Here is a 53,244-nt window from a genome sequence, read left to right as displayed (position 1 = left end):
TTATCCTAACAAGAGGCCCAATGGGCCTGCATCCCTCACCTGGTATTAATCTCACACTTGTAATCTTAAAAGTGGACTAAAATACAGCTACAAGCAAAATATCAGTGTTTCATTCATAAGAACCTATTAAAAGATTTAAACATATGACACCTGTGACTTTGAATGTCGAACAAGGACATTATAATATTAGGTTGAACAGAGTTTATAGTCTTCCAACCCAGCATGCTTCTGGAAAAATATCATTACCCTGGACCTTTTGGTTATACGGAACAACTCATTTAAAGATTTAAACATATATTCACCACTGTGACCTTGAATATGGGCGAAGGTCATTCACTTGGCAGTCCTTCATCCCAGCATGTTAATGGCCAAATATCATCACCCTTGGGATTTTGCTTATTAAGAAGAAATCATTCAATGGTTTTAAACAAATTTGACCCCTGTGACCTTAAAATATAGATGTCAAGGTCATTCATTTGAACTTAGTAATCCTTCAACCCAGCATGTTACTGGCATTATCCTAGGCCTCTTGGTTATTCTTCAGAAGTCGTTTAAAGGTTAAGAACATATTTGACCCTGTGACCTTGAAAAAGATGAAGGTCATTTATTTGAACAAACTTGGTAGCCCTTCATCAAAGCATGCTTCTGGCCAAATATAATCACCAAAGGCCTTTTGGTTACTGAGAAGAAGTTGTTTATAGTAAAAAGTTGACGCCGGACAGACGCCGGATGCCGCACCATGCCATAAGCTCACTGGGCCCTTTGGGCCAGGTGAGCTAAAAATTCAAAGAAAGGGGAACACCGTTTTCGACAAGGCTCGTCTTCAGTTCTAACAGTGACATGTACAATCAAGGAAAAAAGATAATACTGTAGCATCAACAAAACCATTGTTAACATTTTCTATGTGACGTTTCGATGACTAGTACGATATGTACACTGGCACCTTCATCAGACAAATGACCAGTGAAGCGTATGCACACAAAGGTGTAAAATGTGTACGAGTTGTCCATAAAATCGATGTCGATTTCGACTGAAGGTGACAGTGGACATATCGTACTAGTCATTGAAACGTCACATAGAAAATCTTATTGGTTGTGTAAAAAGAACTTCTCATAATGTACACTGTGGAGAGTAAAACCAGGTGTTCCAAAAGAGTAAGCGTCTTCTGCTTCATGACCACACCCGTCAAGTAAATATAGGTCAAATCCATTAATGTCACGTCATCACATCAAGAACTCGGGTACTGAAAACAAAATCATAAGGCTCACTAATGAGCATAATAAAGAATCATCGACTTTTATATCACACAATGATATAACATATTTCCCTCCGAGATCATGATGACGACCAGAAAACCCATACTTATAACTCTATCGTATCATGATATATATTTTTACAAGATGTGAAGGATTCTTTAGAAATGAAGAAGGTGAATCATATTTTTTTCATCTTCATTACCAGTCAGAACTTCCTTGATCTTGGTTCTGAGTTGATGTTCATTTTCTGAGGATACAAGTATAGTTGATGTTTTCTGCTTTTGTTTCGGTTCTATATTTGAATTTTGCCGTTGTGGAATATTTACCAGATTAATTAAGTACTTCATATTCTCCTTTATCAGTTTCCTCATTCTTTATTACTTCTTAGCCACAGGATCAGTGTATCGATCTTTCGATCATAAATGTCTCTTTCTGGATAGTAACATCATTTCTGGGGTTTCTAGAGTATATCTCTCACTCATCTTAATTACCAAACAAAAACAATGCATTTATGATATCTCTTTTTATTGATATACAACATACACATACAAGCATTTCTCTATAACTATGTATTACTATTGATTTAGTATAGAAATTGAACTCTCATGTATTATCTAAACTGCATCAGTTTTATGACACATTCACAGAAATTATATAGTCTAGTAGTTGACATTTAAAAAATTATTAAAACTGAAAATAACTTGAATGTCAGGGTATAAATGCCAAATCTCAAAAATCTTAAACAAAAAATAAATACATTTCTGCTCATCTTAAACAACAGAATTCATTTGTTGTATAGTTACCTCTAACTAAATGAGGTTGATATATATATGGAATCTTACATGAGTTTCCATTTCATATGAGATTTATGAAAACGAGTCTAAGAACTTTTCAATTTACCAAGCCTCCTAGGCGTGACGTCACAATCAAAACAATTCAAACTTACAACCAATCACAGGGCTGATAGGACATATTACATGGGTTAATACGCAAAAAAATATGACAAGGGTATATTCACTGAGATAACACAGTACATTGTGTGATAAAACTGGATCTAAATGGATACATTGTACTCAAACATGGAAGTTCAATATTTTCATATACACTTCGTTACAGTTTTTAATTAATACATCAGTAGAATATTATATTGACTTAGAAGAGCTTTCTAAGTTCATCTTTTTAAAATTTGAATCATAATGGAAAAACTGCCATCAAAATGAGAAGAAATTTACCCGTACTATAGCATTGAATCATCTTTAAGGAGAAAACCTAAATCTTTTGTTCCAACTTAGTCAAACATAGAGAAAAAATAATATATTTGGTGCTATTGCACATATCCTGTAATAATTATGTTAATATAAACAACACCAGTGTAGAAACACGTCCCGTCTATAGTGGCTAGATTTGCTCTTCATAAAATGGTTATACGGCTAGGTTTATAGGTGAATAAAAAGAGCGGATACAAATTCTATCGATACTTAAACACGTCATCTCATAAATCTTGGACGATGTGAATTAAAAAATTTAAGGATGTTTCGTTGGGAAAGGAAAGGTTTTTCAACAAAGTATTTCTCTAAAGTACACAAATAAGCAAAACCGTTTTGGGATAAACAGAATAGCAAAGATTGATCAGGCAAGCAACAATCTCACATTATGAACCAAACCTCGAAAGTTTATAAAAGTGAGTTGAGGTTTGTTAAATTGCTATTTTTCAAATAGGGACATTTATAAATATCAGAAATGACTTCCACACATCGCATATTTTTTTTTTATTCAATATTTGTTATTAATGCTGCATACCAGGCAATTTTCGCTGCAGTTTGATTTTGTCTTTGTCATCTTGCCTTATGAGGGCAAATTTACATGTATTGTCATTACAGCGAACAGAAGTAAATAGCACTACAAACATATTAATTAAATATGAAGGGCAAAATAAACACTGCCGTGGGCGAAAATTGATTTAAGGGCGAAAGTTTGACTTGACGAAATTCCCTGGTATGCAGATTACAAATGACCTTTAACCTTAATCACACTAGTGTTCTCTATATCATGTTGTAGGCAGCATACTTACACTTCATATCACTTATAATACCATTTTTACACATAATTTGGCCCCGCAAACAAGTATACTATCCTATCAAAATGTCTTTTACGCCTTGCACTACTGTGATGCACTGATTTTCTCTAAACACTTCGTAGCATCTTTTAATTTTCCAACAAAATCCTGAAATAAATGGAAACATATGAAAAAATATTTAACAACACTGACAATAACAAGTTGACGATGAAAAAATAACTTGTATATTACTAGCAATTAATGAATCATGCCTCAACTTTCATGATTAGCACTTCTAAAATGAAAAAATCATTTGTATATAAATAGATATGAATTTCAAGATCTACAAATATGAAAGTCTCAAATTTACTGATTAAGTGCTTTATTAAAAATAATCAAAAGGTCAATGAACAAAATCAGTTATCAGACATTCACTCATTTAGTGCTCCACTTAGTAGGTCAATGATTATTTTGAGACGTTTTCTTACCTGTAACTGTTCTTGTGTACAGGAGAACTGTACGTCCTGAATACCTGGTTTCCCTGGTACCTGTAATTAGTCCACAGGTAAAGTCAAAATGTCATTTACATACCTATGCCTGTAATTAGTCCACAGGTAAGTCAAAATGTCATTTACATACCTATACCTGTAATTAGTCCACAGGTAAAGTCAAAATGTCATTTACATACCTATGCCTGTAATTAGTCCACAGGTAAAGTCAAAAGGTAATTTACATACCTATGCCTGTAATTAGTCCACAGGTAAAGTCAAAAGGTCATTTACATACCTATGCCTGTAATTAGTCCACAGGTTAAGTCAAAATGTCATTTACTTATCTATGCCTGTAATAAGTCCACAGGTAAAGTCAGAATCTCATTTACATACCTATGCCTGTAATTAGTCCACAGGTAAAGTCAAAATCTCATTTACATACCTATGTCTGTAATTAGTCCAAAGGTAAAGTCAGAATCTCATTTACATACCTATGCCTGTAATGAGTCCACAGGTAAAGTCAGAATCTCATTTACATACCTATGCCTGTAATTAGTCCAAAGGTAAAGTCAGAATCTCATTTACATACCTATGCCTGTAATGAGTCCACAGGTAAAGTCAGAATCTCATTTACATACCTATGCCTGTAATTAGTCCAAAGGTAAAGTCAGAATCTCATTTACATACCTATGCCTGTAATGAGTCCACAGGTAAAGTCAGAATCTCATTTACATACCTATGCCTGTAATTAGTCCAAAGGTAAAGTCAGAATCTCATTTACATACCTATGCCTGTAATTAGTCCAAAGGTAAAGTCAGAATCTCATTTACATACCTATGCCTGTAATGAGTCCACAGGTAAAGTCAGAATCTCATTTACATACCTATGCCTGTAATGAGTCCACAGGTAAAGTCAGAATCTCATTTACATACCTATGCCTGTAATGAGTCCACAGGTAAAGTCAGAATCTCATTTACATACCTATGCCTGTAATGAGTCCACAGGTAAAGTCAGAATCTCATTTACATACCTATGCCTGTAATTAGTCCAAAGGTAAAGTCAGAATCTCATTTACATACCTATGCCTGTAATGAGTCCACAGGTAAAGTCAGAATCTCATTTACATACCTATGCCTGTAATTAGTCCAAAGGTAAAGTCAGAATCTCATTTACATACCTATGCCTGTAATGAGTCCACAGGTAAAGTCAGAATCTCATTTACATACCTATGCCTGTAATGAGTCCACAGGTAAAGTCAGAATCTCATTTACATACCTATGCCTGTAATTAGTCCAAAGGTAAAGTCAGAATCTCATTTACATACCTATGCCTGTAATGAGTCCACAGGTAAAGTCAGAATCTCATTTACATACCTATGCCTGTAATGAGTCCACAGGTAAAGTCAGAATCTCATTTACATACCTATGCCTGTAATTAGTCCAAAGGTAAAGTCAGAATCTCATTTACATACCTATGCCTGTAATGAGTCCACAGGTAAAGTCAGAATCTCATTTACATACCTATGCCTGTAATGAGTCCACAGGTAAAGTCAGAATCTCATTTACATACCTATGCCTGTAATTAGTCCAAAGGTAAAGTCAGAATCTCATTTACATACCTATGCCTGTAATTAGTCCAAAGGTAAAGTCAGAATCTCATTTACATACCTATGCCTGTAATGAGTCCACAGGTAAAGTCAGAATCTCATTTACATACCTATGCCTGTAATGAGTCCACAGGTAAAGTCAGAATCTCATTTACATACCTATGCCTGTAATTAGTCCAAAGGTAAAGTCAGAATCTCATTTACATACCTATGCCTGTAATTAGTCCAAAGGTAAAGTCAGAATCTCATTTACATACCTATGCCTGTAATGAGTCCACAGGTAAAGTCAGAATCTCATTTACATACCTATGCCTGTAATGAGTCCACAGGTAAAGTCAGAATCTCATTTACATACCTATGCCTGTAATGAGTCCACAGGTAAAGTCAGAATCTCATTTACATACCTATGTCTGTAATTAGTCCAAAGGTAAAGTCAGAATCTCATTTACATACCTATGCCTGTAATGAGTCCACAGGTAAAGTCAGAATCTCATTTACATACCTATGCCTGTAATGAGTCCACAGGTAAAGTCAGAATCTCATTTACATACCTATGCCTGTAATTAGTCCAAAGGTAAAGTCAGAATCTCATTTACATACCTATGCCTGTAATGAGTCCACAGGTAAAGTCAGAATCTCATTTACATACCTATGCCTGTAATTAGTCCAAAGGTAAAGTCAGAATCTCATTTACATACCTATGCCTGTAATGAGTCCACAGGTAAAGTCAGAATCTCATTTACATACCTATGCCTGTAATTAGTCCAAAGGTAAAGTCAGAATCTCATTTACATACCTATGCCTGTAATGAGTCCACAGGTAAAGTCAGAATCTCATTTACATACCTATGCCTGTAATTAGTCCAAAGGTAAAGTCAGAATCTCATTTACATACCTATGCCTGTAATGAGTCCACAGGTAAAGTCAGAATCTCATTTACATACCTATGCCTGTAATTAGTCCAAAGGTAAAGTCAGAATCTCATTTACATACCTATGCCTGTAATGAGTCCACAGGTAAAGTCAGAATCTCATTTACATACCTATGCCTGTAATTAGTCCAAAGGTAAAGTCAGAATCTCATTTACATACCTATGCCTGTAATGAGTCCACAGGTAAAGTCAGAATCTCATTTACATACCTATGCCTGTAATTAGTCCAAAGGTAAAGTCAGAATCTCATTTACATACCTATGCCTGTAATGAGTCCACAGGTAAAGTCAGAATCTCATTTACATACCTATGCCTGTAATTAGTCCAAAGGTAAAGTCAGAATCTCATTTACATACCTATGCCTGTAATGAGTCCACAGGTAAAGTCAGAATCTCATTTACATACCTATGCCTGTAATTAGTCCAAAGGTAAAGTCAGAATCTCATTTACATACCTATGCCTGTAATGAGTCCACAGGTAAAGTCAGAATCTCATTTACATACCTATGCCTGTAATTAGTCCAAAGGTAAAGTCAGAATCTCATTTACATACCTATGCCTGTAATGAGTCCACAGGTAAAGTCAGAATCTCATTTACATACCTATGCCTGTAATTAGTCCAAAGGTAAAGTCAGAATCTCATTTACATACCTATGTCTGTAATTAGTCCAAAGGTAAAGTCAGAATCTCATTTACATACCTATGCCTGTAATGAGTCCACAGGTAAAGTCAGAATCTCATTTACATACCTATGCCTGTAATTAGTCCAAAGGTAAAGTCAGAATCTCATTTACATACCTATGCCTGTAATGAGTCCACAGGTAAAGTCAGAATCTCATTTACATACCTATGCCTGTAATTAGTCCAAAGGTAAAGTCAGAATCTCATTTACATACCTATGCCTGTAATGAGTCCACAGGTAAAGTCAGAATCTCATTTACATACCTATGCCTGTAATTAGTCCAAAGGTAAAGTCAGAATCTCATTTACATACCTATGCCTGTAATGAGTCCACAGGTAAAGTCAGAATCTCATTTACATACCTATGCCTGTAATTAGTCCAAAGGTAAAGTCAGAATCTCATTTACATACCTATGCCTGTAATGAGTCCACAGGTAAAGTCAGAATCTCATTTACATACCTATGCCTGTAATTAGTCCAAAGGTAAAGTCAGAATCTCATTTACATACCTATGCCTGTAATGAGTCCACAGGTAAAGTCAGAATCTCATTTACATACCTATGCCTGTAATTAGTCCAAAGGTAAAGTCAGAATCTCATTTACATACCTATGCCTGTAATGAGTCCACAGGTAAAGTCAGAATCTCATTTACATACCTATGCCTGTAATTAGTCCAAAGGTAAAGTCAGAATCTCATTTACATACCTATGCCTGTAATGAGTCCACAGGTAAAGTCAGAATCTCATTTACATACCTATGCCTGTAATTAGTCCAAAGGTAAAGTCAGAATCTCATTTACATACCTATGCCTGTAATGAGTCCACAGGTAAAGTCAGAATCTCATTTACATACCTATGCCTGTAATTAGTCCAAAGGTAAAGTCAGAATCTCATTTACATACCTATGCCTGTAATGAGTCCACAGGTAAAGTCAGAATCTCATTTACATACCTATGCCTGTAATTAGTCCAAAGGTAAAGTCAGAATCTCATTTACATACCTATGCCTGTAATGAGTCCACAGGTAAAGTCAGAATCTCATTTACATACCTATGCCTGTAATTAGTCCAAAGGTAAAGTCAGAATCTCATTTACATACCTATGCCTGTAATGAGTCCACAGGTAAAGTCAGAATCTCATTTACATACCTATGCCTGTAATTAGTCCAAAGGTAAAGTCAGAATCTCATTTACATACCTATGCCTGTAATGAGTCCACAGGTAAAGTCAGAATCTCATTTACATACCTATGCCTGTAATTAGTCCAAAGGTAAAGTCAGAATCTCATTTACATACCTATGCCTGTAATGAGTCCACAGGTAAAGTCAGAATCTCATTTACATACCTATGCCTGTAATTAGTCCAAAGGTAAAGTCAGAATCTCATTTACATACCTATGCCTGTAATGAGTCCACAGGTAAAGTCAGAATCTCATTTACATACCTATGCCTGTAATTAGTCCAAAGGTAAAGTCAGAATCTCATTTACATACCTATGCCTGTAATGAGTCCACAGGTAAAGTCAGAATCTCATTTACATACCTATGCCTGTAATTAGTCCAAAGGTAAAGTCAGAATCTCATTTACATACCTATGCCTGTAATGAGTCCAAAGGTAAAGTCAGAATCTCATTTACATACCTATGCCTGTAATTAGTCCAAAGGTAAAGTCAGAATCTCATTTACATACCTATGCCTGTAATGAGTCCAAAGGTAAAGTCAGAATCTCATTTACATACCTATGCCTGTAATTAGTCCAAAGGTAAAGTCAGAATCTCATTTACATACCTATGCCTGTAATTAGTCCAAAGGTAAAGTCAGAATCTCATTTACATACCTATGCCTGTAATTAGTCCAAAGGTAAAGTCAGAATCTCATTTACATACCTATGCCTGTAATTAGTCCAAAGGTAAAGTCAGAATCTCATTTACATACCTATGCCTGTAATTAGTCCAAAGGTAAAGTCAGAATCTCATTTACATACCTATGCCTGTAATTAGTCCAAAGGTAAAGTCAGAATCTCATTTACATACCTATGCCTGTAATTAGTCCAAAGGTAAAGTCAGAATCTCATTTACATACCTATGCCTGTAATTAGTCCAAAGGTAAAGTCAGAATCTCATTTACATACCTATGCCTGTAATTAGTCCAAAGGTAAAGTCAGAATCTCATTTACATACCTATGCCTGTAATTAGTCCAAAGGTAAAGTCAGAATCTCATTTACATACCTATGCCTGTAATAAATCCAAAGGTAAAGTCAGAATCTCATTTACATACCAATGCCTGTAATTAGTCCAAAGGTAAATTCAGAATCTCATTTACATACCTATGCCTGTAATGAGTCCACAGGTCAAGTCAGAATCTCATTTACATACCTATGTCTGTAATAAGTTCGCGGGTAAAGTCAGAATCTCATTTACCTACACCTGACACCTGTAATTAGTTCAAAGGTAAAGTCACTCTCTTTTATATATCTCAAATCATCACAAGTTCATTTCCTATATTTTTTGGGGAATTGAGATGCAGACATTGATTTTGCTGATGTGTAAATAGTACTGGAACAGGTAATAATATCAGTAGCTGTTCATATGGAACAAGTTTGAACAGAAATAGGGGAAATCTGTCCGCAAATTAGTAGTCTCCGAATCAATGTAGCTAAATAATGATGTATACTCCCTACTTGTACCTCTTACCTCTGTCTTCAGAGATATCAGGTAGACAGCCTGATTCACCTTCTCTAGGTGGTTATTCTGAAACCAAAATCCCAGAGTGAAACAAAACACAGAGTAAAAACATCCAGATGTGTATATTGGGATAAAAATAGAGATTTTTCAGTAAATTGCTACAAAGGTACTGTGATAATTCATCATCCCTAAGACTTCAAAAAAAGGTCCAATGTAAGCTTCAATGACACATCAAGCTGCCGTACAAGTACCCTTAATTCTACATAATATGCCTTGTTTGGAAACAGGCCTTGGATACAGCCAAACATATCTAGATAATAAGCCATCTTTGAAAGTAACCTGATCTTGAAATATATATTGGATTCCAGGTAGGTGCCACATTTACCCTGTCCAGCTAAACTGCACTTACAATCAACTATCACCTATATGATTTATATTTGCAACAATTTGAAAAAATCATAAATGAAACTTTATGACATCATATTTTTTCATGCAACTAAAAATTACGCCTTTGAAATCTTAGTTTCACCAAAAATGAAAATAAGCCGAAGCTCGACGTACATGTATATGGTTGTGTAAAATAACGGGAATGGGAAACAAGGTACACATTACTATGGTATCAGCTCCCAGGCATGTCATACATAATGTACTAGGGTTGGAACAACCAATAAAGGAACATTTCACCTTTGTATTATGTTGATATATGAGAGCTACTTGGGATTGAACAAAAAAATCACCTGGCATAGTGAGAACGAAGGATAAACCTTCAAAATTTCATTTGAAAGAAGAAGTTTGATCTGTACAAAAGATGTTTTTATTTGACAAGCTTATATCACCTTGATATAGTAATCTAATCTCCAATCCACGTCGACTATGTGAGGGGGAGTAACTCCAACACTGTAAAATACAAAATAAGGTGAGTCTTTGTTCGATACAAAATATGATGAGTTTCTGAGAGAAAGACAGAGACGTCAGATAACATAAGCAAATTAGGACAATATAGGTCAGTGATGTTTTTACCTGTTTTCTCAGGGGCCTCAATTAACAAATCAAGATCTCACAATATTTTTTTTTGACACTTTGCTTAATAACAGTTTTTAAATGATGTTTCTTTTTGTATTACAGCTTAACATACTACATACAAAGAACAAAAACAAACCGTAGTCATGTTTTATAGAACTTTCAATTTTATAAAATATTCAGGAAGTTTAAAAAAAAACAACAGGTAGCTTTATAAGACAACAGAAAAAAGAGAACAAAATATTTTCATAAATACACTCCCCTTGTGAGTCCTTCCTTAGAGAATCACTAGTTGATTACTTACTTTCCAAGCAAAATCTGCAGAATTTGTTTCCTTTCCTGAAAGATAAACAATTAAGTACCAAAAAATGCAGAACAAATGTTTATTAAATACAGCAGAATGAGCAGATCCCTGTTACTCATGTAGCTCATATCGATCACCTGTCAGAAAGATTATGTGTCAATCAAACAGGGCAATGTTTTTACTGCATTAACAAAAAGGGTACATTTGCTTACAAAATGGAACTGTTTTGAGTTTGAATATGTTAAATAAATAATACAATAAGTGGCAATTTCTGAAAGTACAAATTAAGCCTTTACTTATTAGTGCTAATTTTCATAACTTATGTATCTTTAAGGACTCGCACAACTAAATCAGCCTATTAGCAAGTGTTTTATACAATTGTCATCCCTACCTAAAATTTGTCCGGGTTAATACAGAGCCTCTAATTAATTTAGATAGGCAATTGTTGACATATTTTATATTGAATGAAATCTACAGATAATAAACTTTAGAAAATTGTATAGCTTTAGTAGATTTTAATATGTGATGGCGGATTGATATGGGGTCAAATGTCAGGGGGTGTTCCCGTCCCACTTCACCGGTTTGGCTCGTAAACTTCAGGTTGTCTGAAAAGCAGACGCTTATAGTGCTCTTATCCCCGCCAAAAAATGCCTTATGAAGCCTGTGTCAGGTATGTATCTGTGAATCTAGACAGTTGTCACTAGTGTTGAACTTCAAATATAAAAGCTATTAGCCCAAAAGCTTAGTTATAACATATAGTATTAAGTTGTGTGAGCCCTTTAATGCTGTTAAAATTTAAACTCACAGCTTTTTGTTCACAGTTAAGCTAGTTGTTCACAAACATATACATTACAAAATGAAAATGCATATACCACAGCTATTTGGTAAATCATGTCTAACAAAGTGAAACATTTATAACACAATCTTAACTTATCAATAACTTGTTGACAACCTGGTTTGGTTTGTTTGTGTTTTACGTCCTATTAATATAGTACAGCTATGGTCATTTAAGGATGTGCCAGGTTTTGGTGGTGGAGGAAATCTTGAGTACCCGGAGAAAATAAACCACCGACCTACTGCCAGTACCTGGCGACTGCCCCGCGTAAGCCTCGAACCCGCGACCAGTGGTGGAGGGCTAGTAGTAGCAGAATGTCAGACGCCTTCTAATTAACCACTTGGCCACCACGACCCTTCTTTGTCATAATGAATATTCTGTTAATTGTTTGTTTTAAAGCAAGCACTCTTAAATACATCTACCTTACAAATTGAGACATCTTACCTCTCATTAAAACATAAAAAACCAGACAGCATCAACAAAAGGATATTTTAACAAGACAATTTGTAGCTTTTGACAAATAACATTCTGTATACAACAAGAGGCCCATAGGCCTAAACGGTCACCTGAGTCTACAGTATTTATTTTTGTTGTTGAAATATGTACCAATTTGAGTAAAAAATAGTATAATGTTAACTTAACTTTGTCAGGACCATGAGCTGATCATTCCTAGACCAATTTTAAGTGAGATCGGCCTATTAGAACTTAGTAGCAAAATAGCGGCCATGGCAGCCAAATTGTATTTCTGATTGACCCGAAAAATAACAACACTTTGTCAGGACCATGAGGCGATCATTCCTACCAACTTTCAGTTCAATCGGTCCAGCAGAACTTGACTTTAAGTTTGAAATAGGTTTTCAAAATGGCGGCCGTGGCGGCCATATTGGATTTCTGATCGACCCGAAAAATAACAACACTTTGTCAGGACCATGAGGCGATCATTCCTACCAACTTTCAGTTCAATCGGTCCAGCAGAACTTGACTTTAAGTTTGAAATAGGTTTTCAAAATGGCGGCCGTGGCGGCCATATTGGATTTCTGATCGACCCGAAAAATAACAACACTTTGTCAGGACCATGAGGCGATCATTCCTACCAACTTTCAGTTCAATCGGCCCAGCAGAACTTGACTTTAAGTTTGAAATGTAAAATGTTAACGGACGATGGACGACGGACGACGACGGATGAAAACGGATAGCAATAGGTCACTTGAGCTAAAGCTCAGGTGACCTAAAAATCAGTGAATGAAAAATATGTCCCAAGTTAAAATGTATCTTCAGTAAATATTTCATTCAAATATCTTGCAGACAGGCTTGCTCTTTTGATGCCAGTTCAGTTTTAGGGAAATCAAAATGCTGAACAACTCATAGGAACTGTGTACAGCATAAAGTGTGAAAGCAAAACAACAAGCAGGCCTTGTTTTTTTTCTTTTTCTTTATTTTTCTTTTCGTTTTAGATTTGAGAAATTTTGTTTCAGAAAATCAGAAAGGAATGGGTCCAACTCATGAGATAATAAAAGGGCAGGAGAAATCCTGTTCAATGTATGTATACCAGTATGTTTATGTCACCATGGTAAAATACTAGCTGCTTCCTACTGACTCAGCTAGGGAGATTTTTTTTTACGCTCATTCAGTAGAGCGTAAGACTAGTAAACCAAAGGTCACAGGTTTGACTCCTAGAGAAGGGATCGAAAAAAATATTACCTCAGTTACATTTATGTAGATTGAAACTACAGTACTGGTATTTTGATGCATTCTCTCTTAACACCATGAATTAATATATCATATTGTTTATTCTTGCATTGGCATCGTTTTAACACCTATTAACATTTTTGAGTTATGATTGATAGAACTTACCTGGTAACTTGATATGAAGGCTTTGATTCTGTCGGCAGTGAATTTACAGTCTTCTAGCACAGCTCTGTATGGTCAGAAAAATATTCATCAACCCTCTGTTTGAAGATGTTAATTAAATTTTTAAGAATCTAAAATAGTTTAAATTAAGGCAATTAAGAAGTAAGTTTGCTGTTGGTACCAAAGCTCACGTGCTTTCTCCTATAGCACATTCACAATTTAGTGATTAACCCTCATTAACATTGCAAGTTCAACCATCTACACCATGTCACTTCAACTGTGTAAGCCAATCTACTGCACATCTACTGCCTGTACACAAATGCAATTAAAATCATTCTTTTGTCTTAAAACAGATTATAATGTACCATATTTGCTGTGATAAGTCAGGTGCTAGAAAAATTAGTTGAGGGGTGCACTAGATAACTAAAACTAGGCTGTGTCTGTTGCTGTAGGGCGACATAACTATCAGACACATTCCCAGAGAGAATTTCAAAACTTCTTTTTTACTCTAAAACACTGTAAAATTGTAGTGTCTGATATTAAGTGTATATATATAGCATTATATTTTGTGAACAGGAGAGAGCCAGAATGTAGCGTGTCTAGGAATGGATGGGGTGGCTTATATCATTTCAATAAGTGCCCTAAATAGGGAGTTGAGTTTGTAAGAGTAAGGGGGTTAATTAAAGTGGATACTAAAGATTTATTTTTTGGGGGAATATTTCTGATAATTTGAAAATGCAATCCCCATCAAATCCCCTTGAATGGTCAGAAACACCTAATTATTTTACAAAAGTGCAAATCCTTGGCAAAAGAAAACTTCAGGACAAATTTATTAGAACACGTTTTGATTAGTAAAAATAAGAAAGAGATCCAATGGGCCTGTATCAGAAAAACTTTGTGGGTCTTTGGAGAGACATTGGACGACACATGATGACAGACAAAAGTCTATGTCTCAGATGACCTAAACACCACAAAGTGACTGCTGGATCTGCAAGTGAATCTAGATATATTTTAATGTGTGCAGTAACAAGCTAAAGTTGTAAGGAAATCTGGGAAAACTTACTCGAGTGAGGCAGCCTCTGTGTCATGCTTGGTAGCTTCGATGATACAGGACACCAGTCCAGCGTATGCCTCCTTCAATGCAGCCTTATCAACACCACCGAAAGCCTCGTCTCCTATAACCAAGTATCAACAGGTACGTTAGGCCAGAGAAAAAAGAACGGTGTGATTGTTCAAACCTTCATCGAAGAATTGAAATGATTTTAGTTGGCATTCCGAAAAGGAAATGATAAAATCTAGAGAGTTTGCAAGTGATTTATGTTGAATTTGTTATTTCCGTTTGGCATTCATATCGCCCATCTTTGTCATCTTTATTTCATATGGGTAAATGTATATAACACACATACATCGACCTGAAGGCATAAGAAGGTAACTCTAGTGATACTGTTACATACATACATACAACACAGACGCTAACACCAATCATACTCCATTCCAAGTCACTGGAGTGAGCAGTAAGGGTTAACCCTTTCACCCCTATGTAACTTTAGTAGACTTTATCATGCATTGATATGGAGGGGTCCATTATAAAATATTCGTTTGAAGTGTAATTAGATACTGAAAAATTTAAGCCTTGATTAAATTTGGGTCCTGAAATTTGCAAAAACTGATTTTATAAGTGTCTGTGTCTGATAGTAAACTTATCTGTGTTGATGTAGCTATAAACCAAGCTGCTGTCTGCCTCTAGAGGTTTGGGGTGCCATCTACTCTAACAATGTTAGAGGTTTAACACGGCGAAAAACTTTTGACAGGCGCCAAAAAACTGGGAACGCTGATTGGTGACTTCAGAACGTTCTATAAATATCTCAAGTGAGCCCCAGGTGCCAATTTCGTTTGTAAAAACCACAGGAGCCTGAAGTTCTGTCAAAAATGATTATTAACAGTAATACAAAAAAAACCACCTATAATATGCTTAAATAGGTAACAAAAAAAATGTATTACTGTTATTATTCATTATTGACAGAACTTCAGACACCTTACTCCCATAACATGAGAGGCCGCTGGTCGGCCTTTTTTCAATCGGATATGATTTTGCCGCGGCGCCTGTCAAAAGTTTTTCGCCGTGTAAAACCTCTAACATTGTTGGAGTACAGACACCTGTGGTAATTTTTTAAGCATATTATTGGTATTTTTTTTTGTATTACTGTTATTATTCATTATTGACAGAACTTCAGGCTCCTGTGGTAATAGGTTATAAGCAAGCATGTTGTTCCACAAAACGATCTGTAGTGTACATCAGTAGTCATCATAGACTGCATAGGAGTTTGGGTTTCTGTGGAAATTTTCAGTTTTGTGCGAGAAAACTTAGCTGAAAACGAAGAGCGGTAAATCTGCCGTTGCCCTCCTGTCTATTTTTTAAGCATATTAGAGGTATTTTTTTGTATTACTGTTATTATTCATTATTGACAGATCTTCAGGCTCCTGTGGTAAAAACACCTATCGATATTCTTCCTTTGATACAACCATAAATGAAAATAATTCCTCCCGAGATTTTTCAATGAATGAATAAAGTGATGGTTTGGTGATCCGACTTGGGTACGGTCACGTATCCCGGTACCCTCAATTTTTATAAGGTTTAAGAATGTGTATACAAATACAAATGTATCGAAACCGAGCCCCTGTGGCATAACTCTGTTACGTTAAGCCTACCCGATATTCGATTTCTTTGTTCCGAGTCCACAACTCCATCGAATGCAGCATCGAGCAATCTCTGGTAACATTTGTTAGGGACATGAGCAGAATCACCGACGATTGACAAACTGTCAATTACGGCTTGCGAGAGCTCCATTCAAACACGTATTTCAGAATTGCGAGTCGGTCACTCCCCCGTATTCGTGATACACCTTTTTTTAATTTCACGACATCAAAGAGTTCCAGAAAAAGGGAGCATAAATATTTTGAATTTTAGCTTAAACATTTCGCCTTTTCACTACGTATACTAGACAAGGTAGAACGAAATTTAAACAATGATTTAAATAATTTAAATAATCAATATCACTTTCATATTCTGTAATAATGCTTAATAACACACAATTAAAATTATATTATTTATATATAATAGCTCGTCCCCTTTCCCGGAAAAGCGAAAGTGAAAGCAGACATTTGGAACTTGAACAAGGGAATTTCCAACTCGCAAAGATGGCAGCCGGAAACGCCCAAGTTATATATCAGAGACATGTTGACATTGATAGGTTACTACGGGAATACACACCACATTTACGTAAGAAAATCGACCCGAGGGATATTTATAACGAGCTGCTCGACTTGACAAGAGGTGATAGGGAGAACATCATGTGTCAGACAACTGTAGAAGGAAATATTCGGGGGATGGACAAATTGTTAGAATGCATTGCTCGACGTCCTAGGTCGTGTTTCTTTGATTTTCTTATACTTTTAGAAAATAATGGTTATTCAGAAAAGTATGAGCTTATATTTAATCGCGAAGGTCTAATCAACTCGACAGAGTTATCAGAGGCAAGAAAACGATATAAAATTAGGAATAGTAGAGACCCTGTTGACACTGTACACAGTCAAAATGTACAGGGTATTGTTGATGATAGAAGAACCCATCACCTTCCTTTAAATATGCACAATATACCTAGATTGTGCAATCCGGTACCTTATCAGATGATGCCCCCTGCGACAACAAATCAACCCAACATACCCTATCATGCTGGCAGTGATCAAGGCATTGGTAGCAGTAACCCTCCTCTACTGCATCCTATGCAAAGTGCTCCTTTTGAAATGAGTAGATTTGATTCAAATTTCCGAGGGAATTGTCACCAATCAAATATTCCAGGTTTTCCTGGACAAAATGTCAATACATTTCACCAGAATCATGGGCAATTTGGTCAAGGAGGTGGAAGAATTCCACGCAGTGACAATGATTCACAAATTAAAAGTAAAGATGATTTTGTGATTGATCTAACTGGTCAGTTTGGTTCAAGACAGGCTGTGAGTGTTGTCTATGACAGAGCAGCTGTAAATCCGATAGGACAATTACCTGTTTCTACTAGCCACTACCTTCAAGTAAAGACTGATCAAAATAATGGTCATCAGAGAGTCAGAACAGATCACATGGACACCAGTCGGATGAGAGAAGGACCTAATGAAGATCAGTCTCCATTACATAATACCGCAGTGATGCAAACAGATCGACTGGTATCAGTCCCCCATCAACAAGGAGCTCCAGAGAATGCTCAAGGTAATTTTACAATTTGTTTTGTCTGAATAAAGTTGAGATAGTTCATTTTGTCTGTAAGGAATGTAAAACAACTAAATAATCTTGGTAAATATTTCTGTATTGCCACTGCCAGGCGTGACAGCTGATAGCAATATTACTGTGTTATCTTGTATAGTACATTTATTAATTGCTCAAATTTATGACAAGGAGTGAAATTGTTTTCACATTGTTCAGCCTCCATTATCTTGTGTATAATAATTTTTACTATGTTTAACACATGTATGTTATGACTCCTATAAGCTGTACTGCTTTTGGAATAAACTGAATTGAAAATGTGAATCACAAAAGTAATTATTAACAGATTACATAAAATTAACTTTGGTAAATAACGCACCCAATGTTAATTTTTGCAATTCACATTCATTAACTATATTCATAATGTGCTGTTTACTTATATTCCATGTTATGATAAATTTGCCATCATTAGGGCGGGTGAAAAGGGAGAAAATTCAATTGCAGCAGAAAAATTCCCAGTATACAGTAATGGGACAGGCTAGAAATTCAAATACAAGGTACATTTTAATACTTTTGGTATTATTCATGATAACAACTAAGGGCTACGAAACAAATACCTGGATTTAGGGATCTACCATATCTGGAGCGAGTACAATGGCTAAATCTACTTACTTTGAGTAACAGACATGCAAGAGGTGATTTTATAGTTAAGTATACAAGATAACGAGTGGTGTCTATGATCAAAACGCATCAGATTTCCTTAAATTATGGCAAGAATATCCCGAAAGACATGGTACCTATATCTTAAAATCAGTTATGAATTTTAGTTTCATATATAATATAATATTTTAAGATAATACAATATTTTATTACTGACGATAATTTAATGCATGTAGGTTCATTAATATTTGAACGTCCGGAGAGCTTGTAGGAAGGGGATGCCACAATCACCTGCTCCTTGGACTGCCCCAAAAACCTGTGATATTCTGTTTAATATTTTTAGTAATATAATTATGTATGTTGTACTGTAATATGTATGTCAACTGTCATGTTACATGTGATGTCTATGATCTATTTCCTGAAATAAACATTATTAAGGGGGCATTCCAAAAAACTTCACCCACAACATTCAAACATTGAAATAAGGAAAAAACTTCTTTTCTCTACCAATAGTAAAATTATGGAACAGTCTTCCAGAGGATGTGATATCAGCACCATTAGTAAATACATTTAAGAACAGACTCAATAACCACTTGATTGATCAGGAAATTATTTATAATAACAGAGTTAACATAACTTGTTAAAAATGTAATGTCCATACCCAAACTTTCATATAAATTTACATGAAATATATATATATGTATTTAAAAAAGAAAACATGTTTGATTCCGGTGGAGAGGATCATACAGATCCTGTATCGGAAAATAAACTAAACTAAACTGTCAAGAATAAAATAAATTTACATGGCAGGTACTGAATAAACCAAATCAAATTAAGTGATTAATAATAACGGAAGCCTACTGTGAATATATGGTATTGTCACAATACAAAGCCACCTCTGTGGCGATCAATTACGAAACTTAACGGCACCGTAGCATGTACTAATTGGTTCTAATTGGATAATCAATGAAAGGGCTTTACATATAACTGAATTAGCTACAATCACAATTACACTTACAGCATACAGTTATAACAGATCATCAAGAAAAGTGATAAAGATGAAATAAAGGAACATTATTGATAAACATATGTCGCCCTGGACACAGCCAGGGTTAGTAAGCTCATTTGGTAGAGCGTACGCCTAGTAAGCCAGAGGTCCCAGGTTCAACTCCTAGTGGAGGCATTGAAAAAATAATGACCTATGTTGCATATATTACACAGAACAGATAATTGATAGCCTAATGATACTATTACACCTACAATACATGATAGGCTAGTTACAAAAGAAAAGATCAGCTGATTTGACAAGCAGGGACACACATGGTAGTCTAACTAATAATGCAATCTATGCACACAATAATAATGTTTAACCCAGTCCAGTTCTGCTAACATTCTATAATCTGAACTTGTAATCCTTCATTTTACTACACTCAGCAAGTCACATCATCAAAACAAGCTCACCAACTCCATCTTTACATATCTACACATATCCTTTATATGTAGATGAACAGAGAACTTTCAATAGTCATGGATTCAATCTTGAAACTCGGGAGGGGAATTAACCCTTTCACCACTGTAGACCATAATGGACTTGTCCAGATCAATGTATGGTAGATTTTATTAGCTCACCGGGTTCAAAGGACCAAGGTGAGCTTATGCCATACCGTGGCGTCCGTCGTCCGTCCGTCCGTCAGGTCGTCCGTCCGTCAACAATTTCTTTAAACGACTTCTTAACCACTGATTGGAATTTAACTAAATTTGACTGGAAGCATCCCTAGGTGGTGGGGATTCGAACTGTACAAATGGTGGGGCTGACCCCCCAGGGGGCTGAGGGGCGGGGCAAAAAGGGGGCAATTTGGCTATATTGCTTTAAGCGACATCTCCTCTGGAACTAAGAGATGGATATCAACCAAATTTGACTGAAAGCATCCCTATAAGGTGATGATTCAAAATTGTACAAATGGTGTGGCTGACCCCCATGGCGGCTGAGGGGCGGGGCCAAAAGGTTTAATTAGCTATATTACCCTAAGCGACTTCTTCTCTGGAACTAAGAGATAGATATCAACCATATTTGACTGGAAGCATCCCTAGGTGGTGGGGATTCGAACTGTACAAATGGTGGGGCTGACCCCCCAGGGGGCTGAGGGCTGGTCCAAAAGGGGGCAATTTGGCTATATTGCTATAAACGACTTCTTCCGTAGAACTATACCATGGATATTGATCATATTTGGTCGGAAGCATTCATGGGAGGCAGGGATTCAAAAATGTACAAATGGTTGGGCTGACCCCCGGGCTAAGGGGTGGGGCCAAAAAAAATGTATTACTTTAGAAATGGTTGAGATCCCCACCATATAACCATATATATAATTGCTGAGTATAAAGAGAGGAATGCACATTTTCTTCCAGGATAGCCCTAGGGTCTGGCCCCACCCTTGGAGACTTAACCCCTGGGTCATAACTTTGAAATGGTTAAGATCCCCACCCCAAAACTATATATACAATTGTTGGGCATAAAGAGACGAATGCAGTCATGATATTAGAATTGACTCCAGGGTCTGTCCCACCCTTGCAGACTTAACCCCTGGGTCATAACTTTGAAACGGTTGAAATCCCCAACCCAAAACTATATATACAAACGCTGGGCAAGAAGAGACAAATGCAGTCATGATATTATAATTGATCCTGGGGTCTGGCCACAACCCTAGGGACCTAGTTTCTGAGTAACAGCTTGGAAACAGTTGAGATCCCCACCCCATAACCATACATAAAATTGCTGGGCATAAAAAATCAAATACAGATATGCTACAAGGATTGGCCTCGGGGTCTGGCATATTCCCTTGGATCTCATTTGGAGAATATTTTGCCATGATTGCTTAGATATCCAGGTAAGCGATACAGGCCCTCTGGGCCTCTTGTTAAAGTTACATAGGGTTGAAAGGGTTAAGAGGAATGTATTATTTTAAAATATAAAAGCTTATCATATATATATCTGCTTGTATACCAGCAGGATTGCATATTTAAAATTCTCCTTTTAGATGATAGAGTTATTGACGAACTGACTGATGAAGTCTTCAGCAAGTTGGTGGAGTCATTGAGTAATGGTGGCGAGTCCCCATCGTGGAAGAAAGTTGGACGAAAGGCTAAACTAACAAGACGTGAGATGAAATCAATCGGTGAGGAAAATGTTTGCTTTAAAAAATCTTGCTGTTTAAACATTGATGTGATTCAATTGTATATATTTGTATATTTTCTTACATATTGAAAATGTCCCTTCTTACACATAATGTAGCAGATTAAGAACGAAAATGCAAAGCCAGACCAGTATGCGAGTCTAGAAACCTCGCAACTTGAGACAGATGCTCAATTGAGCTACCTGGTCGCCATTAAACAATAAACCCAGTCCAGTCCCGCTTTGTTCCTCTTTCCTTTTTTAAGTCTTCAACCCCCCGGGGTACACCCAATGCTTATAACAAAGGTTGGTCACTGTTATGATGTTTGCATGTGTGCATATGGCCATCGACGGAATGACAAAAAGAAGCATATGTTCCTCTTAACTCCCGTACCTGGGGTCACCAACACAGGGACTGGATATTAATTAACAACTACAAGGTAATCCTTGTCATTCCAACTGAACACTGGTCAGATGCGACCATTTACCATGGGTACTGTGGAATTTTACGAGGAATGAGTGTTTCTTTTGGTTTGGCATTTTGACGCTCTAAAAAAGTAATAGTTTTTTTTATCAGGCTACCATTGTCAATTACATTACAATTCCCTCCTTCAGAAATTGTTTTTTATCCCATGCCGCAGCGTCCGTCGTCCGTCAACTTTTAAAACTTTAAAACTTTAAAATGCTACTAGTCCTGAACGGCTCAGAGGATTTTGACCAAATTTGGTCTGGAGCATCATTGGCTAAAGGGTTCTCAGTTTTGTATAAACGGATGGTATGGTCCCCCTGGGGGCAGAGGGGCGGGGCCAAATAGGGGGGAAATAGGTAAATCTTTAAAAATCTTCTTCTTCTCAACCAATCAAAGGATTTTGACCAAATTTGTGCTAGAGCATCTTTGGACAACGGAGCCTCAAGTTTGTATAAACAGAGGGTGTGGCCTCCCTGGGAGCATAGGGGCGGGGCCCAAAAGGGGAAATAGAGGATTTTTTTCTCTCCTACTATATACAAGTGAAGGGATTTAAACCAAATGCAGTCTGAAGCATGCTTAGGGACAAAAGAATCAATTTTGTTTAAACTGAGGTGTGTGGACCCCCTTCTTTAGGGCAGATGAGTGGGGCCCATTAGGGGAAATAGAGGAAAACATTAAAGATCCTTCTCCTTCTGTACCGTTGAAGGGATTTTAACCTAACCAAACTTGTTCTAGAGAATCTTTGGGCAAAGGGAATTGAATATATATAAATGGAAGATGTGCCCCCTCCAACCAGGCAGAGGAGCAGGGCCCAATAGGGGAAATAGAGAAAAATATTTTCCCTTCTGTACAAATGAAGGGATTTAAACCAAATGTGGTCTGAAGCATGCTTAGGGGAAATAAACTCAATTTGTTTAATTTGTATAAAAAGGTGCATGTGATGCCCAATAGGGGAAATAGAGGAAAATTGGGACATAACATGGAAACTCATTTTCTTGGTGTCTTTCCCACCAAAACAGATTTATGTGTAGTTCTTCTTGCAACTTTGTTTCTTGTACTCCTTTGATAAACCTGAATGGTATTCAGCAGGTTTTAAATTGAAAAATAAAATACCAGGTGAGCTATTAAGGCCCCTGGGCCTCTTGTTTTTAGATTGACACATACATTTAATCATGAAATTAAAATCAATATACAAAATTACCACTAAATTCAAATTATTCAGCAATGAAAATGTAAATCTATCCATCAGTCAGGTTATTCAAATTTATCCATAACTCTTGAAATTTAATATAATTGCACATATTTTCAGACTAAAGGTTCACAGTGTGCAATCTTTCAAGCATGATAAAGATAAGTTGTCATCGCTACAGTATTGTCTATATGTAAAAGATCTACAGTGTATTTGATCCTGAGTCAATATAAACAAAAATTAACACTATTTATAAAGTTGAAAACACTTGGCATTGTCCAAACTGGTTATGTCACTTTCACTGTTCTAACACAACAATGTACACTGAACACAATTAAAATGTATATTTTCACATTACTTACTTACTTACTGCCCTGTACGCCCAGTGGCGTGTAGGGCAGCAACGATATTTTCACATTACACAGAAGTTATAGTTTTTGTTTCACCGCACATCCAGATCTTGTGATATATGGAGATGTCTGACTACTCAGCGGCAGAGATACAGATACAGGCTTGACTACACTGGGAGTAGTTACTTGTTTTGGGGGGCTATCTAGTAAGGATGCCTTGAATTGGGGTTTAGGGCCTATGTTGTTCTCAACATCTTGATCATCGATCAAAATAAGGGGTTCAGTCTGGGGAATAGGGTCAGTGGAATTATAGTTACCTGTGTTTTGTGGCGTTTTGCAGGGGTAGCCAGAATGAGGCATCAGTTACACCTATACATGGCGTTTTCTGGTGTAACCACATTATACAACCTATCGTCGTGTTGCTTAGTAACGGTGGCTTGCTGCCAAAGGCCATTTTTACCTTTTATATTGATATGACCATAAATCTGATTAAGTGTTCTCAGTGGTACTGCTTTGGCATCAAACTATTTCTTTTCCTTCATGTGACTACATTTCATAGCTTCGCATACCCAGCATACATCTAGGGTTTTAGGCTTCAAGAGCTCTAGCGTGGTGGGAGAGTTGAACGAATTCACCTTCCCACGAGTAGTTGTGAAGAACTGAAACCAATACTTGGTGAAGTGGTCCTATATTCAAGAAGAGCTATGAATGGATCATGCTAAACAGATCTCACAGTTTTGTATGACTTCTTGAAAATGGAGTATTAATTACTAACTTAATAAGTTAATCAAGGCATGACCTAGCTGAGGCCTTAAATAAGTGGTGAATCAGTTCTCACAACAAAAAACTCAACCAGCTGGTCAATTGTCATATTATGGTACTTACCAGTGAGTTTACAACAGCCCATAGCTGCATGTGAATGATAAATAATTCTTGTATGGCCATATAAGTTATGTTACATAATTATGTATTCTATCTGTAAATTCAAAAATTATCTATGCCAATATGTTGCATACATGTATATAGCCTAGCTTAGGAAGTGTATTTTGACACAATTATTTTCTATTTGTAATATCACATTTTGCTACAGAATCTGACTCTTCTACAAGACCTGCTGAAGTCATGCTAAATATACTAATTGACAAGTATGGCATGACAATTAAAAAACTTGGGGACATTCTACGACAGACCGGATGCGTTGAGGCTCTACAAATTCTTGAAGGTATGATATTGTGCTTTCTTATATTAATGGTTTAAGCTACATTTGTACTTGTATTATGGCTGACTTGAGAGCTCAGAATCCAACATCATACCTGACATCCTTCAAATATATATACATGTATCCCCATACAGTCTGTAGCAGTACATGTTTATCATTCTTCACATATATATATATACATTTTTATCCCTCGAGCTGGCCCTAAAAGTGTTATTATTAACACATGTAGTACCGGGTACATGTATATGCTATGTAATAAACAAGATTTATATACTAGTAGTGCCCTATAAATTGAAAAATAATATCTTAAAGTTATTGTTACAGAATAGATCACAAAGCCATAGCCACATTTGTTAAGGTGAAAGTGTGACAATTATTAAGGATGTACTCCTCTGAGAAGTCAAACATTTCTTGTATTTAACTTTTTTTGTTTATACAATTGATAAAAATCATATTTCTTCTGAATTATGAAAGAAAAAATTCTTTAACCTATATCTTTATTTACAATATACACACAATATACAAAAGCTATTGGATCTGTACACTATACACACAATATACACAAGGTATTGAACTTGTACACTATACACACAATATACACCAGGTATTAACCTGTACACTATACACACAAGATACACAAATTATTGAACCTGTACACTATACACGCAATATACACAAGGTATTGAACCTGTACACCATACACACAATATACACAAGGTATTAACATGTACACTATACACACAATATACACGTACACAAGGTATTGGATCTGTACACTATACGCACAATATACACAAGGGATTGAACCTGTACACTATACACACAATACACACAAGGTATTGAACCTGTACACTATATACACACAATATACACAAGGTATTAACCTGTACCCTATACACACAATATACACACAATATACAGATACAATTGATAAAAATCATATTTCTTCTGAATTATGAAAGAAAAAATTCTTTAACCTATATCTTTATTTACAGTATACACACAATATACAAAAGCTATTGGCTCTGTACACTATACACACAATATACACGTACACAAGGTATTGGATCTGTACACTATACGCACAATATACACAAGGGATTGAACCTGTACACTATACACACAAAATACACACAATATACACAAGGAATTAAACCTGTACACTATACACACAAATTACACACCATATACACAAATTATTGAACCTTTACACTATACACACAATATACACACAATATACAGATACAATTGATAAAAATCATATTTCTTCTGAATTATGAAAGAAAAAATTCTTTAACCTATATCTTTATTTACAGTATACACACAATATACAAAAGCTATTGGCTCTGTACACTATACACACAATATACACTATACACACAATATACACAACGTATTGATCCTCTACACTATACACACAATATACATGTACACAAGGTACTGGATCTGTACACTATACACACAATATACATGTACACTAGGTATTGGATCTGTACACTATACAGACAATATACACAAAGTATTGAACCTATACACTATACACACAATATACACAGGGTATTGAGCCTGTACACTATACACACAATATACTCAAGGTATTGAACTTGTTCACTATACACACAATATACACAAGGTATTAACCTGTACCCTATACACACAATATACACAAGGTATGAACCTGTACACTATACACACAATAGACACAAGGTATTGAACCTGTACACTTTACACACAATTTACATTAAGTATTGAACCTGTACTATACACACAATATACACACAATATACAGATACAATTGATAAAAATCATATTTCTTCTGAATTATGAAAGAAAAAATTCTTTAGCCTATATCTTTATTTACAATATACACACAATATACAAAAGCTATTGGCTCTGTACACTATACACACAATATACAAAAAGGTATTGAACCTGTACACTATACACACAATATACACACAATATACACAAGGTATTAAACCTGTACACTATACACACAAAATACACACCATATACACAAATTATTGAACCTTTACACTATACACACAATATACACACAATATACAGAAGGTATTGAATCTGAACACTATACACACAATATACACAAAGTATTGAACCTGTACACTATAAACACAATATACACAAGGTATTGAACCTGTACACTATGCACACAATATACACAAGGTATTGAGCCTGTACACTATACACACAATATAGACAAAGTATTGAACTTGTACACTACACACACAATATACACAAGGTATTGAACTTGCACACTATACACACAATATACACAGAGTATTGAACTTGTACACTATACACACAATATACACAAAGTATTGAACTTGTACACTATACACACAATATATACAAAGTATTGAACCTGTACACTATACACACAATATACACAAGGTATTGAACCTGTACACTATACACACAATATACATGTACACAAGGTATTGAACCTGTACACTATACACACAATATACAGAAGGTATTGAACCTGTATACTATACACACAATATACACAAGGTATTTAACTTGTACACTATACACACAATATACACAAGGTATTGAACCTGTACACTTTACACACAATTTACATTAAGTATTGAACCTGTACACTATACACACAATATACACAAAGTATTGAACTTGTACACTATACACACAATATACACAAGGTATTGAACCTGTAAAATATACACACAATATACACAAGGTATTAACATGTACACTATACACACAATATACACAAAGTATTGAACCTGTACACTATACACACAATATACACAAGGTATTGAACTTGTTCACTATACACACAATATACACAAGGTATTGAGCCTGTACAATATACCCCTACCCTGTTATTGATTATTTGTAGGGTCACAACTGTGGCTGATTTGAACCTTGTTTTCATAAAAATCTTAATTTTTTGTAATAAATGCAATCTAAGTTACAACCTTAATTTCTGTTGACAGGAACAGTCGGGTTACACCGAAACATTGAGGTCTCGGATGACGAAAATGTGAAAATAAACAACTTGGACCATCTTGAAGGAAGATATCCTCAACCCAAGGATGAAACTTCAAGTGATCTCAACACAAAGTCATCAGAAAATACAGGATCATTCCCTGAGGAGCAGAGTTTAGAAAAAGTGATTGAGAATATATCTGCTCCTTTTTGTAGAGAACCCCAGGAACATGAGCATTTAAAATGTGAAGCTCATCAAGAAATATTTCCAACAATGTCTGAAGACTGCTCAAAAGACATGAAAAGTGTCCAGCCTAGTGAGGTAATTCCATCTGGTGATGAAAATCAAAATCAGGGGGAAAGAACTGTTGAGCCAATAGAAGCGGTAACTGACCAAGAGAATAAAAATACAAGAATGGACGTAGTTGGTCTTGCAGAAGATATTTCTGCCAATTTAAAAGAAGGCAATGTTGTTGATGAAGCAATACCCAACGTTTCTACAGTGTCCATCATGTCAAACAAAATGCAAAATTCAAGTTTCGATTCGACACAGGATAATGTACGTGAAGAATTTCCAGCTGAATTATCAGGAGTGCAAGCACAAGGAGACGCCAACATCTCACATAGTGAAAAGCCAACGTGTCAGGAATTGGTACAACTTCAACGAGAAATTCAGACACAACCAAACATGTCAAGCTTCCGGGATCTCCAGCACAGCATTCCAGCTAACCAAAGAGAAGGTGTTAGCCCTTTGTCTGTATCAGGACGAGACCAAGGCATGGATGTAGTTGGTCCTGCAGGAGATATTTCTGCCAATTCAACAGAAGGCAATGTTGTTGATGAAGCAATGCCCAACGTTTCTACAGTGTCCGTCATTTCAAACAAAATGCAAAATTTAAGTTTCGATTCGACCCAGGATAATGAACGTGAAGAATTTCCAGCTGAATTATCAGGAGTGCAAGCACAAGGAGACGCCAACATCTCACATAGTGAAAAGCCACCGTGTCAGGAATTGGTACAACTACAACGAGAAATTCAGACACAACCAAACATGTCAAGCTTCCGTGATCTCCAGCACAGCATTCCAGCTCATCAAAGAGAAGGTGTTAGCCCTTTGTCTGTATTGGGACGAGGAGACCAAGGTTTAGTTGGGAACACCAAATCTGATCGCCAGAGTTTTCAAAACGAACATGAAAAAGATGTGAAGCATGCTGACATGAGCTTGGAGTGTAGTGCTGTTGATAAGTCAATTTTGTTAAAGAATACAATTTCTGAAAATGTTTTTACACATGAGCAGCAGTTGATTCAACCAAATCCTGGATTTGCTTCACAAGAAATGTCTGTTTCTGAAGTGGGTGATGGTGAAAGTTTTTTTAACAATAAGGCTGTTTTTGATAACCATACTGCATCAATGAATAATAGGGATGTGTCCACTTTCAAAGCAGAAGGTGATGCAAACTGCAAGCAAAGTGCGCTCCCTCCAAATATGGATCACAAAAACTTTCAAAGAGATATAGAAACACAGCAACGCACATCTGAAGATTGCGGTGAGCAGACCCAGCAAAACAATTCAACCACTGCTGATCCCCAAGCTCCACGAAGGGAAACTGAGTATTCACTACACACTGGGAGCTTCAGAGATGTGCAAAACTCCGTCCCAGAGTACAGAAGTCAGGACTTGGAAAATCCGAACTCCAGTCTACCTAGGAATGTGGACAGCCTTGTCATGGATGAAGAAGAAACTTTTCTGAAAGAGGAGAACAGACCTTTATAATGGATTACAACCAGACTTTGAAATGAATTGACCAAGTTTTTAATATGTGATTGAGAAATGAAGGAACTTAAGTCCCATCAGGCTGTGTGAAAGACATGCATTATACCAACATGTTGTGTTTATAAGTCACCTTGTTATCTTTGGCTGATGGGAATCTCCCTTAAGCTCAGTGGTAGGGTTTCCAACTGGAGAGTCTAGGGTTGGTTTGAACCCCAGTGATGGCATGTAATTTTTCACTCCCTGTCTTCTATTATTATTTTTTGTGCCTCAGTAGCCATGATCGCTAAGAGGCACAGTCATTTCTACTGTGTGCAATCAAGTGTGAGCCTCAGACCACTGACCATTTCGGTTCGATCCCCAGCGGTGGCGGAAAAAGAGAGTGTTGTCTGATAAGGTTATTCTTAATTTAATTCTTTTTTTGTTTAACAAGGATTACGAACAGCCAGAGGGTTATGAGTCTCTTTCCTCAGTTAGTTGTTATCCCTGATGGCAGAATGGGTTTCCCCTACCACGAAAATAACACTTGTTCCCTTAGCGGCGTCGTAATAAAAACCTCTACAGAGCTTATGTTTGTTATTGACAATGTACACACGTTAAATAAAGATTATTATTATTATAAGTTGGCGCCATTGACGCTTCCTGTTAAAGTTAGTGGAGATCTTTTGTCATGGAGTTAATGATGAACCTGAGTTGCAGCAGTCTTCGGTGACAAATATTTTACTAGAGAAGACAGTTATAATAGTTTACTAGAGAAGACAGTTATAATATTTTACTAGAGAAGACAGTTATAATAAAACTTGTTGATAACAAACGCAAGGGGACCTATTAGTTCTCTCATATCAAATTCATCATGTTGTAAGATATCAACAAGAATATTAAGTACCAGAGATAAATGTATGACTTTGTCACCACCAAGAATTTGATATAATCATATCATGATACTGTAAAAGTAGGATTTTTTGTGTGTAAAAATGTTTATTTTGTGACTTTTCAAATTGAAATGTGATGAGGAAACTTTCCTGTTGGCAACATGTCTAAATTGTACATGTATGATGTATCTATGCTTTATATCTCTATATCTAGTGTGGATATTTTTGCACTAATTTATTCAATGCAGAAAATTGGAGCATTGCCACACAACAATAATTTCCTTTTTTACACTTTTTCAAAAGTATTTATGTAGATTTTTTAATTTTATTTACATCTGTTTAGTTTATGCATGGTTGTTCATAAATTGTAGTTTATTTATCGAGTATTGATCCTGTCACTAGTATATGTGACTAAATCAGCACAATATCTACACATTAAGTTCCTACATGTACCTGTGCAGATTCAAAAAAAGAATAGGAGTGCTGTATCATGTAGGCCACATCCCACTTCATGTTATTGTATGGAGTGATCCATGTTGTCCTATTCTTACTATATACTGGTGGTTGGGACCAGTATCTTTTTTTTCAGTCCTACTGACTCTTTTCATGTCTCCCTAAACACCCTTCTTCATTTGCTGCAAAAGGGGCATTGAACTCTCATCTCCATAGATACCCGTCCTCATGTGACCGTATCTGTTGTGGGGACATTAAACCCCCATCTCCCTAGGTACCCGTCATCATGTGACCTTATCTGTTGTGGGGACATTAAACTCTCATCGCCCTAGGTACCCGTCTTCATGTGACCTTATCTGTTGTAGGGACATTAAACTCTCATCTCCCTAGGTACCCGTCTTCATGTGACCTTATCTGTTGTTGGGACATTATAAACCCTTGTCTCCCTAGGTACCCGTCTTCATGTGACCTTATCTGTTGTAGGGACATTAAACTCTCATCTCCCTAGGTACCCGTCTTCATGTGACCTTATCTGTTGTGAGGACATTAAACTCTCATCTCCCGAGGTACCCGTCCTCATGTGACCTTATCTGTTGTGGGGACATTAAACTCTCATCTCCCTAGGTACCCGTCTTCATGTGACCTTATCTGTTGTGGGGACATTAAACCCCCATCTCCCTAGGTACCCGTCTTCATGTGACCTTATCTGTTGTGGAGACATTAAACTCTCATCTCCCTAGGTACCTGCCTCCATATGACCTTATCTGTTGTGGGGTCATGAAACCCTTGTCTCCCTATTTACCCGTCGTCATGTGACCTTACCTGTTGTGGGGACATTAAACCCCCATCTCCCTAGGTACCCGTCCTCATGTGACCTTACCTGTTATGAGGACATTAAACTTTCGTCTCCCTAGGTACCCGTCGTCATGTAACCATTGTATCTGTTGTCAGGACATTAAACTCTCATCTCCCTAGGTACCCGTCTCCATGTGACCTTATCTGTTGTTGGGACATTAAACTCTTGTCTCCCTAGGTACCCATCAACATGTGACCTTATCTGTTGTCAGGAAATTAAACTCTCATCTTCCTAGGTACCTGTCTCCATATGACCTTATCTGTTGTCAGGACATTAAACTCTCATCTCCCTAGGTACCCGTCTCCATATGACCTTATCTGTTGTGGGGACATTAAACACTCGTCTCCCTAGGTACCCGTGGGCATGTGACCTTATCTGTTGAGGGGACATTAAACTCTCATCTCCGTAGGTCCCCGTCTCCAGTGACCTTATCTGTTGCGGGGACATTAAACCCTCGTCTCCCTAGGTACCCGGGGTCATGTGACCTTATCTGTTGTGGGGACATTAAACTCTCATCTCCGTAGGTACCCGTCTCCAGTGACCTTATCTGTTGTGGGGACATTAAACCCTCGTCTCCCTAGGTACCCGTGGTCATGTGCCCTTATCTGTTGTGGGGACATTAAACTCTCACCTCCGTAGGTACCCGTCTCCAGTGACCTTATCTGTTGCGGGGACATTAAACCCTCGTCTCCCTAGGTACCCGTGGGCATGTGACCGTATCTGGTGTGGGGACATTAAACTCTCATCTCCCTAGGTACCCGTCTCCATATGACCTTATCTGTTGTGGGGACATTAAACCCTCGTCTCCCTAGGCACCCATCTCCATGTGACCTTATCTGTTGTGGGGACATTAAACTCTCATCTCCCTAGGTACCCATCTCCATATGACCTTATCTGTTGTGGGGACATTAAACCCTCGTCTCCCTAGGTACCCATCTCCATATGACCTTATCTGTTGTGGGGACATTAAACTCTCATCTCCCTAGGTACCCGTCTTCATGTTACCTTACCTGTTGTGAGGACATTAAACTCTCATCTCCCTATAGGTACCTGTCTCCATGTGACCTTAGCTGTTCTGAGGACCCGTCTTCTTCGGTACCTGTCTCCATTTGAAGATTGATTTTTAAGATTGCAAAAGGCATGCTATGTTGAATTTCTATTACTGTTTGTATACTTCTGTGATTCTTTTGCAATATGTTGCTGTATATCTATTGTTGGTCAAGGGCTAATTTGTTAATAATCTGCAGTTTCAATTTTTATAATTTTCACCTTTTAAAGTAATGAACGAGAATGATACATCAGACTGTGTTAATTAAGTTATGGAGATGATCACTGATGGTATTTATGTGATTCCCAATACTGCGGATATGAATTTATAATTCAGAAATCGCTGTAGATTAGTTAGCTGATACACTATCATACGAATCGATAAACTGACTACTAATGCCTCTCCATGTGTGTATTATCTAAGTCATGTAATGGACTCGCTGACTCTTTTTTATAGTCTCTCAATAAACTGGCATTTTGTGCTTTTTCATGTGTAAATTTGCAAAGTAATGTCACAGTATTGTTGCTCTTACATTTGGATTTATAATGTCAAAAATAGATCTACTTATCAATGAATTACTTGTTCAGATTAAAGACCATAGAGTATTGTAACGCACCAAGGTTTTGGGACGTTGTGTTCCATTTTATAACCGACCGTGCATCCTTAAAATCATCCCCAAACCTTGATGCTTACAGTATACGTGTTGTTACCGTACTTGGATTTAGTCTAAGCCCCCCATAGCACCTGGTCTATATCTAAGTACAGTACGTGTTCATGGGTTACCGTCTAAATCTTTCCTTTGTTCATTTTCTGCCCTAATTTCATCATCGACTTTGTCTGATTTTGAATTTATTTTGTTGTGAAAGCAGCTTGTATTTTAATCGGACGTTAGATCTTATTCTTTCTATACATATGCACCATATATATATATATATAAAATGAATATTGCGCGATAATTTGTAAATTATTTGCAGTTTGCAAGCTAACATTTACCGTCATCTAAATCATTTAGTAACGAATGAAGATGATAGTACAGAGTGTATCTGGACACTGTAATGTTGCTTCTCTTTCATTAAATTACCTTTGATCACAGTAATGTGGTTGGATCGTGAAGACAGTCACGTGACTAGATAATAACAGTGAACTATGTAGCCCGATGTTGATCAGTTCCAAATTATGTGGCTGGATGTTGAACAGTTCCTAATGTAACTCGATGATGAACAGTTCCTAATGTAGCTTGATGTTGAACAGTTCCTAATGTTGCTGGATGTTGAACAGTTCCTAATGTTGGTGAATTTTGAACAGTTCCTTTTGTTGGTGGATGTTGAACAGTTCCTGATATTGCTGGATGTTGAACAGGGACCTATGTGTCTGGATGTTGAACAGAACCTAATGTTGCTGTATGTTGAACCGTTCCTAATGTTGCTGGATGTTGAAAAGGTAACTATGTGGCTGGATGTTGACCAGTTCCTAATGTTGGTGAATTTTGAACAGTTCCTTTTGTTGCTGGATGTTGAACAGTTCCTGATATTGCTGGATGTTGTACAGTTACCTATGTGTCTGGATGTTGAACAGAACCTAATGTTGCTGTATGTTGAACAGTTCCTAATGTTGCTGGATGGTGAACAGTTCCTGATATTGCTGGATGATGAACAGTTACCTATGTGTCTGGATGTTGAACAGAACCTAATGTTGCTGTATGTTGAACCGTTCCTAATGTTGCTGGATGTTGAACAGTTCCTGATATTGCTGGATGTTGAACAGTTACCGATGTGTCTGGATGTTGAACAGTTCCTAATGTAACTAGATGATGAACAGTTCCTAATGTAGCTTGATGTTGAACAGTTCCTAATGTTGCTGGATGCTGAACAGTTCCTAATGTTGCTGGATGCTGAACAGTTCCTAATGTTGCTGGATGCTGAACAGTTCCTAATGTTGCTGGATGCTGAACAGTTCCTAATGTTGCTGGATGCTGAACAGTTCCTAATGTTGCTGGATATTGAACAGGTAACTATGTGCCTGGATGTTGAACAGTTCCTAATGTAGCTCGCTGATGAACAGTAACCTATGTTAATTGATTTTGAACATTTTCTGTAGCTAGATGTTGAACAGTTCATAGTGTAGCTGGATGTTGAACAGTTCTTTTTTGGCTGGATTTTGGACGGTTATTTATGTTAATTGATTTTGAACAGTTCTTCTGTAGCTGGATTTCGAACAGTTATTTATGTGCCTGGATTTCGAACAGTTATTTATGTGGCTGGGTTTGGAATAGTTTTTCTGTAGCTGGATGTTGAACAGTTACCTATGTGGCTGGATTTTGAACAATTCCCAATGTGGCTGGATGTTGAACAGGTAACTATGTGGCTGGATGTTGAAAAGGTAACTATGTGGCTGGATGTTGACCAGTTCCTAATGTTGGTGAATTTTGAACAGTTCCTTTTGTTGGTGGATGTTGAACAGTTCCTAATGTTGGTGGATGTTGAACAGTTCCTGATATTGCTGGATGTTAAACAGTTACCTATGTGTCTGGATGTGGAACAGTACCTAATGTTGCTGTATGTTGAACAGTTCCTAATGTTGCTGGATGCTGAACAGTTCCTAATGTTGCTGGATTTTAAACAGTTCCTAATGTTGCTGGATGGTGAACAGTTCCTGATATTGCTGGATGTTGAACAGGGACCTATGTGTCTGGATGTTGAACAGAACCTAATGTTGCTGTATGTTGAACAGTTCCTAATGTTGCTTGATATTGAACAGTTACCTATGTGGCTGGATTTTGAACAATTCCCAATGTGGCTGGATGTTGAACAGGTAACTATGTGGCTGGATGTTGACCAGTTCCTAATGTTGGTGAATTTTGAACAGTTCCTTTTGTTGCTGGATGTTGAACAGTTCCTAATATTGCTGGATGTTGAACAGTTCCTAATGGTGCTGGATGTTGAACAGTTCCTGATATTGCTGGATGTTGAACAGTTACCTATGTGTCTGGATGTTGAACAGTACCTAATGTTGCTGTATGTTGAACAGTTCCTAATGTTGCTGGATGTTGAACAGTTCCTAATGTTGCTGGATGTTGAACAGTTCCTAATGTTGCTGGATGTTGAACAGGTAACTATGTGGCTGGATGTTGAACAGTTCCTAATGTTGCTGGATGTTGAACAGGTAACTATGTGGCTGGATGTTAAACAGCACCTAATGTTGCTGATTGTTGAACAGTTACCTATGTGGCTGGATGTTGAACAGTTCCTAATGTTGCTGGATGTTGAACAGTTACCTATGTGGCTGGATGTTGAACAGTTCCTAATGTTGCTGGATGTTGAACAGTTCCTAATGTTGCTGGATGTTGAATAGTTCCTAATGTTGCTGGATGTTGAACAGTTCCTAATGTTGCTGGATGTTGAATAGTTCCTAATGTGGCTTGATGTTGAACAGTTCCTAATGTTGCTGGATTTTGAACAGTTAATTAATTTTTAATATCTGACAACAAATAAGAAATAAAACAAATCAAATTCTAGCAATCGTCCTTTTTGGTATAGATGATAAAGCGCTGGGGTCGAAATGAATTGGAAATGAATACAGGGGAAAAAGAAGTGGTAAGGCAGCTGGTGACCCCATACCTTCTGATCTGGTAATCAAATCCCAGTTATCACAATGAAAGGCTTATGTGCCATCTGCTGCGCTTCCGACCATTTAATGGGACGTGTCACAATTATGTACAAACATATATACATGTAATAGCAAATTGATGATATACATTTTGTGATATACGAAGGCATTAATTCGTGCTAATAAATGGTTATTTTACTATTGTTTTGTTACCTGGTTTTACTTACAGTACGGTATTGAAACAAAATATAATACTTAAAGATTTAAAGATAATTTTCCACTTTTTTTCTCAAAATATTTTAATATATTGACGGTCGTTCAAGGTAGGTTTGATTATGGTATGTATTTGGAAAAAAATGACCTCAGTTCCTTACAAAATCAGTTACATCATAAAGAAAACATGTCAGACGGACCTTGTTTAAGGAAAGTGTAAGCATTCCTAAAGCGGATAACAAAAGTGGCAGCCAATGCAAGCATTACATGAAAATAGCTGAGGATCGAAAAATTATATTTAATCGCTTTGAGACCCTGGATAGCATCACTGTTAGTATCGGTGTAGGTGATAGCATGCCAATCAAACCCCTTCACGCCTCAACACCTATACAGCGAACAAACCCCTTCACGCCTCAACACCTATACTGCGAAACGAAAACTGCCGTACATCATCTATAAAACACCAAACGTCTGCGGATATAAAATGTAAACTTCCAAACAGTGAAAAACAAAGACCTCTTTGTCTCGAATCAAATTGAAAGTTCCAATCCAGATATAATTATTAGCGCTTGGCACCTGATAATAAAAAAGTGACTAGAGGGGTACTCGTTAAAATAAATCTGACTACTTGAGCGATGAGGTCACAGACCTTACAGCAACAGACGACCCCACTGACTAAGTGTTGAACACACTTCAAGCTACTAGTATGCGGTATGAAACTCTCCACCTGGCATCGTTTTACAACCCCGAAACATCAGCTAGCTTAAGGAAGTTGACACAGCAATTAGACAACTATTATCGATGAACAACGAACAAATAATTACGGTGGTGACTTAACTATTCAGATTGGGATTGGTAAAAACATTATACCCCATACACACCACTCCAAATAACACTTAAATGATATCGGCAATCTATTGGACGATGCTGGTATAGACCAACCTGCAATAAATGACAATACGTTAGATCTCGTATTAGCCACATACCAAACCAGTTCAGAAGTCGAAGGTAATGCTGGGCATATTCGATCATAATTCAATTTGTGTATTTGTAGAATTTAGATAATGCCTACAAGAGGCTAAGTTCGTCCACAGTATATCCTAACGAGAATGATGTAAGGGAATCTATCAGACAGGTGCTAATACCCTCCAAACCACAATCAGGTGTTAATACCCTCCAAACCACAATCAGGTGCTAATACCTTCCAAACCACAATCAGCTGCAGATAAGGATGGGGATCTGTTTACAAACAATTTTCAAATCGGCACCAAACAATATGGTCAAAGTCAATGTACCTCACAAGAGCACGAAAGCCAAACCATACAACCAATGAAAACTCCTGAATTTAAACACAAGCTTAGGCCAAGAGACCACCTACATACAAAAAAGCAAAAACAACCGGGCACTTTTTACGGGACGACAAGTGATAAAAGCACCAGCACAATATTCAGAAAGTCTCCGTCAAACCTTAGGTTGATGGCATCCTAACTCTTCAGGAAAACGAACAAACTACAGGGCTTACAAAAGGTTTTGGTGATACATAAATTGTACATTTCATTAATTCTATTCTATTTTACATAAATTACAGATTATGGCACCTATCAGCCACCGTACTTAAACACTTACGGTATGATTACGACAGTTTAATAAATACAGCTTATATTTGCTACAGTCCTATTACAATACAATACACCAAACATTAGTCAAAATCACTACTCGTGATGTCTGTAAACCGTTACCTGTCTATGGCGGTTATGTTAAGTGTGTATGATGCTGTAGCATACCGGTCATCAGTAAAATATAGAAAACTAACTAAACATTATCAATAAGCTCCATGGTTACGATTGTCTCATTAACGCAGCCATCATGGACTTAAGTTATCCAGATGATAATGATAAAATTCACTTACTCATGATAAGTAATAATATTGATTCGAGGTTCTTATATACCGCTTTATCACAACCTAGTTCGTAGGTCGTCTCGAAGCGGTTCACAAATTATTGTCCGTGGTTATAGGGCCTTTGCAACCGGTCAATATCTTTCTCAACTCCCTGGGGAGCATACAGACAGAGCTGCCATTTCAGCGCTAACAGCTAGCCTTCAACAATTCTAGCACTGCCTAACCACGGACTCATTTACAGCTGAGTAGATTGGAGTAAAGTATCTTGCTCAAAGATACAACACAGTGCCGTGCCGTGCCGTGCCGTGCCGTGCCGTGAATCTAACCCACAACCCTTCAAGTTCAGTCACGAGCCCGGCGTCCTACCACTAGACTTCCGTGCCTCTCATGGTATCTTGTATGTTTCCTATGTATAGACGTTAAACCAAATACATGTAATCACGTAATGGCTGTCACATCCGGAATTCTCTGGTCGGATACCTGTAGAATACAAACACATCTCAACACTGTTGGCAAGCTGACTACGGCAGTGTGATTCATAACCGGTGGTCAATTGATTAATGTAGTATTACCCCCCACCCCCTTATTAAATTCCTTTTCATACCAATTGTTTATAAAACAATTGATCATTTTTTGTATTAAGCTACTGAAACCTGCTACAAATAATTCCAGCACTGTTGGTTTGATGTTGATTCGAACATCAATCAACGAGCAGATAGATATAATTCAATGTACAACATAAAAGGTTTTCAATATTGTTTTGGTAAAACGTGGACGTTATTGGTTTATATTTTCTTTTATGTTATTTTTCGTACGAATGTTATTTTTTTTGTTTTAATACCTTTGCATGGGCGAACTCAAAACTTTTCATATTCTTATCGCTTTGAATCTGCAATAGACCATCACATGGGCATGTGTTTTTAGGGTAAAGGCTGGTATCGGTACATTGTAAAGTTTACATAACAGTCACTGCTATTGTTTCCCTTACTTAGTAGTGGTTATTAATATTGGGTATAGACGAAGGATACTTACCTATCGCCGCCACTGTCAAGGAATTAAATCAGCGATCTACACATCATTGTCGGGACCAGAGGAGAATCTGGGACTGAAGACCCTCCTAAAGGAATCTGTAGAAATCATGTTTTTGTAACTGCGACCTCCAACACCTCTGCCTGGAATTTTTTTAACCCCCTTCCGATATCGGTCTTTGCATTTTCGACAAAAAATTATTGACCAGATTTAGAAAATGGAAAAGAAGAACAGTTATAAGAGAATGTAAGATAGACAGAAAGAGGATAGATTGAGGGAGACAAGAACCAGTAGATGTGAATACAATGTACGTTTTATAAACAAAACTAATGCAATAAGATAAGGGATACATTTCGTTTCACAATGACACATGAAATCTGCGTATCATTATGGACAATAAATAATAAGTACTCTAAATAATACACTACACTGGTAATGTGTAAGAAGTGATGCAGTGTTAGCACTAAAACTCTCCTAATGCTCGAACCGTTTTTGGTTACTCGATATTGAATGATGTATAAACATGACAATGATACCTTGATGGCTGGTCAAGAAAGCTTTTAGTTTGCACATATGGGGTATGCTTAATCTCGCTGAAGAGTTCAGCGGAAAAAATGATATTTTCAAAATGGTAGCCAGTCCACACGCATTTTCATGGTTTCTGAGCTTATTCTGGTAGTTGGAATGAGAGAAAATTACTCTTTCATGCCCAAGGGTGTAGGATAGGGAAATTCCACCCTCGGGATTTTCAAATTTGAAAATCCCTCTGGTAGAACTTTCCTATTCTACATCCCTGGACATGACCGAGTCGTATACACCTACATAGCAGAACCTACTATAGGTACCTACTGTATCTCAAAGAGACGACGTTGTTTCTGTAAAAAACGTTGGTTCGTTTACTAACTGGGATAAGTTAAAGTTTGTAATGACATACGTAGTAACGTATATGCTTTTGACTCAGTAGATCAGCGTTGAATGATAGATATGATCCAATGGAGATACAGGGGAAATCAGAGGCTTATAAAATGGCCTATAAAGTATGTTTCTATTTTCTTTAAATAACTGTAGACAAACACATTCGATTGCGGGAACCTCTAGACCAGTTTGACGTATAGCCAAAATATTGCTAAAATTGGAAAAGGTGCTCAGAAAAGTCAGACAGTTAAACTCGTTGATATAATCGCTTGCCCTGTGCTAGGTTTCTGTGTGTGATAATATGCTAATATCAAATATTTCACTTAAAAAGTAATCATCTTATAATGTTTAAAACTTTAAAAATTCAGATGCAGGAATGTAAATTTCTTGTGATTTATCTCTTCATTATAATTATGTAAGCATAAACATTAGGAAAACGAATCGGGATCATAACGTGGACCAGGATTACCTTCAATAACATCAGAGAGTGGTAAAGATATTTTAGTAAAGGCGAGAATACACAACATCACGAGAGAGAAAGTGCCAACACTCTGCGCCTCGACCGGGACACGACTTTTAACCTGCACAACACAATTGCATATATCACATACATTAACATAGATTATAACGCCAACCGTCTCAATACAAAGTGAATCATTCAATTAAAAATATCCACGGCACGCGATGTGATAAAACGGTACGATACACCAATCTGAGCACGATAGAGACCAAGACCGTTATCTTCCAATGATTGAAGGAGGATTGGATAACGAGAGAAGAAGAAGACAATCAGGAATGTATGTCACACCTTTCGGTAGGAGTAGAGATTGCTTACTCGGATGGAATATTGATGAACTGTTTTGTATTGGAATGGCAAAATTAAAACAAACAAATTTCAAACAGTTTTATGAGTCATATAATGGCAATTATCAAGTTCTGATTGCCTTATCATAATACGCGGAATGTTGGTTAGAAAGAGTTATGGCGGGTTGCTATGTCTATTTCCCCAAAGGCGAGACCGCTAGTGCGTGCGTGCAACCGTGTACTGTTATGACGCGTCCTGTATCTAATAATAGATTAATGTAAACAGCCGAATTCAAGGCCATGGCTATTGATGCATGCGTTTCATGATAAAGACTCAACAAAATGCTTATTTCGCAGAATTTCTATAAATTTAAATCAAATAATATGCAGTATGTAACACTCGTACAATCGTTACCAACAACTTTTGAAAGGATTTAATTTTCATTATTACTGCCTGCCTCATGCCGCTACCTGCTTTCTTACTAAACACACATCTTGATTTTGTTTTTCCTGCACCTATGAATGGTATAATGATAAATATCATTTTTGAATAGCATATCTTACGCGTGTATTGCGATCCTTACTTTGTGCTGCAGTCATCCTGCATTTCAAACAAATATATTTACTTTTGCATGGCATTGTCACTATATATATAGCCTCTTTGAAAGCTGTGTCGTTGATGGGACTTTAAGTACCATGCAGCACGAGACATAATTCTTAGCGTATTAATACAACACTGACCGGAACTACAATATCCATGTCATTGTAAATTTATGTGCAAAAGAAAAAAGTAAATAAAAAATACTTTTGTTTCAACAAAAACAAGACCAAGGTCTGCAATATCGTACAAAATGCACATCGGTTGAAATCACCAATGCCCCCAATGGAAACAATTTTAAAACTCATGCAATTTATCAGAAATATCGTCTGTTACACTGCATTGATCAACAGGGGTTCGTTACAAATGTCTGAAATACACATATTCTATAGACCTACTGACACATATGTTACAGACCTACTGATATGAGTCACAGCACAAATAAACATTTCAGACATTTGTAACGAACCCATGTGCTCCGTCGCCAGATCACTCACTTAAAACGATATCAGTTTCACGCGTCTCGCGGCCACGGTTTCATAGATATAGTGAATATAGCTATATTTGCAGTATCATATTAACAATACCTAATATCTCAGCTGTTCAAAAATTCATATTCAATTAGTTGTATATCTATTCTATGCCTTCTCGCCGCTAGAAATTATTTACTGATTAATTATTTTTTTCGTTTTCATCAATGCCGACTTAGGGAAATATGTGCAGTTTTCCGCCATAGCTCTTTTAAGAAAGAATTGAAGACCAGAAAAAAGTAATAAAAAAGAGCAAAGACCGTAGGTCATATATAGGTTGTGTTAAAGGGGAGTAAGAAAAGAGGTCGGAAAGATATAAATTTCCATAAAACACCAATCATTTACTACACTAAGCATATAGACGACCCCATACTTGATAGATCCAGCTTAAAGCAAATGATATTCCGTTTATTTACATACAATGTAGAGAACCAAGGAACTTTCCTTCGTCAATCTTTAAAAATGATATCAAAATGATAACAATAATTGCAGCTTTAAATCTTTCTTCCAAGAGAGGATGTGGACATGTATATTTAGTGGTGACTTCAGGAGCGTCAAGGATATGTAATAAAGATTCATTGTAAGCTTTCAATCAAACACTGGACAATCATGATCTGCATTTGTTTACAAAATATACACATTTCAAACACACTATTCATTTGCTACGCCAAGCGTTTGCTGATCGTATAATAACCCTGTGATTCTCAGACCCAGCTCACAACACAAACTACACCATTAGTAAGTAGTCAATCCTACTGTAGCTAGGGCGTAAATCAGTAGATACTACACCAACACGATCAGCTGTTTGCGTGAAGAATATAACTAGTTGACTCTAAATACAGATTGTGGTTATCAATCGCTAATTTACGCACCAGAAAGATTGCTAAGTATAAAGAAACGATATTTGATTATAATAATATAATAATATGATAATAATAATATACAACATTTATATAGCGCTCTATAGAATTGTTAGGACCACGAAAATATTGTATGTACTCCAAACCGATCGGAGAGATTTGTCGTCGTCATAGCCTTCGCTATCATTGCTATGCCGATGACACACAAATTTACATGGTCATCAAACCACAGGACAGATGGAATACAGTCTCAGAAAGTCTGGAAGCAAGTCTGGCAGATATCAGTATCTGGATGAACGCCAACATGCTTAAGCTTAATCAGGAAAAGACGGAACAAATCGTCTTTTCCCCAAAGTGTCAGCAAACATTGGCTCTCCAGCCCCAAGGTCGGTGCCAGAACTATTGAGACTGTTCCAGCTGTTAAAAACCTAGGGGTGTACTTTGATAGTTCACTGAACACGGAGAAACAATTGAACGCTATTGCCAAATCCTGTTACTACCAGATCAAGATCATCGGCTGTATTCGGCAGTTTATAACTGCAGATGCATGCAAGATTTTGGTGCATTCACTTGTTACCTCTCGTTTCGATTATGGTAACGCCGTGCTCTGTGGTATATCTGACAAACTAACGGGTTTTGGCTAACGGGTATAATGACTAGCGTATAGTAACTTGTACTGGGTAACGGGTATGATGACTAGTGTCTAGTAAGTTGTACCGGGTAACGGGTATGATGCCTAGTGTATAGTAACTTGTACTGGGTAACGGGTATGTTGACTAGTGGATAGTAACTTGTACTGGGTAACGGGTATGATGACTAGTGTATAGTCACTTGTACTGGGTAACGGGTATGATGACTAGTGTATAGTCACTTGTACTGGGTAACGGGTATGATGACTAGTGGATAGTAACTTGTACTGGGTAACGGGTATGATGACTAGTGTATAGTCACTTGTACTGGGTAACGGGTATGATGACTAGTGTATAGGAACTTGTACTGGGTAACGGGTATGATAACTAGTGTCTAGTAAGTTGTACCGGGTACCGGGTATGATGACTAGTGTATAGTAACTTGTACTGGGTAACGGGTATGTTGACTAGTGTATAGTAACTTGTACTGGGTAACGGGTATGAAGACTAGTGTCTAGTAAGTTGTACCGGGTAACGGGTATGATGACTAGGGTCCGGGTACGTTGAGATGCTGGTGTCTAGATTCTACCCCATATGGACGTAAGTGATATATATAAAACTCCAGTAAGTACATCTTCTGGGGAGGCACGTAGTGGAATGAGATCGCGTAATCACTGATACTATCTGTTCCCTGTAACACAGAAAATAACAGTAACATTATTGCACCTTTAACATATATTGTATATAACAGTTAGTGAGAGGAAGAGTTGACTCCTTTCTCTGGGGGAATTTAATTGGCCATTTTTCCATCATAGGTTATGAGATACGGAGTAACCTTCGGCTCATAGGAAGTCAGTGGTTGGCAGCTTTGGAATACAAGGTGCACTACATGTAATAACTGATGTCGTTTAAATTCAATTTTTAAGTCATGGGGTCGGGTACATATTGATATTAACTTCAATAACTGAGTGAAACGTCGATTGAAATCATACTATTTTATGCCTCTCCACTCATTACAAGAATAACTCAAACACGAAATGTGAGCGAAATGGCCACCCAAAGGGTGACATTATATTGTTTTACTGATTAAGCCACTATGTGGCTTCTATCAAAAACTTATAATTACTTTGAAAAACACATAAAAACAAAGTAGTTGCAAAAGTGGGGAAGTCATTCATGAGAGGTGTTCCATGAATGTCTTTGTGGCGTTTTTGACAACCCCACTTAGGCTAGGCTAGGTTTTAGTAATATTTTGTTTGTAGTTGCTACAATGTTTGGTATATTTGCAACTACTTTGTATTTATGTGTTTTTTAAAGTTATTATCAGTTTTTGATAGAAGCCACTACAGGTCTCCAAAATACGTTTTGAAAGAACTGATAATGAACATGAACTCACTATATTACAAGGATGTTACTACAGAAATATCATTGATACTGGGAGTCGAAAATCAGACTCTAGCTTGGAAAAGCGGTCGTACGAAAATATAAACGGTTATGTTACATTGTAATCTCTTACCTTCCTAGCTCCATTCGCGTCATAGTTGAAGTACCAATCTGGATATATTCCCGATAGGTGTGTTTCGGGGTCGAAGCAGTGGAATCTACTCCTCCCTAAAGCATCTGTAGAATTGCCCGTTCTTACGCCGAGATTCTCCATACACTTTCCGATCTCGGCATCCTCCCCGGCACCATCTTGACGACACACTTTTGGGTCGTGACCCTTTTCAATCAGGCGCCGGAGCGCCTCTTTACTCAGGACATACCCCGCTCCTCCGCTGTGGTACCCCTGTTTCACTATAGTTTTAAAATGGTGTCCAAAATAGACTGGGTCATCACGTGAGTATGACTGTAAGAAATAACGAAGGTTTTCCAGTATCATATAGGTATCGTCGTCTGCTTTAACAAACCAGTCAGCGTCATTGAAATGCTTGTCAAAAACGTATTTAAACGCTTGCATTGTTTTGGCTGTGAGATGTTCCCGTCCCTCTGATACGTTAAGCCCGACGGTAGGGAAACTTGTGTTTGTTGCGGAGCTGATAAATACCAAGATGGTACATCGCTTGGCCCACGTGCGTTTAACATGAACGGCCTTGACATTCAAGTTCTGGGGACTGGTCATCACCCAACACAATATTCGTATGTTCTTCTGTAGGTTCCTAGCAACTGTGTCGTTATCTGCAATAAGTAGTACATTCTTTATAAATATATATAGGTGACATGCACGTACCTACCTAGTCATCACACCTGTTCACAACAATATCTGTGATGATGCATTTTGCATCGAATTACATAAAAAGCATTCGTATGAGTAATGTTCACGACCAAGACCAGTTGTTAGTATCTACTATATACATACCTTAGGTACTGACTGTGATATGGTAATTTGTCCTCTCTTAACTATTAACAAAAGTTCTATATGATCGTAAAGAATTTAAAATTCGGCTGACATAAGATAGATGAACATCACTTAGAACTAAGACCATGCATGCTTTAGTATTGTTACTGATACCTAATGTTTTGCGCGAATGGTTGTATTTCACTCGGGCTGAAATTCTTGTGACATATGTCCTTCCGCGCAATTCCTTCGTTCAGTCCGAGAAGACCGATGAACACGTATGTGTGGTATTCACTATATACATCTGATAATCTTAGCGAATTTAAACACCACCATATGTAATACTAACACACATAGACCATACCAAAACTATATAACTAGTATGAGTGCCTGCATCAGAATCTTCCATTTGGATTTATGGCAATTGTTTGCCTGTTGAAAAAAGAAAACTACGTATTTCCAAGAGAAATATGTGGTTATCCCAAAGTATTGTAACCCTTAAGGAATATTTTGTTTTGTTTGGGGTTTTAATTGCTCTCAGCGTCTAAGGTCAAGGTCATAATTAGACGGGTGACTATGTAGACACTTCCGAAATAAAGAGTAAGAAAGGGACAAAAATGTTAAGGGAGAAATAAGCATCCAAAATAATGATAGGTTTTCGTGCTGATCTTATTTTCATTACTTAAGTTTCAAAGTGTAACTATTTCGAGTTAGATAAACATGAAAACAACCAATATTCTTGGAGAAGATCTATGTACTACCTGTTTTTTGCTCCTCATATTTCGATTAGCAATCACACTTAAACTAAGTACCTTTATGAAAGTTAGAATCTTCAAATTTTATTTGTTTTACTTCGTCAATGTTCTGGTGGCGTGGCCCGTGTCCGTCGTCAATTTTAAGAGATAACGCCTTCGCCTTTTCCAGGAAACCTCTGTCCATACGTATGCTGTCCGCTGCAGTGTTTTGGACTTTGCCCTTGCCACCTCTGGATTTGGTCAGTGACGTCTGTGGGCACTTTATATTAACTGTTAGGAACGCCAGGACGACTCCGATAGCTAGCCCACACCAGAAGTTGCCTCTGAGTGTATAGGACGTTCCGTAAGCTGTAACGAAATTGAAAATAACAGCATTTGAGTCATTTACACGGAGAAGCATCTATTGTTAGCACTTTAGACACTGTAAACAAGAAATGAGACAATCTTAGTTCTTTGTAAAAGGATTTAGAAAGAAAGATAACAGAAACATGAAATGATATTTATTAAATCAATGTAAATGTTTCTAAATTATGTCAAGAGAATTTGAGGGCCTTATGGAATTAAGCTTTTCAAGACTTACAAGAAACTGCTAAAATACAATTCATACAGATTCAGGAATACAGGTATAGGACACCATCATCCATGTTCCTTATCAATATTCCGAATATATTTAGTCCAACTTTGCAAAGTGCATTCTTTGTAACGATAACAGAACCAATGCGTAGACGATCTGGGATAGGAAAATTGTTTTTGCATTCCAATTGTTGAAACGTAAGTTTTTGTATGTAGTATTAAGATATTTACTTTATCAGAACACTTGAAGTTCCGAGCTTTGATTGACCTCATGCAACTATTTCATACGAAAAGGAGAAACATTTGCCGGTTAGACGGTTTTATGTTTTCCATACTGGATACTGTACCCATAACCTAGTAACAATATCGATTCTGTCTTAGATGTCTTGGACGGGTATAATCAATTATAGACGATGCATGCAGCGGAAAATGGTAAGATATTCTCGTCTTTTCCCAATAGCTATAAAGGCTGGTCTAATTTATCGATCGTCACTGAGTGGGCAATAGCTGTATTGGTTCTATCCCGTCAATAGTTAATCAATAACTTCCATGTATAGCAGATCCAGAGACTAACATAATTAGGATTCGACGATATTATGTTTTGGCATCTGTTTATATTTAATACTAGACTTTTTCCATACCTCCAATAAAATTCATGAGTTTGAAAACACATGTGAAGCAAATATTTACCGTTTTTCACGTATCAAACGTCTCGCAACCTAACGTTTCAAGTTCCAATGACTCCATGATTGTTTGATTTGTATTAAATACCTATATATTTGTATCTATTTTATTAACTTTATTACCCACTCGACTACGGAACGTAGCCACTGCATGTTTGGGTGTAATTAGTAATAATGAGTAAGAATTGAAAATACGAACAACGCCTTTCTCTCAATTTTGAAGTTTTGGAAAATGTAAGGTTATGCATGTTACAAAAGGTAGATCGTAGATAGAGTCTTTTTTAAAGTGCTATTGTCGTTCATGTGTTATACCTCGGTATATAATAACTTACCCATAGTATCAGCTCACGGTTCCCGGCCACAGGGATCAGTTCCAAGCAACAGCGTAGATGTCTGTACGTAACAAGTCACATCCACGTGCACTCTCGTGACAACTTCTGATTCATTGGTGCCCTGTTACACATATCAGATCAATGATTGACAAGGAAATTCACCTGTCCGTTATTGAAGGTTCCACGTGGTTTATTTCCACATGTGCTCCGTCCCGTTTGTTGCAGTTTTCTAAATAATGGAGCCAGGTTGAGGGTTTAACTACGGAAACTTAAATTAGATAAAACAGTGTGGAAATCACTGACTATACGCATGATCATATACCGTCTAACCGATAAATAAGTAATCACTGTTAGATGGAAGCATCCCCATACCTGTGTAATGTATCATCCAAGACGGTATTGGTTGAAAAGGGTCATTGACCTAAAGTGAATTGTTTTCTGTTTTCTATTTTTTGTTATATTGTACCAGCGTTAGTTTGACTTGTTGTGTAGCTGTTTAGTAATGCAAAGTTATGGTTATGGCAAGATCTTTTGTAGGTCATCAACTTTCCCTGAACCACCGAAAAAAATACGTAACTAAGTATTGGAAACCGTCTTTTCCGATATGACTGTAGCTTTGATAAATCATTCCTGAGAAGAAAATCCTACCTTACGGGATTTTTATGAAAACATGAAAGAGATGAATCAACACACAAAATCAACATCAGTGTTCTGAGTGTAAAACTAAATGTGTGGCCAGACCACGACTCGAACCCTAGACCTCATTTTATATTAACCGACGGAGATGCCTTGTCAACGGAAGTGTCCTGATCCAATTGTGCTATAGGTATTACCAAAACGAAATCAAAGGGAGCTTACTGTGTATACGAAAAACCAGAGTGCAGTGGGACAGGGCTCCTTAAACATGTCATCAACATCATCAAAGTAGAAGCTGAAAGCATGGCTGTCCCTCCCTCTTACTAGATACTGATTTATATCACATCACATCTCCAGCAAACACGCAGGTATACACAAATAGGGAGATATTAGCCAGGTGGCATATGACTAGTAGTTAGTGCCTGATAAGGCAGCTCTTGCGAATTTCTTACAACTGTATAGATTAATGTATATGCTTATTGTACTAATTGTATATATGTGTACTGTAAAGCTCTTTAGAGTGTGTAATGTTAGCTAGATAGGGCGCTATATCAAATATTGTATAATATTAATATCATTATTGGCTTTGTAATTTTGGTTCTAGAAATGTCGTAATGTCGTAGGATAATTTATTTAAAAATATGAATGTCCATGTTTATCACTGTTAACTCTTACAGTGTGGCTGCTTTAGAATTGATAGTTACTTTCAAATTGAAAAGAAAAATTGATAAAGGAGCTTGTTTAAACGCGATAAGTTTTTCGCTAAAACTTTAATGAACCTGCATTCAATATTATCATTCAAAACCGCATTGAAAACAATTCTTTTATATTATTTTGAAGTTTTTAAAAACGAGGTAACTAATGCTGTTACTTATTAAAAGCAAAAACAGCTGAGAAGGAGCTCATTTGTAACAAGAACAAAAGCCATTGTATCGTTTCAACGTTAGCTTTGTTAGCAGTTTTAATTTTGCAATAAATCATGATAGTAAGTAAACCAATATATAAGTATCATTCAACTACGATTGCTGACTTTCTATGAAGTTCATGAAATATCATTGACTATTATTCAATAATTAAATTGAAAATATATGCTATTTCTGTTATGTATGAAGTGTAACTAAGGTATGTGATATATGCTAGTTATGTTATGTATGAAGTGTAACTAAGGTATATGCTATATGCTAGTTATGTGATGTATGAAGTGTAACTAAGGTATATGATATATGCTACTTATGTTATGTATGAAGTGTAACTAAGGTATGTGATATATGCTAGTTATGTTATGTATGAAGTGTAACTAAGGTATATGATATATGCTAGTTATGTTATGTATGAAGAGTAACTAAGGTATAGGATAGATGCTAGTTATGTTATGTATGAAGTGTACCTAAGGTATATGATATATGATAGTTATGTTATGTATGAAGTGTAACCAAGGTATGTGATATATGCTAGTTATGTTATGCATGAAGTGTAACTAAGGTATGTGATATCTGCTAGTTATGTTATGGTGTATGTTATGTATGAAGTCTAACCAAGGTATGTGATGTATGCTAGTTATGTTATGGTGTATGTTATGTATGAAGAGTAACTAAGGTATGTGATATCTGCTAGTTATGTTATGTATAATGTGTTAGTAAGGTATATGATATAAGATAGTTATGTTATGTATGACGTGTAAGTAAGGTATAGGATATATGCTAGTGATGTTATGTATGAAGAGTAACTAAGGTATGTGATTTATGCTAGTTATGTTACGCATGAAGTGTAACTAAAGTATAGGATATATGCTAGGTATGTCATGTATGAAGTGTAACTAAGGTATATGATAGTTATGTTCTGTATGAAGTGTAACAAAGGTATAGGATATATGCTAGTTATGTTATGTATGAAGTGAAACTAAGGAATATGCTTGTTATGTTAAGTATGAAGTGTAAGTAAGGCATATGATATATGCTAGTTATGTTATGTATGAAGTGTAAGTAAGGTATAGGATATATGCTAGTTATGTTATGTATGAAGTGTAACTAAGACACATGATATATGCTAGTTATGTTATGTATAATGTGTTAGTAAGGTATATGATATATGCTAGTTATGTTATGTATGAAGTGTAACTAAGGAATATGATATGTGCTAGCTATGTTATTTATGAAGTGTAACTAAGGTATATGATAGATGCTAGTTATGTTATGTATGAAGTGTAACTAAGGAATATGATATGTGCTAGCTATGTTATTTATGAAGTGTAACTAAGGAATATGATATATGCTAGCTATGTTATTTATGAAGTGTAACTAAGGTATATGATATATGCTAGTTATGTTATGTATGAAGTGTAACTAAGGTATGTGATATATGATATTTATGTTATGTATGAAGTGTAACTAAGGTATATGATATATGCTATTTATGTCATGTATGAAGTGTAACTAAGGTATATGCTAGTTATGTTATGTATGAAGTGTAACTAAAGTATATAATATATGTTACTTATGTTCTGTATGAAGTTTAACTAAGGTATAGGATATATGCTAGTTATGCTATGTAGGAAGTGTAACTAAGATATATGATGTATGTTATTTATGTTATGTATGAAGTGTCACTAAGGTATATGATATGATAGTTATGTTATGTATGAAGTGTAACTAAGGTATGTGATATATGCTAGTTATGTTATGTATGAAGTGTAACTAAGGTATAGGATATATGCTAGTTATGTTATGTATGAAGTGTAACTTAGGGATAGGATATATGCTGGTTATGTTATTTATGAAGTGTAACTAAGGTATATGATAGATGCTAGTTATGTTATGTATGAAGTGTAACTAAGGTATGTGATATATGATAGTTATGTTATGTATGAAGTGTACCTAAGGTATAGGATATATGCTAGTTATGTTATTTATGAAGTGTAACTAAGGTAAAGGATATATGCTAGTTATGTTATGTATGAAGTGTAATTAAGGTATGTGATATATGATAGTTATGTTATGTATGAAGTGTAACTAAGGTATATGATATATGCTAGTTATGTTATGTATGAAGTGTAACTAAGGTATATGATATATGCTAGTTATGTTATGTATGAAGTGTAACTAAGGTATATGATATATGCTAGTTATGTTATGTATGAAGTGTAACTAAGGTATATGATATATGCTAGTTATGTTATGTATGAAGTGTAACTAAGGTATATGATATATGCTAGTTATGTTATGTATGAAGTGTAACTAAGGTATATGATATATGCTAGTTATGTTATGTATGAAGTGTAACTAAGGTATATGATATATGCTAGTTATGTTATGTATGAAGTGTAACTAAGGTATATGATATATGCTAGTTATGTTATGTATGAAGTGTAACTAAGGTATATGATATATGCTAGTTATGTTATGTATGAAGTGTAACTAAGGTATATGATATATGCTAGTTATGTTATGTATGAAGTGTAACTAAGGTATATGATATATGCTAGTTATGTTATGTATGAAGTGTAACTAAGGTATATGATATATGCTAGTTATGTTATGTATGAAGTGTAACTAAGGTATATGATATATGCTAGTTATGTTATGTATGAAGTGTAACTAAGGTATATGATATATGCTAGTTATGTTATGTATGAAGTGTAACTAAGGTATATGATATATGCTAGTTATGTTATGTATGAAGTGTAACTAAGGTATATGATATATGCTAGTTATGTTATGTATGAAGTGTAACTAAGGTATATGATATATGCTAGTTATGTTATGTATGAAGTGTAACTAAGGTATATGATATATGCTAGTTATGTTATGTATGAAGTGTAACTAAGGTATATGATATATGCTAGTTATGTTAT

General features: G+C 36.5%; 3 protein-coding genes across 3 annotated transcripts; 1 reads left to right on the top strand and 2 right to left on the bottom strand.

Moving 5' to 3' along the window:
- Positions 1 to 1,764: 1,764 nt before the first annotated feature.
- LOC110463471 (COMM domain-containing protein 3-like) lies at positions 1,765 to 16,632 on the bottom strand. Its single transcript, XM_021518088.1, has 8 exons — positions 16,419 to 16,632; positions 14,773 to 14,884; positions 13,713 to 13,776; positions 11,024 to 11,058; positions 10,536 to 10,596; positions 9,709 to 9,765; positions 3,801 to 3,860; positions 1,765 to 3,480 (listed from the first exon to the last, which is right to left on the bottom strand). The coding sequence occupies exons 1-8, from the start codon at positions 16,555 to 16,557 to the stop codon at positions 3,418 to 3,420; spliced, it is 591 nt and encodes a 196-aa protein (XP_021373763.1). The 5' UTR covers positions 16,558 to 16,632; the 3' UTR covers positions 1,765 to 3,417.
- Positions 16,633 to 16,892: 260 nt separating this feature from the next.
- Positions 16,893 to 31,621, top strand: LOC110463473. The gene is made up of 4 exons (XM_021518090.1): positions 16,893 to 17,973; positions 21,663 to 21,800; positions 24,895 to 25,026; positions 28,005 to 31,621. Exons 1-4 carry the CDS (start codon positions 16,908 to 16,910, stop codon positions 29,768 to 29,770), a joined length of 3,102 nt encoding a protein of 1,033 aa, XP_021373765.1. The 5' UTR covers positions 16,893 to 16,907; the 3' UTR covers positions 29,771 to 31,621.
- A 13,006-nt stretch (positions 31,622 to 44,627) lies between these two features.
- Positions 44,628 to 48,762, bottom strand: LOC110463478 (glycoprotein-N-acetylgalactosamine 3-beta-galactosyltransferase 1-B-like). The gene is made up of 4 exons (XM_021518097.1): positions 48,759 to 48,762; positions 47,228 to 47,518; positions 45,597 to 46,255; positions 44,628 to 44,771 (listed from the first exon to the last, which is right to left on the bottom strand). Exons 1-4 carry the CDS (start codon positions 48,760 to 48,762, stop codon positions 44,628 to 44,630), a joined length of 1,098 nt encoding a protein of 365 aa, XP_021373772.1.
- Between the last annotated feature and the right edge of the window lie 4,482 nt (positions 48,763 to 53,244).

The sequence above is a fragment of the Mizuhopecten yessoensis genome, unplaced genomic scaffold (assembly GCF_002113885.1).
Source record: "Mizuhopecten yessoensis strain PY_sf001 unplaced genomic scaffold, ASM211388v2 scaffold10911, whole genome shotgun sequence".
Taxonomy (NCBI): Eukaryota; Metazoa; Mollusca; class Bivalvia; order Pectinida; family Pectinidae; genus Mizuhopecten; species Mizuhopecten yessoensis.
This window is presented reverse-complemented; position numbering and strand designations above follow the sequence as displayed.

What these genes read in the sequence shown, in the direction of transcription:
- LOC110463471 (XM_021518088.1), bottom strand. Translation starts at nt 16,557, where the DNA reads ATGGAGCTCTCGCAAGCCGTAATTGACAGTTTGTCAATCGTCGGTGAT. An exon ending in CTGCAGATTTTGCTTGGAAA is followed by an intron (nt 10,597 to 11,023) that starts GTAAGTAATCAA and finishes TGTATTTTACAG; the next exon opens with TGTTGGAGTTACTCCCCCTC. An exon ending in GTACACAAGAACAGTTACAG is followed by an intron (nt 3,481 to 3,800) that starts GTAAGAAAACGT and finishes CATTTATTTCAG; the next exon opens with GATTTTGTTGGAAAATTAAA.
- LOC110463473 (XM_021518090.1), top strand. Translation starts at nt 16,908, where the DNA reads ATGGCAGCCGGAAACGCCCAAGTTATATATCAGAGACATGTTGACATT. An exon ending in AGCTCCAGAGAATGCTCAAG is followed by an intron (nt 17,974 to 21,662) that starts GTAATTTTACAA and finishes TTCTCCTTTTAG; the next exon opens with ATGATAGAGTTATTGACGAA. An exon ending in GGCTCTACAAATTCTTGAAG is followed by an intron (nt 25,027 to 28,004) that starts GTATGATATTGT and finishes TTCTGTTGACAG; the next exon opens with GAACAGTCGGGTTACACCGA.
- LOC110463478 (XM_021518097.1), bottom strand. An exon ending in AGATTCTAACTTTCATAAAG is followed by an intron (nt 46,256 to 47,227) that starts GTACTTAGTTTA and finishes TACTTATTGCAG; the next exon opens with ATAACGACACAGTTGCTAGG. An exon ending in ACGCGAATGGAGCTAGGAAG is followed by an intron (nt 44,772 to 45,596) that starts GTAAGAGATTAC and finishes TCTGTGTTACAG; the next exon opens with GGAACAGATAGTATCAGTGA.